The 64,202-nt window shown below is 44.1% G+C and overlaps 2 protein-coding genes across 4 annotated transcripts; both read left to right on the plus strand.

The window, feature by feature from the left end:
- Positions 1-1,828: 1,828 nt before the first annotated feature.
- KRT222 (keratin 222) lies at positions 1,829-22,127 on the plus strand. 2 transcript variants are annotated; one of them, XM_035135860.2, is made up of 6 exons: positions 1,829-1,989; positions 11,194-11,322; positions 13,968-14,188; positions 15,934-16,013; positions 17,396-17,504; positions 19,216-22,127. In XM_035135860.2, the coding sequence occupies exons 1-6, from the start codon at positions 1,894-1,896 to the stop codon at positions 19,427-19,429; spliced, it is 849 nt and encodes a 282-aa protein (XP_034991751.2). In that variant the 5' UTR covers positions 1,829-1,893; the 3' UTR covers positions 19,430-22,127. The 2 variants fall into 2 exon arrangements, with proteins under 2 accessions (XP_034991751.2, XP_060137466.1); XM_060281483.1 differs by having other exon boundaries at positions 1,900-2,072.
- A 6,819-nt stretch (positions 22,128-28,946) lies between these two features.
- Positions 28,947-59,672, plus strand: SMARCE1 (SWI/SNF related, matrix associated, actin dependent regulator of chromatin, subfamily e, member 1). 2 transcript variants are annotated; one of them, XM_035135524.2, is made up of 11 exons: positions 28,947-29,091; positions 30,406-30,448; positions 31,218-31,261; positions 37,759-37,926; positions 43,037-43,117; positions 44,117-44,248; positions 44,937-45,108; positions 48,425-48,597; positions 52,081-52,182; positions 55,346-55,556; positions 57,786-59,672. In XM_035135524.2, exons 2-11 carry the CDS (start codon positions 30,442-30,444, stop codon positions 57,995-57,997), a joined length of 1,302 nt encoding a protein of 433 aa, XP_034991415.1. In that variant the 5' UTR covers positions 28,947-29,091; positions 30,406-30,441; the 3' UTR covers positions 57,998-59,672. The 2 variants fall into 2 exon arrangements, with proteins under 2 accessions (XP_034991415.1, XP_034991416.1); XM_035135525.2 differs by having other exon boundaries at positions 37,759-37,863.
- Positions 59,673-64,202: the final 4,530 nt, after the last annotated feature.

The following is a 64,202-nucleotide window of genomic DNA, read 5'->3' on the forward strand; positions in this document are numbered from 1 at the left end:
GAGGCATGAGAAAATTTGCTGATTCAAAACAAAACAAAAAATGTTGAAAATGAACTCTAACACATTGCGTTTTTTTGCTTCCAAAGAAAAGTTTGTAGGATGTTGCATTATGTATTTAGCTTTCTTGCTTCCAAAGAAAAGTGTGTTTCCAAAGAAAAGGATGTTCGAGTTTCAACTTCCCGTATGCAACTTATTTATCATTCCTCATGAGGCCTTAAGGGCACAAAGTGTTAGATCATTTAACTGCAGGAAAGCCAAGGCAATTATAAAGCAATTCACAATATAGTGATCTGGCGTAAACAAGTACCGTATACCGTCATTTAAAATTATTAATGTAGTTTATTTATCTATCAAATTTAACTATATGCCACCCTTCCTCCCAAGCATATCTGTAATAAATATAAAATAAAAACTTGTTTAAAAGATTTTTAAAACATCAAAAAAACAATGAAACACAAAAAAACATGTAACCAATCATGTGTCTGAATAGGCCCACTGAAAAGAGAAGTTTGAAGAATTTGCTTTATACAGCTTAGAATAAAATTGATGAGATACTATTTTTCATATGTGCATTATCTCTTATCACAATGTTTCCCTCTTGCAGCTTCACTATCGCTTTCCTCTCTTTCCCCTTCTGTTGTTCTTACGCCAGCCACTTCCCTGGTTTATTGGCAAATTCTAAGTTTTTCAGTGAGCATAATTCAACTTTTCTATCTCTTGCGTTGTTAGCATAGATAACTGCCTCTGCAAGGTCTTAATTTGCCAATTAATACTAATCTTATTTGGAAATCTTTCCATCTTTTTTTCCTTTTATCTAAATTCAGTCAAGATTATTTTTCATTTTATCTTGTCTTTTTTTCCCCTAAGCAATAAAATATGTTTTATAAAATAGCCTCTGTGTTGGAGAAAAAGCAACTCTGAAGCGGCCCTCAGTTGATTCATCCACTACTAGGGATTTAAGGAGCCACTCAGTGTTCACCGCAATCAGCGACGTTTCTGTTTGGCTGCAGTTCGGCTTCCACTAAAACCTACATAATTCATTTCACTCACAAACATAATTAATTATAATTAATTCTGTAATTATTTCATTTCAAAGCACCTGTGGAATGCTCTCCCCAGGGAGGTTTGCCTGGGGCCTTCATCATGTAGCTTTAGGTGCCAGGTGAAAACATTCCTCTTCAACCAGGCCTTTGGCTGACGCTACAGGACGCTGTGGGTTAAACCACTGAGCCTAGGGCTTGCCGATCAGAAGGTCGATGGTTTGAATCCCCACGACGGGGTGAGCTCCCGTTGCTCGGTTCCAGCTCCTGCCCACGTCAAAGTGCAAACAGATAAATAGGTACTGTTCTGGCGGGAAGGTAAATGGCGTTTCTGTGTGCTGCTCTGGTTCGGCAGAAGCGGCTTTGTCATGCTGGCCACATGACCTGGAAGCTGTACGCAGGCTCCCTCGGCCAATAACACGAGATGAGCGCCGCAACCCCAGAGTCGGTCACGACTGGACCTAATGGTCAGGGGTCCCTTTACCTTTACAGCCTTTTAAATGCGTCTGTGAAAAAAGGTGTGTGTGTGTGATATTGCTTTGCTGTTTTGCTTTAGCTATTTCCTTGTTTCTATCCTGTATTTTATTTTGTGTACCACCCTGTGATCTTAGGATGAAGGGCAGTATATACTAATTTAATAAATGAAATAAATCAAAAACAAATGACCATTCTTCAATGCTGCTAAGAGAATAGAACTCTGCTGCTTTAAAAAAAAAATCAGTGTTTTCCTCCCTCCCCTCTCTCTCTCTCCCTCTGTGTTCTCACTCTTACTGCAGGCTGAGAATGCTTTGCTGCTGCTGCTTCTCCTCCTATCCATAAGGTTGAGTTAGCCAAGGTGGAGGATGGGAGCAGCATGGAACTGTCCCAGCTCCTCAATGAGATCAGGGCAAACTATGAAACGCTCATCACCAGAAGTCAGATAGAGACCATCCTCTCAGCAGGGACCCAGGTAATGATTATATACAGAAAGGCACCTACCCGAATAAGGAGGCAATCCAATGTGTACTCAGTTCCTCTCTCAGCCTCTGTGAGGTACAGTATTTTCTTTTCCAATGCAGCATTTTATTGGGGAAAGGGAATCGTGGTGGGTTTTTTTTCTCTCCGTTCTTCCTCCTCTCATACTGCAGCATATCTAGCCCGAAAAACTGCGGGGAAATACATTAAGGTATAAGAGTCGTGTCACCTTGCATCTATCCGTTTATGTAAATAGGGTGGCAAAGGTTTTTGTGATTCCCACCCCCTCCCCGCAAATGAAATAGTACTCTTGGCTCATTTTGAGATGATGCTTCTTTTTTTGCAGGGGGGAGGGAATAAAGTAGGCATCCTTTAGCAGTTGTGTATAGGAGCCATTTTAAAGTGGGTTACGATTTCTAGCCACTTTTAAGGTTGTGGGAGCCTGTGTTTTAACCCTCGAGATGATATTTACGGTGTCCCCCAGAAGACGAAAACGAGTGCCATAGTATTTTGCAATGCCTTGCCTTAGTTCCAGCTCTCGTATTTCTTAAAGGTTATCCGGTCACAATGGCACCATTAGACATCCACACAGGAATTAACATCTGTGAACCACAGCTGGCCAATTAGTCTGAGTACCGCAACACGTCATAAACCAAGATATTTAAGCTAGTTGCAGGCTGATCGTATCACCCTGCTACACTTTAGATATGGTTATTTCTGAATGTGTGGTCCTATTATTATCTCACGGCAGGCTTGCTTCTGGTGTAAGATGATGCTACAGTATTTGTATGTTCCAGCAGCTTTCAAATCCTGTCCCAAGAGGCTGGCACAGGTTACAACATTTTGTCCACACAGCAGCCTGCTAGGTTAGGCCCAGAGGCACTGACATACCTGTCCAGAGAGTTTCTCGGCAGACCAGGAACTTGGACCTGGGTTCCCCACATCCCAATGCACCCAGCTACTCTGCAACATGCATGTGAGCAACTGATAGCAACATACTTTGCTTAAAACGAGGCTTACATACCTATACAGTCATACCTCGGTTTAAGTACGCCTCGGTTTGAGTACGCTTCAGTTTAAGTACTCCGCAGACCCGTCTGGAACGGATTAATCCACTTTCCATTACTTTCAATGGGAAAGTTCGCTTCAGGTTAAGTACGCTTCAGGTTAAGTACGGACTTCCAGAACCAATTACATTACACTCATACTTCGGGTTAAGTACGCTTCAGGTTGAGTACTCCGCGGACCGTCTAGAACGGATTAATCCACTTTCCATTACTTTCAATGGGAAAGTTCGCTTCAGGTTAAGTATGCTGCAGGTTAAGTACAGACTTCTGGAACCAATTGTGTACTTAAACCGAGGTACCACTGTATACCAATGGCCCTGGGTCAATAGAAAACCTGTAGGATAGGGCAGGGGTGGGGAACTTTCCTCAGGCCGCATACCCTCCAACTGTCCTCATAAATCTGCATCACTATCACTGCTGGGGAGGGGCTCTTTCTTTGTTGGTTTTGCATGCTAAAATTTTTATTAAAGTTTTTCAGGATACAGACAACCCCTCCCCGTGCAAAGCCCAGCTAGCTCCGGTGCCCACCCTTTACCCCATGACCTCCTCCCCCCCCCTCAACTCCAGCCCCCCGCAGGCCTGTCTTCATCCTGCCAGCTACACCACTCCCAGCATGTGTTCCTGCCCAAGGTCTCTTCCAGCCACCACACTTCTCTTCAGACCTGATCTGGCTCACTTTCTCCTTCTTGTTTTTGTTTGGCATGGTCAACTGGGTGGCATACCTGCCAAGTTGCTGTCCGAGAAATAAGGGACCGGGCCGGAAGTAGCAGACCGGAAGTAGCGCTGCCGCCATTTTGAAGCTGGGCAGAGCATGCTCAGAAGTTACTTTTGATGCTGCTTTGCCCAGTTCCAAAATGGCCGCTGTGCCAGAAGTCGCACTGCAGCCATTTTGGAACTGGGCAGAGCAGCATCAAAAGTCGCTTCTGAGCATGCTCCGCCTAGTTCCAAAATGGCCATCGCGCCAGAATAAACCGTGGAAAAACAAAAAAAACCCGTTTTTTCAGCTAAGAACAGCTGGAAAAACAGGGATTTCCCGGAGAATATGGGAGACTTGGCAGCTATGCTGGGTGGGGATCCACCAGACTGGAGAGTCGCAGCCTCCCACAACGAGGACGGGGACATCAGTGTCCCCGTTGCCTTGCTCTCCTTCTCCTCCTCTACCCGCTCCTAGTGCTGCTGATACTCCGCTGGCTGGCAGGCCTAGCTCCCTCACTCGAACCCGGTGCAAGACTCTTCCTTCTCCCCCCCCCAACCCACCTTCTGCAACTCCCAGGAGCAGCAGCAAAGGAGGTGGCAGAGGAGGAGGTCTCAGTTCGGCAACTTTCTCATCCATGCTTCCCCCACTATGAAGCCATTTCTGATTAGTGTACCTCAACAAAGATGGGGATTTCGGACTCTGTGTGAGAAAGTGAGAAGCCACGATGGCTTAAGGGTTTTCATGATGGTCCTGGCATTTTCGGGGCGGTTGGGGGCTATGAGGCCGCATTTGCTCATGATCAAATGTGTTATCTCCCGCTTGGACTACTGCAATGCGCTCTATGTGGGGCTACCTTTTAAGGTGACCCGGAAACTACAAGAATGTGGCGGCTAGACTGGTGACTGGGAGCGGCCACCGAGACCACATAACACCGGTCTTGAAAGACCTACATTGGCTCCCAGTACGTTTCCGAGCACAATTCAAAGTGTTGGTGCTGACCTTTAAAGCCCTAAACGGCCTCGGTCCAGTATACCTGAAGGAGCGTCTCCACCCCATCATTCTGAGGTCCAGCTCCGAGGGCCTTCTGGTGGTTCCCTCACTGTGAGAAGCAAAGCTACAGGGAACCAAGCAGAGGGCCTTCTCGGTAGTGGCACCCGCCCTGTGGAACGCCCTCCCATCAGAGGTCAGAGAGATGAACAGCTACCTGACATTTAGAAAATACCTAAAAGCAGCCTTGTTTAGGGAAGTTTTTTATCTGTGATATTTGATGTATTTTAATATTTCTGTTGGAAGCCGCCCAGAGTGGCAGGGGAGGCCCAGCCAGATGGGCGGGGTATAAATAATATATTATTATTATTATTATTATTATTATTATTATTATTATTATTATTATTATCAACCTTAGGTGGGAGAGTGGTGGATGCCAGTGAGTCCTTTATCTCTCTCACATGAAATAGCTGAGGAAAGAAGTTTGAGTACAGTGAGAAGGGAGAGACCCTGAAAGGAGTCAAAGTGGATGTTTTAAAGCACCCCAGCTTCACTCAAACCTCTGCTGATGTTTAAAATGGCCGTTTTCCTCAGTGTTGCTTCTCTCCTGCTTTACAGGCTGCAACACAGGCTGTTGTTTAAAACAGCCACTTTTTTCTTTTTCTTACAACGCTGCCCCCTTCTCACTGTACTTAAACTTCTCCCTCTTCCATTCCTCAGCTACCTCGTGTGAAAGAGACCAAGGAAGGAGAGGCCTCAAATAGTCCATTGTAGCATCACACACTGTATTTCACTCCTGGTGTCATGTGTTGTCTTCAGCATTAAGTTCCAGATTCCTTGCAATAATTTAGAACAGATATTTTATTAACAAGCCATATAGGTACATAAGCCACCAGCTGAATTTAACCTTCCCTAATTGAACAAGCTAACTGGCAGCCTTGCTCTTAATAATCTACAGTGGAACCTCGGTTTATGAACACCTCAGTTTATGAATTTTCGGTTTATGAACGCCGCGGACCCATCTGGAATGGATTAATTCACTTTCCATTACTTTCAATGGGAATGTTCGCTTCAGTTTATGAACGCTTCAGTTTATGAACAGACTTCCGGAACCAATTGTGTTCATAAACCGAGGTACCACTGTATTTAACTTAAAAAATATATAGTACCGTGCGTTTCACAATGGCTCACATGCAAAGGGGGCTGTTATCATAGGAGAGAGGATGAGTCATGGAAAAGGGGTGGTCCATGTCCGAGGTCGAGTTGAGGAGGGAAAGGGAGTGAAGGTGAAAATGGGGGTGTAAAGGGGGCTGCAAAAAAGGAGGGAATAGGAGGCATGGGGAGGGGGTGAGCATGAAAGTTGGGGTGTGAAGGTGAAGGTGAAAAGAGGTGCAAAGCAGGGCTACAGAATAAAGGGGAGAAGTGCCTCCAGAAATGAAACTGGAAAGGTGAAAAGTGAGCTTAATAGTTGCATGAGATGGAAAGGGGATTAATGCAGGGGAGAATGGCAGGCCGGGGGGGGGGGGTGAGGTTGGCAAGTGTAGCCCCTAGTAAAGAACCATAAGAAGGGACAACAACTGGAGCCTTGAAGTTGCCCGCCAACAGCATCAAACTGAACAAACATCCAGGTCACATTCATCCTCATATCATATTTCATGTTTCTGCATGGATTGCAGTATTTTTTTGTTTTTCTAAATGTGAACCTATATGTATACATATTAATTAGCTGCATATGCAAATTTCATGCATATATTTGACCTCTTTGGGGAGGATGTTCTTCTTCTTCTTCTTCTTCTTCTTCTTCTTCTTCTTCTTCTTCTTCTTCTTCTTCTTCTCCTTCTCCTTCTCCTTCTCCTTCTCCTTCTCCTTCTCCTTCTCCTCCTGGAAATGCGTAAATAACCACCCTAAAGCATGAATTTCTTCTGCTTATACCATGGACAGCACAAACCAGGCCTCAGATGACGTCCGCCATGCCCACAGTCACTCCCCTGTTATTTGAGGATGTGTCATGCAAAGGCAATTTGTAATCTGGTAATGACAGAGTATGTGCATTTCTCCAGAAGAAACAAAGCTAGGTATTTGTAAAAATATTACCTCAGAAGTAGGTGTCAGTAGAAATCCACAACTTATGTCTGAACTAGTTGCCAACGATTATTTTCTAGCAGCCAAATGAGAAGGCAAATTCCAATATGATGCTTCAACAATGTTTATGCATTTTCAAAGAGGTATCAGATCCATCAGGCTGAATAAAATTATATATTAACAAGCCAGGCTTTATCTGGGTTAATAAATACAGTACATTAAATTATTATTAGGGTTTATTTATTTATTTATTTATTTATTAAAAAAACTTTTGATCTGTGATCCATTTTGTGGCTTTCAGACCATCATTTCCTTTCTTGTTTTTAAGGCTAACCTTTTTTGTCCTACATATATATTATGTATTCTCATTAAAAACTCAAATATTGTTCACGTGTTCTAGTACAAATGTGTGTGTGGGGGGGTGGCTTTTGGCCAGGGGGCTATTTTAATTCCCTGCCAATAAATGTAATTTTAAAAAATGAAGAGAGAACGACAAGTTTTTCAAGAAGCACCTTGAAAAAAGTAACAACATGAGCATTCTGAATGTCAGACAATGCATAGTGACTGTCAAAGTGGAGCCATCAAGCATCCTTATTTGGGGTTAATTGTGCAAACTACCTATTACCCCCCAAAGCCACTGTAGTGCTATCACATCTATGTGTGTATCTGAAGAAGCATGCATGCACACGAAAGCTCATACCAATGACAAACTTAGTTGGTCTCTAAGGTGCTGCTGGAAGGAATTTTTTTATTTTGTTTCGACTACGTCAGACCAACACAGCTACCTACTTGTAACTATACGGTATCTATGCCTATTATTGCCTCAAAATTGCTGCCTCCAGAATTGTCCCATAGTGCCCAGAGCATAGCTGCCAAGTCTCCCGTATTCCCCGGGAAACCCCTGTTTTTCCAGCTGTTTCCCGCTGGCAGCCCGGATTTAAAAAAACAACAACCGTAAATCCCCCGGATTCTTACCGGCCCGGGGAGCCTCTGGAGTCTCTGGACATGCGCAGAAGCAATTTCTGACGCCATGGCCATTTTGGAAATGGGCAGAGCATACATAGAAGCGACTTCCGGTGCTGCTCTGCCCAGTTCCAAAATGGCCGCAGCGTGACTTCCGGCGCCAATTCCGGATTTTTCAATCTGGGGGTTGGCACCTATGGTCTAGAGCGTGTCCTGTGCAGGGTGGGGCAGGAGGGTACACTTGTCCTGAGCCTCAGAGGGCTAAGTCGGGCTGGGGAGGGGTGTCCGCCAGGGGCCTGCTGAACCTACACCATCATGCCAAGAATGTCACATGCCTCCTATGTCCTCAGACAAGCTGCACATGCCTGGCCCCATATTTTGATTTCTTGACCAGTGAGCTGTATTTTGTCAGGACTGACCATCTCTGCAACAACACACCCATTCTATCACATTCCTCCTGTGGGGGTGCATGCCCACTACTAATAAGGATGGAAAGGTAGTACAGTGGTACCTCATGTTGCAAACAGGGTCCGTTCCAGCGGCCCGTTCACAACATGAAACGGCCGCAACATGAATCGGCACATCTGTGCATGCACGTGATGCAATGTGGCGCTTCTGTGCATGTGCAAAGCGCGATTTGATGCTGCGCATGCATTGGGGTTACGTACACGCCGAACCTAGAAGTAACCCGTTCTGGGACTTCTGGGTTCAGCGTGTCCGTAACCTGAAAAGATGCAACATGAAGCGGACGTATCATGAGGTATGACTGTATACAAATGATTTTTTAATTTTAAAAAAATGTAAATACTATCTGAACCGCTGTGATGTCACCAAATGTCTCACAGTTCTGTTGTTGGAACGCTTCCCCGCGCTGGTTTAACTCCAATAGGTAGATGAAGAAACGTGAGGTGTTGAAATTACCGCATTTCCTTGAATGGAATGCACACTTTCTTTGGCCAAATTCTGCCGTGAACATTAGAGTGCGCATTAGATTCGACGGTGCATTAGATTCGATTGCAAACTTGCCTAGATGGGGTAATCAAGTTCTGCTGGGTCTTTTGGGGCACCAAGAAAAAAGACGAGCTCTTGCTAACTGGGAGGCCCGGTCGCTCTGTTGCCACTCCACTGCCTCCACTGCCATCCTTGCCACAGGAGGGGGAGAGCCACGTGGGTCAGCAGAAGCTGTGGGAGCCAGGTGAAGTGAGTCGGTGTGTATCATGGGAGTTTGCTCGTACAAACACACTGCCTTTCCCCTCGCCCCGCTCTGCATGCCAGCCACTGATTCAAGATCACCCCGTCCTGCCCCCCCTCCCCCCCGAACAAGGACTTGGCCTTACCGGTGAACAAGGTGAATGTTGCAGGAACCGGCCTTGTCATGCGAAAAAGAGCCTGGCTGCAGGTGTGGGCACAGTAGCCCATTTGCGCAGGGACAGTATTTGAGACGGAAAATGGCGGCTCTCAGGAAAGAAGATTGAACAGGCCTTGGGAGCGCACTTTTTGCCAATGCGCATTACATTTGCAAGCAAATACAGTGCTGCCTTGCTAGACTAATTTAATTCGTTCCACGGGTCTTTTCTTATAACGAAAAATTCGTCTAGCAAATCCCATAGGAATGCATTGAAAAAAAATTGAAATTTTTTTGCCCATAGAAACGCATTAATTGAATTTCAATGCATTCCTATGGGAAACTGCGATTCGCTAGATGAATTTTTCATAAAACGAATTCGTCTAGCGAGGCAACCTCCGCTCGAAAAATCCTTTCGTTAAGCGGAAATTTCGTTAAGCAGGGCATTCGTTAAGCGAGGCACTACTGTACCTTTTGGGGTTTCAAGGTTTTGAAAACTAGGATGTGCATTAGAATAAATACAGAATAAATACAGTACGCAGGCTAGCAGATTCCTCATGTTGTCTGATGTAGGAACCGAGTAGTGTTTCTGAATTATGATCTTAATGAGCACTCTGGGATTCAAACCATTTGCCTCCCCCCCCCTTCAGTGATATCCAAGCAACTGACTCATAGACACCTTGACTGTATTTTGAACTTTCTTGAGAAGACTCAGTGAGTCCTTAAGTCAGTGAGTCCTTAACAGTATATTCCTGCATTCTATAATTTTCTGGGAAGCCATTGGAACTTCCCTCTAGTTCCCATTGTAACAAAGCCAAAGTATATGTGATAGTAGTTGAAGTAACTGCATATTCTTCCCCTGCCTGCCCAATGCCTCTATTCCCCCCGTCCTCTGTATCTATTTTAGACTGTAAGAGCTTTGGGGCAGGGACGAATTCTTTGGAAAGTGCCATGTATATGGATGGCATTTTATAAATAAGCAAACAATATTATGGAGTAACCTCTGGAGCTGTGCCAATGTGTCCTTTGAAACATGCCAAGTCCCTCAAGGGGAGTTGTGCAATCAGTTCTTCTTGGATCCTCTTTGTGCTTCAGTGTGTCTCTTTTGGCACATATCAGGTTGAGCTTCATGAAGGCATCTTGGTTTAAGCACTGGTACTGAAGATGCTGTGGTGAATGAAAAACTGGCCTTGTAGCAGCTGCTGAGTTCTTCAGATCCTATCCACAGGATCCACCATTAAATACAAGAGCAACATCGGCTTTTCTGGTGTGTTGGCGACCTAGTACTTGCTGCAGATTGTTTGCAGGCAGAACATTCTCTCCCACCCCAATGTTAAGCCTGACGTTAGGGGAAACACATGGAACACCATGGCCTAGAGCAATCAGCATTCTGATCACCCCGAAACCCTGGATCTCTCAAGGATGATAGCCTGACAATACCTGAAGAATCACAGGTTCCCCATCCCTGCAATAAAGAATAGAGGTGGGTGTTGCTTTGCAGTCATCCATAAATTCATCTTAACATTTTGGTAGGTAAGGTAGACGGCACACACTCACAGAGCCCTACAGCCCATCTTCCAGTGTTTCCCAAACTTGGGTCTGCAGCTGCTTTTGGACTACAGTTCCCATCATCCCTGACCACCAATCTCGCTAGTGAGGGATTATGGGAGTTGTGGTCCAAAAACAGCTGGAGACCCAAGTTTAGGAAATTCTGCTCTAGCATTTTGCTCTCAGTTTGTAGGCAGCAAACTGATACCGTGTCCTGTGCTCAAAGTGGGGTGGGGTGGGTTAGAACATATGCCATTTCTTTTCAGGCAGACCTATGACCACCCCGTCCTTTTTATTTTTATTTTTTTGCTTTTGCTCCCACTGTGAAACCAATCAGCTCCCTTCAGAACCACCTTGTTTCAATGATAGTATAATAAAACGGAAGGAGACGTGAATTGTGCACCAGGTGTGCTTTGTTTCAGGAACCTCAGATTCATTCACACAGCCAAATTTGAAGTTTTTCAGTGCGGGACATCTTGAACTGATGTGGCCAATGCTTCCTCTTTGCAGCTAGAAGAAGCCACTAGTGAAAGAATGAGCAAAGACGAGGAAGCGCTAAAAGCAGCCAGGGCAGAGCTAAATGAAGCAAGACGTCAATGGCACCATATGCAGATGGAAATTGATTCTCTCCACGCTGTGGTAAGTCTGATTGAGCAGCTGGGCTGTCTGTGTAGAGAGGAGGTGAAATTGCTTGCTGTTTCCCTTGGGCTCACAGTACCCAAGGTAACTTTACAGACCCTATCTTCCAGGGACATCCCTGATTTAGAAAAGTCATCCTGGTTTCTGATTTGATCCTGGAATGTCCCACTTTTCCTTAGTATGTCCCTATTTTCATTGGAGAAATGTTGGAGGGTATGGAGTTATCCGACCCCCTGAGCCGTCTGAAGGAAACCCTGTATAGGGAAGTAGGTTTTTTTATGTTTTATTATGTTGTTGTTTTTATATGTTGTAAGCTTCCCTGAGTGGCTGGGGCAACCCAGTAAGATGTGTGGGGTATAAATATTAATATTATCATTAGGGAGTGGGCCATCCCTATTTTCATTGGAGAAGTGTTGAAGGGTATGGCTTTATCTCCACTACGTACAGTGGTACCTCTACTTACGAATTTAATGCATTCCGAACGCACATTCGTAAGTCAAAAAAAATTGTAAGTCGAATCCCATAAGAATGCATTGGGAGAAAAAAATTGTAAGTCAAAGCAACCCTATCTAAAAATTCGTAAGTAGAAAAAAATCCTATCTAAACCACATCCAAGATGGCGGACGGAGCTCCGTTCATAAGTAGAAACATTTGTAAGTAGAGTTATTCCACTGTATTCCCAACACTGTAGGCTGGGCCTGAGATGAGCCTAGAATAAGACAGGAGTCAGGACTGAATAATAATAATAATAATAACAATGATGATGATGATAAGGGACCCCTGACCATTAGGTCCAGTCGTGACCGACTCTGGGGTTGCGCGCTCATCTCGCATTATTGGCCGAGGGAGCCGGCGTATAGCTTCCAGGTCATGTGGCCAGCATGACAAAGCCACTTCTGGCAAACCAGAGCAGCACATGGAAACGCCGTTTACCTTCCCGCTGTAGCGGTTCCTATTTATCTACTTGCATTTTGACGTGCTTTCGAACTGCTAGGTTGGCAGGAGCTGGGACCAAGCAACGGGAGCTCACCCCGTCACAGGGATTCAAACCGCCGACCTTCTGATCAGCAAGCCCTAGGCTCAGTGGTTTAACCACAGCGCCACAGCGCCACCTGGGTCCCCATTATTATCAATAATAATGATAATAATAATAATAATAATATTTATTTATACCCCGCCCATCTGGCTGGGTTTCCCCAGCCACTCTGGGCGGCGTCCAACCGAATATTAAAAACAGTACAGCATCAAACATTAAAAACTTCCCTAAACAGGGCCACTTTCATTTGTCTTCTGAAAGTAGAATAGTTACTTATTGCCTTGACATCTGCTGGGAGGGCGTTCCACAGGGCGGGTGCCACTACCGAGAAGGCCCTCTGTTTGGTTCCCTGCAACCTCACCTCTCGCAAAAGTGAGGCAGCAACAAGGGTCAAAGAATGAGCTAGAAGTCAGGACCAGTTTACTTCATGGCTAGATCATAGCTTATTGTATCAGGAACTCACATAGGGTGCTCCCACCAGGCTACTCCAATAGTTCAAACTGGTGCTGTGTCTTTCTTCCAGCTTTTATTCCTGATTTGTTGCTGTCTCCTTAGTCTAAGGTGCCTATTACCGTACTTGAGATAAGTTCTATTTTCTTGTCACCTAGATAGTGAAAAGGAGGGCCTGGGAGGAGACTGGCAAGGGAAAGGTCACATGAAGAAATGGAAAATGGAACCCATAATCCTCCATTGTTATCAGACAGCAGCAGCAGCATTGTGAGGAAGGGAAACAATATTGTAGGATCTCCACAGTCAGATCCATTAGGACATGGGTGACTTCCCCTCGCAAGCATGACCTTGTGCCATGCCCCTAGGGCAGCCATTTTGTGATTGGCGCCCACAGCACTTTCTCAAAATTCAAAATGTTTCCATTGGTCGCTGAAGGTTGGCAATTCCTGCATTAATAGATCTGATCCCTGCAGCCAAATATCTGCAATCACCCCCGATCGAATATAACTACAGTGGAGCCTCAGTTTTCGAATGTAATCCGTTCTGGAAGACCATTCGACTTCCAAAACATTCAAAAGCTGAAAACTCAATCACTGGCGGAGGAAGAGAAGTGCGAGGGGAGCACACCGCCCCTGGGAATGCGATCCCGGTGGGGTGCCATCGCGGCTCCCCCCCCCCCGCGCGCGCGCTGGGTGCCCCGCCCCCTCAGGCGGCGCGCCATGCCCCCAGGATGCGCGCCAGCCCCAGCCCCGCCTGCTCTCCACCCCACGGTGCCAGAGCATGAAGCTCCACCACTGAACTCATTACGGAAGCCTCAATGCAATAGGGAAACTCAAAACATAGCACATTCAGCTTCCAAAAATTGTTCGAAAACAGGAGCAGTTACTTCCAGGTTTTCGGTGCTCAAAACCCGAAACCTTCACCTTCACCTTCTGAGACGATTGGAAACCGAGGTTCCACTGTATGTTTTATATTGCTCAGAATATAAAGGTTTATGACAAATGCTGATTTTATTAGTGTGGGTTTAATTTAAAATGTAAAGTTGATTGTGTATGTGTGTGTTTTTTAAAGTTACTTATCCCCTTCCTTGTTTTTTTTAATGGTCTTGGGCTTTTTAGAAGTACATTCTGGAATTGAAACCAGTAATCTAATTTAACAGGAAAAGGGTCTGGAAAATTCTCTGCGCACCACAAAACAGCAGTACCAGGCACAACTGAAGCATCTGGAAGCAGAGATTGAAGGCCTGGAGAGAGAGCTACATAAAGTGCGGCAAGGGATTGAAAAGCAGCTGCAGCAACACGAACTATTACTAAACACTAAGATGAGGCTTGAGCAAGAAATAGCTACATACCGCAGTCTGCTAGAGAGGGAGGAGAAAAGGTACTCAGATACAGTCCTCAAATACCTATAGCAGGGGTCAGCAAACTTTTTCAGCAGGGGGCTGTCCCTCAGACCTTGTGGGGGGCAGTACTATATTTTGGAGGGGGGGGGGAATGATGCAAGAGCACCATGAGCCCTGGTGGCTGCTTACCTGTGTCTTGCAAGCGGCAGGGGTTGGCGGCAGCAGCAGCAGCAGGACGATGAGCGGTGTGAGAAAGGGCTCTGGAGAGGGGCTGCTTCAAATGGCAGCCGCTCAAGCACTGCTGCTGCTGGCGCCAACAAAGCCCAGCCCCCTTCCTCCTCTAGGCAGGGCGAGGAGAAGCCAGGAGGAGGGAGGGAGGAGGTGGAGGCGCCACCGTGTGAGGGAGAGGGAGGGAGATGGAAAGAACGCATGTGCTGGCGATCCACACGGCAATTTCCGGACCGTTCACGGGCTGGATGCAGAAGGCAATTGGGCCTGATCCGGCCCACAGGCCTTAGTTTGCCAACACATGACCTATAGCATAGCCAGGGTTCTATGGCTAGTAAAAGTTACCTTGTTTGTTTGTTTGTTTGTTTGTTTGCTTGCTTGCTTGCTTGCTTGCTTGCTTGCTTGCTTGCCTAGATTTATATCCCACTTCCTGCCTAAAATTCTTGGCATGGCTAGCACTGTGGCAGATCCAAGGTGATTTAGCTGGGAAGTGGACCAAACCATTTTCATTGGTTGCCTAGCCCATATATTAAAAATGTACTCAGAATATACTCACACAATACTTCATTCAAGGCAATGTGGTGGGTGAGAGAGGGAGAGTTTGAAAGCTTCTGCAATCACCTTTGTATTATAGGAAACTCTTAATTAATCTAAGAAACCTTCAATTGTGGCAGATTCTCCATTCAAGCATGTGGCACAAGTGTTTTAACCATTTCAGCTTCATAAGCCAATACTGTATATACAATATGTCACATCCAGTCCAGACCATTGTCTCCATAGAGGAAAGAAACAACATATGAAACAGCCCTGAGCTAACTCTACCCTGATAGAGATTGCCACATGCTTGTATACTGAACAGGCAGAAGGTCTAAAGCAGGCACCCCCAAACTTTGGCCCTCCAGATGTTTTGGACTACAATTCCCATCATCCCTGACCACTGGTCCTCTTAGCTAGGGATCATGGGAGTTGTAGGCCAAAACATCTGGAGGGCCGCAGTTTGGGGGTGCCTGGTCTAAAGTGTCGTGCTGCAGACCAAACAAGTTCAATAGGGACTGCTCAACCCACAGAGCTCACCTGCTGCAAATGTTCATGGTATCTGTTTCTCTAGAACAGGGATGGGCAATAGGTAGATCAAGATCTGCTGCACTTCTTTGGGCAATTCACAGTCAATCAGTAAGTGTCCCTGATTCTGAATTGTCCAAAAGCAGCAGCAGCAGCAGCCAAAAACCTAAATCAAGTTGATCCAATGTATGTTTGGGAGGGAACCAGGAAGCTCTTGTGTGAAAGGACTTCAGAACTCAGTTCTGTTACTGAAAGCAGATTCCTGGATTTAATTTGTGTTCTGTCCCTTTATTCCAAGTGTACGTCAGCACATCAACCCTCCAAGTATTATTATGCATCTGGCTCTGGTTGGTAGATATCGAAACCTGATATCCACCAACAAAACAAAAAATACCCAGCAAGCCTGAAGTCTGGCAGCCCCCGATTTAGAAGGATCTAACCATGAGCAGGCCCATTCTACATTCTTATAGTTTCTTCCTCTTTTTCTTTCAAGGTTCCATCGTTCTGCGTGCCAAGACAGAAAAGGCAACAAAAAGCGCACCACTAGCCAAATAGCGTTTATCTTACCTTCATGTAAGTTTTCTTAAGACCTGGAATTAACATAAAAAGACAGCTCACCATTTAGGCAAAGTTGGATGTGAATCAGAACTTGTAGGAGTTTAAGAAAAGAACCCACTGGGAAATAAGAGACAACTCTGTAATTCTGGAAACTTCAAATGGCACCTATTCTGAACCATTTGCTTTGGTTATCAGTGGGTTCCCGGGCTCATCTCAAAATGCTGGTGTTTACCTTTAAAGTTCTAAACCAGGCACCCCCAAACTCGGCCCTCCAGATGTTTTGGGACTACAACTCCCATCATCCCTAGCTAACAGGACCAGTGGTCAGGGATGATGGGAATTGTAGTCCCGAAACATCTGGAGGGTCAAGTTTGCCTATGCCAGTTCTAAATAGTTTGGTGCCATGTTATGTGAAGGGTATCTGTACATATATCATACAAGCTTGCCTGGGCACGATGACTGCTTCAGGGCCTTACATGTAGACCCATCTATAAAGTTGATAGGTGCATGAGACAGGGCCTTTTTTGTGATGGCCCTCTTATATTATGGACCTCTGCTGCATAGGAGTACATATATCCTAAACCTTTTAGCAGGTTTTAAAAACCTGTTTATTTCAGGCCACTCCCCAACCCCCAATTTGGGGCTCTATTTCATGGGCCATTTTAAAATATGTAGCTTTTTAAGCTGCTGAAATCTCTACTGCCATTTTTTTTATCTTTAACTGACCTCTGTTTTTAAATAGTTTTGTACTGTTATTTAGATTGCCTGGTGTTGTTTTGAACTGTGTTGCATTTTCAGGATATGTAAGCCGTCTTGTGTGAGCTGTGCAGGGCATAACTAACAAGCTATGAAGTCGTACCTTGGTTTTCGAACTGCTTAGTTCTCGAACATTTTGGCTCCTGAATGCTCCTGACTGTTCTGGTTTGCAAACTATTTTTGGAAGCAGAACCTCCGACGGGGCTTCCGGGGCTTCCGATTGGCTGCAGCTTCCTGCAGCCAATCAGAAGTCACACTTTGGTTTCCGAACGTTTTGGAAGTCGAACGGACCTCCGGAACGGATTCCATTCGATTTCCAAGGTACGACTGTATAGCAATTCACACAGTGGTTTGTTTGTTTGTTTGTTTGTTTGTTTGTTTGTTTGTTTGTTACAACCATGTTCCGGCTGTCCCATTCAATATGACTCTTCTAATCCCTCTTTTGGCTCCTTGGACTACCCAAGAAATTCCTTACAAACGCATAACCTCCTCTTCTCCGAACACCGCACATTCCCCGATGATCAACTAATTACCGTTTCTCATTTTCTAATTGGAGGGGGGGGGAGTCATATATGGTTACTGGTGCCTGTTCCTGCATAACAATGAAAATTGCATTTTCTTTTCTGTTTTAATTTATACAGCAAGTGAGCTAAAGGCTCACGAGATTGAAAAAGTGGAAATACTGACAAAGCAAGCAGTCTTAAATGGAAATGTCGCAAAGGAGAGCGCAGAGGCTTGTGGCACAATACAGTAAGTGAAACTGAACAGCGCAGAGCGCTTACAAGCAATAAGGAAATGTTCTCTGAGGCGAGTTGAGCTTAGGACTTTTTGGGCGGGGGGCAACTAATACTACCACCTCCATCAAAAAGAGACAAAATCCAGCCTAAAATTCTCCTGCAGAAGTTTATTGCAGTGAGTGGGAAATGCGCAAGAAGGCATTGGCAATGAGCAGCATTTGCCAGTTAACGTGTAGCAACATCGGCTTGCTTCATAGTAGGGATGCTTCTGATCAAACGCCCTGTATCATCTTGTTTTCAGACAACATAGGGGTACCCAGTGTGGATGGCTTAATGTCCACTGTGGGTTGTTTTGGGGTTATTGGTTGTGGTTTGTTTGAGGGAAGCAAACCACAGTACGCAGTCTGCATGACAACCAAACCCAGTTATAGTGGTTTGTTTCTCCCGTAGCTATTGGAAAGGAACAAGGCAAGTGAAAATCACAGATTCACAGTAAACCATTAACTAACCTGATGTTTACCAAATGCAAACTAGGCCAATGAGTGTTGGACTATTTATTCAGAAGTATGTCCCACTGTGTTCAATAGCGGTCTACATATCATACCATACCATACTATAAATTCAAAACACATTTAGAGCCAAAATCCTGGGAACTGTATTTTACCTCCTTACAGAGCTAAAATTCCCAGTATTCTTTGGGGGAATCCATATGTTTTAAATGTGCTTTGAATTTTTAGTGTCGATGTGTCCTGTACAGGGCCGTCTTAAGTGTACCGGGCGCTGTGGCGCGATGATCCCTCCGGCACCCCTCGCACTCTGCCGGGCAGGGCCAGGTGCAACGGGCAGCCGGAGGGCACGGCACGACAGGCAGGGACGCTGCCAGCTGTGCTCCGCCTCCACCTGCTCGGCTGAAGCAAGACAGCAGCGAAGCTGCGTCCGTTCAGGGAGACCTGGACCTGGGCTACCTTCCGCCCACACTCCTTCAAGTCACAGCGAGCACTGCACCTCATTTGAGGTGCCGCGGAGCATTGTGGGGCAGCGCTGTCTGTGCTCGCTGTGACTTGAAGGAGTGTGGGCGGAAGGTAGCCCAGGTCCAGGTCTAGGTTTCCCTCGATGGAGGCAGTTCTGCTGCCGCTGTTGCCGCCTCGTTTTAGCCACTGCTGCCGGGAAAGGAGCGGAGCGGGCAAGGCACAGGCACGGGCAGCTCCATGTGCCTCCTTGATGCGCCCCCTGCTGAGCGAGCGCCCTGGCGCACCGCGCCAGTCAGCCCAATAGAAGGACGGCCCTGGTCCTGTACATAGGACTCAGTGATAGATGAATGCAGATCCTTAAATCGGTGTTGCTTCGTTCAACAGACTTTCTCTCCGCCTTCTGTCCTGAAGAAGGTTGTGAAAGCAGATTTCCATGGGTATCTTTCTTTCCATAGTATGAAATCCTGGTTGATCATTTTTCTAGTGCAGCACTTCAGTTTGGCATAAGTTCATGTGTAGCAAATTGGGCGCCTTTTATTTTACAAGTAAAAAACTGCAGAAAGGTTGCAACTTGCCAACACGTTTCCTGAGGGGTACAGATTTTAAAACCAGCCCCCGTATTTCAGCTGACTGAACAAAAACTCTGTGTGTGGTCGGGTCATGCCATTTCCCATCACTTTGTGAAATCCTAGCTTGAAGGTCTGTTCCACACTCATTCGTGTGTACAGTATAATGTTTAATTTATTGTTTCAGGACGGAGAAAGTAGATGAAGTGATTAAAGAATGGGAAGGCTCTTTCTTTAAAGACAACCCTCGCTTAAGGAAAAAATCAGTTTCTTTGCGGTTTGATCTCCACTTGGCAGCCACAGATGAAGGTTGTATACAGACTAAACAGAAAGGCCTGCCTGATATCGAAGTGAGATTGGTTATGAGGCGGTCTTGCAGTATCCCATCCATCAAAACCTAAATCTGCATCACGTTAACCCAAAGATTATTCATGGATGGGTTTCAGAAATAAATGGCAGTATGGACCCAGGTAGACCACATGATTGTCTCCTGTCTACCAATACTAGGAGTATATTCTTTCAGCTAATATATATTCCTATAATCCTGTAGTTATTTTGAAGATGGCTCATGCGTCTATATGAGAGGCAGTTACGGGAATCCTGACGAGCAGAATTCCTGTTAGTTAAAACACCTGATGAAATAGCTCCCCCGCCTTTATTTTCCTCCAGAGAAGAATTGTTTATTTTTATAATTTTCATCAGTTCTATGTTTAATGGGTTCAAAGACTTGTCTCTGCAGAACTAAACATCTGCATTTGAAAGGACTTCCTCTGCCACAGGATTATAAGTGATTATAACTTGTCCTTAGTCATTTTTATCTCCGTCATTTTATATATTTTCACCAACACTCCTTAGTCGCCGTTACCTCCCAGGAACTGGTAATACAAAAGCTTCAAGAGGGCAAATAGGCCTCAAGCCATCTAATTCCAAAGTAGTACAATTAACACTCACTGTGAAACATACACACATTGCCCTTGTTCTGTCAGAATGGGTAGATAATTTTTCACTTACCTGAGATTCTATATTCCACCATAGCTGGATTTCTACCAACAGATAAACCATGAAAACATTTCCTGCAGTTTGTTTAAAATCTGATTTAAGCCATACCTTGCCACCGATAATAGCATTGGTACTTTTGCGAGGTTAAGCTCAGGTGAGGCTGCTACTGAGGCAAATTATTTTTGAGTACAGTACATTTCTTGTTGGCCTTTCACTGTGACTTGGAATTTTAGCAAGTGAAAGACTTCCTTGAAAGGAATGGACAGTTCCAATACTTGGTTATGGTTGTTTTTTCCAGACCAGACCATTATTTCATATATGTTTTATTACTTTTCTTCTTCGCCCCAAAAGACCCTATGTAGGTAAAATGCTTTTCGTATCGATTTTGCAAATTCCTGCCAGCTCGTGAATGTTGTATATTTTCTTGTTGTCTCTATAGCTTGAAATCATGATTTCAAGCCCCACATTGGGCAAAAGATTCCTGCATTGCAGGGGGTTGGACTAGATGACCCTCGTCTTCCTTGAACCCAGTGGCACGACTTCCTTGAACCCAGTGGCAAAACCTTTTATTTCAATACATCTAGGGCTTCAGCTGCTATGTTGTAGTTATTACAGTAGCAGGGATGAAGGTATCTTAAGTATAACAGTTACTTTATGATCTACTTGCCTATATTATTATTATTATTATTATTATTATTATTATTATTATTATTACTTGTGTTTCGTCCTAAGCTCCCAGGGAAGGTTGCAACATCACGACACAATATTAAAAACTGTTTCAAACAACTTAGCAATTGCAGAAATAAGGTGAGTCCTTAAAATATACAGTACACCTCAAAAGCCAGGGCAAAGAGGTATATCTTCAGCATTTGCTAGAAGCTGTATAAGGAAGGTGCCGGACACAAGGAGTTTCGCAATTTAGGTCACAGACACCCCAGTGCATCTGAAGGTGGAAGAAATACCAAGATGGCTGCCTCTGCCAGTCTTAGTACCCAAGAGAGACTTTAGGTATTTGGGGAAAGAGACATTTAGGGCTTTGCACATTGATATGGGCACCTTGAACTGGGCCTGGAAACCATGTGGTCTGTCGCCATCGTATTAACAACTGGAAATACCTGCTTTGCAGTCAATCAAATGATTCTAAAAAGGGCTACAAGCTTGAAGCCAACCTTGTGCTCAAATCTCGCATGTATGATGACGCTAATCCCAAAATCTGGAATCCTGGCTTGCTACTCTATCATCCCATTTCAGCTACAGAAACTCTGCACACAAGGTTATAAGCAAGAACAAAAAAGAATGATAATGGATTTTAACGGCTTTTTAAAGTCTATATGTATTGCCTGGTGAATTCGGCTCTTGGCTACAAAAGTTCACGCTACAATAAACGAGCCATTAGAGGGCCACCATGTGTCATCATCTTGCTTCAAAAGTTGCACTGACCAGAATTTTTAAAGGATATTTCAAAGTGGCTTTCTTCCACTTTTTATGCCATATTAACTTCCCAAAGCGGCATATTCCAGACTGAGGCTACAATTCCACACACATGCACATGGAGGAGCAAACCTTCATGAACTCTGTGGGGGTTACTTCTAAGTAGACATGTCTAAGGTTGCCCTGTAAATACCATTCCTGGCATCACCTCACTTGTGAAAGCATTCATTTCCATGTAAATCAGGGTGGGGAGTTAGTGTGGCGTTACCTAACAATAATTCTCAGCACCCCTTACCATTGGCCATGCTGGCTGGGAGTGATGGGAATGCCATTAGACCAATTGCTATTACACAATCTATATACATTAAGCAGAATGGCAAAATACCCGAACCTAGAGATCATGGTTATCCTTAGACCAGAATCCAAATGACAGCACAGCTAAGGAGGCTTTAGACAAGTGTTCCTTGAAGAGCTAAGTGTTCCTCAAGCTAAGTGGGAATGCCTACCTCTGTGTCCAGGGCAGCTGTTTATCAGCTCCATCTGGTACGCAGGCTGAGACCCTACCTGCCCGCGGACTGTCTCGACAGAGTGGTGCATGCTCTAGTTATCTCTCGCTTGGACTACTGCAATGCGCTCTACGTGGGGCTACCTTTGAAGGTGACTCGGAAACTACAGCTAACCCAGAATGCGGCAGCTAGACTGGTGACTGGGAGCGGCCGCCGAGACCACATAACACCGGTCCTGAAAGACCTACATTGGCTCCCAGTACGTTTCTGAGCACAATTCAAAGTGTTGGTGTTGACCTTTAAAGCCCTAAACGTCCTTGGTCCAGTATACCTAAAGGAGCGTCTCTACCCCCATCGTTCTTCCCAGACACTGAGGTCCAGCGCCAAGGGTCTTCTGGCGGTTCCCTCACTACAAGAAGCCAAGTTACAAGGAACCAGGCAGAGGGCCTTCTCGGTAGTGGCACCCGCCCTGTGGAATGCCCTCCCACCAGAGGTCAAAGAGAACAACAATTACCAGACCTTTAGAAGGCATCTCAAGGCAGCCCTGTTTAGGGAAGCTTTTAATGTTTGATTTCTGTATTTTAATGTTTTGTTGGAAGCCGCCCAGAGTGGCTGGGGGAACCCGGCCAGATGGGCGGGGTATAAATAATTTATTATTATTATTATTATTATTATTATTATTATTATTATTATTATTATTATTACTTTTGAACCTGAGTTTCAAAATCTGACATATGGGGGAGCTGCAGTTCAAAGATGGAGAACAAAAATCTTCCTGGGTGCATAGTGGCCTTTGAACATACCTAAAATACCGTAAGCATTTGGGTCCTGGCCATAGTCCTTTTATGAAATGCTTGCTTGTTTACCAGTAAAGAGCAGTATCTTTTTATTCACTTACCTAGGACAGCATAACTTTTCTTGAAAAAAGGTGAAAGAAAAGGCACTTTTAGAAGACATCTGAAGGCAGCCCTGTTTAGGGAGGCTTTTAATATTTAATAGATTACTGTATTTTATTTTTCTGTTGGAAGCCGCTGAGAGTGGCTGGGGAAACCCAGCCAGATGGGAAGGGTATAAAAAATAAATTATTATAATATTATTATGATTCAAACCCGTAACTTCCTGTATTCCTAGCAGACACCCGATTATTATTTTTTTGTTGAAGCCGATTTATGTCATGTGTATTCTTACTACTACAGAAACTCAAAACAGCATCTTAGATAAGGCTATACTTTTCTCTTTCATTACTGCAGACTTCAAACTATTTTGTCTTTAGAAAGCTAAAACAAAACTAATCCTGAAGAGGCATTTAAGTAAAACAATAACTGTGACCTTATGATGAAATTAGGTTGTGTGTGTTTTTAAGATTTCGAGGGCACTGCAGAATATCATGATATCTGAGGATCCAGTTCAGTGTCTTCTTTATGTAGGTCTTCATCTGTAGCATGTAATTTTACTGGAGTGTCAACAATTGCCTTATTACATACGGCATGCAAAGGTGCGGAAAATGACACAGCAAGTGTCAATGCTCTATTTAATTAACTTCCAACTTTTAGCAACATACAAAGCATTTCTACTGCTGGTTCTTGTGCTACATCTTAAAATAGGTATGTTAGCTGTTGATGTTTAAACTTCATGAATTCTGATCTAGAATTGTTAATATTTGATTACTTGGCATTATGAATGTAAAACTGATTTTATTAATTGCCCTGTGCGCCTTTTTCTCCTCTCTCTCTCTCTCTCTTTTGGTTGATACTTAATTTGTACTTTTTAAACTTGAATTTCAAAAAGGAGACTTAAAACTAATTTTTGAGCATTAGAAAACAATATGGGGATATGAATTTACCAAAGTAAATGATACCATGATGATTCGGATAATAAAACTGAGCCTGGCAAATATAACCTTGGTGTCATGTGGATCTCTGAACACTGCATACAGCGGTCACTACTATTCACATTCGAGGGTCAACCATTGTAGATGCTGAGTCACATTAAGTTTATTTCTGAAATAGGTCGGTTGCCCTTCCAGCAATTCAGCACATCTTGTAATAAAAAATAAAAGAACACCAAAAAAAGCAGTAAAAATAAACTTGCAGAAACAGTAGAACCCAGCCTTTCCAAATAAAAAGACTTTCTTGTGCGAGCACAAACTATGTAATGAGGGGGCAAGTCTGATCTGGGGGGGGCAGAGCTTCCCAGAGTGGGGGCCACTCAATGAAGGCTAGTCCATTATGGCAAATGGGGCATTGCCCCACCAACTTGAGTCTGCTGTCAGCCTTCTTACTTAAAACAAATCAGGAGGTGGCTGTACTACTAGTCATTGACTCCGCCACCAGTCACCATGGGCACCAGCCACCACCGGTGCCACTGCAGCAAAGGCCCTGCACTGCACCCTATCAGACAATCTGCCTATAGTAAATGGTGGAACGTGGACTCAGAAAGAAGGCTGTTTCTCGAAAAAGGCTGTTGTTCTTGTTAAAAAAACAAGGAAAGGTATATGGGAGAAGGCGCTCACAAAAGTAAGCCATTTGGGGCTTTAAATGTGAGAACCAGCTCTTTGAATTAAGCAGCCGGTATTACTGTGTCGAAACTGGAGTAATACAATCTCTCTGTCATTCCAGATATGGGTCTAGAGAAATAAGTTTCATCCTGGCCACGAAAGTTGCAAATCCATTTCCAAAGGAAGGGGGGGGCAGTCCCTCAGCAAAGAACTTTTTCAAATAACTTCGAGAAGCCGAGTTTGCCTGTATGTTAACTGGTTTCAGAATCAATATATTAATTGAAAGATTACAAAAAATAAAATAAAAATCCTGCAGGTAGCCGTTGGTCAATTGGGAGAAGGGGAATCCAAACCCCACAGTATAGCTATGGCTTTCTGATTCAAAAGTCCAGTCCAGCAAATAAGGGCAGAAGGCAGCACAGGTCAATTACTGCTTGAGGATAATATATATTGCACACAACACCAAATGTTACGCAAGCTCTGCCAAAGATACAATAAATCAGCACTACCCACAGGCCAACTGTGATTATCTTTCTTTCTATCTCATAGCATAACAATCTTGCACCTGAACTGAAAGTAGCACACATCTGCAACAAAACTACAAAAAGAACAATTAAAACAACCAGATAAAAGCAATCACACATAGCTGTTCACTGAACTGTTTACAACAGGATTAGCAAACCAAACAAAAAACTCCCATTCAGGAGGAAATACAGTCGCCCAAATCCCTTATTAAAATTAATTATTTCATTTAGCTGTACAAATCCCATGTCTCGATTTCATACCCCCCCTTTTCTCTATTCAGACATGCCAAAACACAGATGACAGATTGTTTTGATATAAATACATACAATGTCACATCTTCATCGGAATGATAGGCTTAACGTGCTAATCTGACTTCAAAGTATACAATCCAGAGTGATTATACTGGTGGTAGAGAGGAAAACACCTTTTGGGAACTACCTGTACTTGAAACATGGCTGTTTCTCCAGACAACATAAATTTATTTAAAATATATAATAGCCTAGGAAATTTCCTCTTAGCTTTGCATTTCATCTAAGCTCTTATTTATTTATTTTTAAGCTTAGCCCTTCTCATTCTATAGACTCAGGAAGAAAAAAATTAACATTTTCAAAACAAATATATTGTTGAATGCCACTCCAATCTCGGAGCGGTTCCAGGCACCCTTACCCAGGGTCCGTGTTTCCTTTTGGAAATGAGGCATAGCAGAGACTGTGGTATCTTTATAATATATGGTTTATTTACACATATATACCCTGTTTCTCATATTTTAAGACATACCCATAAAATAAGCCATAGCAGGATTTTTAAGCATTCAAGAATATAAGCCATACCCCGAAAATAAGACATAGTGATAGGCGCAGCAGCAATGCCGGCCGCGGCAGGAGGAGGAGGAAAAAAATAAGACATCCCTTGAAAATAAGCCATAGTGTGTTTTTTTGAGGAAAAAATAAATATAAGACATGTCTTATAATATGAGAAACACGGTACAACCTGAGCCCACGATGGAGGGGCTCACTACATAAACACTGCAAAAGGAACTTGTTTCCCCCATAGCTGTAGTCTTGGATCGCAGCAGAAAGCAAGCATTGTGCTCTGCCTCTGCCTTTTACAGCCTGCAACTTTTTTCCTTTTGGATCACATCACAGTCTAGTTTACACTCTGTTTCAAAACTCTGGCCTTCTAACTATCTAGAGCTGGAGGAGGGGGCCTCACCCATTTTCCATCTGGCAGAGTTCCCTCTCTTGCTATCTTAGCAGTCCATCACCTTCCCCTTTGTTTTCTCTTAATGGCTCATCGCCCAGGTGATTACCTCAAAAGAAAGCTAGTCTGGCTTATATTTTAACTCTTGATGGATCCAGGGGTTCAGGAGGCTTGATTACGGTAATTCCTAACACTTACTGGATCCAGGAATTATGGGGAGACTGGCACCCCCAAACCCATACCAATATATGCAGAACAAACAGCCATACTAGGTAATCTTGGATACTGAAAACTAGACTGTCAGGAAGAAGTTCCTCATGTGTATCTGGTCTTCTGCTAACAGGGAATTATTTGTTTACTTGCAAGAGCAATCCCACAAACAGTTGCCCACAGTTGAAAGTAGTACAACCAAGATTCACCACCTTGGTGAAAACTATGGTGTGGAAAACAAGCTATATCAAAATTGGTTATCTTAGATGGCCATTATCCTCTGGTGACTTTGGGAGATGAGTGGGGAACATGCAGGCCTCCAGATGTTGTTGGCCTGCAATTCCTATCATGCTTGATCTATAGCCAGGCTGACTGGAGCTGATGGGAGTTGGAGTCCAGCAACTAGAGTAAGGTTACCAGACGTCCCCCTTTCCCAGGGACAGTCCCCGGATTTACAAACCAGTCCCCATACAAAATCCATTGAAGTTGAAAAGTGTCCCCGGATTCATTGAAAAAAATCTGGTAACCTTAAACTAGAGGGCCACAGAGGGATGATACAGATGTGCATGAAATTCGCCTATCATGCATATTTGCATATATCATGCGTATTTTGTTGGCATCCATTGGTCTTGAGATAATGGAAGAATGCGCCCCTGGAGAGTTACAGTCCCTGCTGTTGCTGTAGAGAGCAATATGAGAGAGACAAGTTTTATGGCAGCGAGGACAGATGAAGGCATCCGGTTTCGTTGTTACAAATACACCATGGCATATAGATGCAGATTTAGAAATCATTTTAAGCCTTATAATATTTGATAAAACGATGCCATATTTCAACAAAATCGTCTACATCCTTTGTTAATTTCTCTGATGCAGCAATAGACCATCCATTCTGTTTCCAACTGGAGATAAACTGATGTTTCAATCCTTTCCAGTTCTGTGACACTAGTACTGTAGATGTGCCACTGCAAAAGAAAAATAATTAGTTCTTTATAACAAAGTCAGATTGCCCTTCTTTTAAAATGGTTAACAATCCAAAACTTGTGGTACCTTCCACATGTTGACTCGTAATATAGCTTATTTCTGTAAATACCTTCTGCCACAAAGCCTTATAGGTTCACATAGCAGTGACTCTCCTGACTAGGATACATCTGTTGGGCCAGGAATGGAAAGCCCTAGGTTTACATCCCACAAACTGATTGGGACCACAAACATTTAAGCATCAGAATCTTTTTCCTTGCTTGGGGGAGACAGGACTGCTTTGGGAAGTCCTATTAGAATACTTTTTAAAATTAGGGGGGAAATTAGCACTGTGGGAGGCACAAATACAATTAAGCCCTTGCTTTCAGACCACACCATGTGGTAACCTCTCAACATCCCCGTTTGTACGCAAAACTCTATTATATTAAAACAACGACGTCAATGACTAAGCTAGACAGCACAAAAGCAAAAATGAGAATACAACGCAAAGATGTATCCCACTTGCAGGTAGCAAACCTCTCGCCACAAATTCTTGAAATAAACTAATGTTGGAAATCTCAGCTTGCTTTGATTCCGCCCTTTTGAAACAGAACTCTAAACCATAGCTGTCAACTTTTCCCTTTTTTAAAGAGAAATTCCCTTATTCCGAATAGGATTCCTCACGAGAAAAGGGGAAAGTTGACAGCTATACTCTAAACTAGTTGCGAGAATTACGTCAACAGGTTTATTGCCACACTTTTGAGTATATAAAATTGCTGTTCCCCCAGGAGTAAATTTGTGCCAGGCCTCTTTAGGACTTAGAGCTTGTCGCCATTGGAGGTTGCAAAAATAAGTGGACCGAAGCCATATTTTCACCTTCCAATATGCGGTAATAAATAGGTATCAATTGAGATAATCAGGATTTTGCTGTGGCTGTGACTGAACAGCAATGTGTATACCCCTACAGGAGCTTAAGCTGCCTTACTCAGGTCCTACTCCTTCACGGAGAGAGGGGCTTAAACATCGAAGAGAGATTGCCAATATATTTTATTATCCCCGGGGATTGGGGGGGAGGGGTTGTGCCTGGACAAATTGCCTTGGGAAAGCTTAGCATAGGAGGCCCCTGTCCATCTTGCAGGTCAGAAGTAGCTCTGGGGGTGGTTTGGGTTAGCAGCAAAAATAGAAAAATGAGAAAGCCCCCGCTGGTCTACTCGCTTTTGTTTCTGGCTGCAGAAATCCTGACATTTCTGCTTTGACTTCTACCGACACTCTTCCACCTTCCCCGCATAAAAGAACCGGAGGACGAGCTCTGCGCACCGACCTACTTAAACTATACGCTCAATCCCTTTGCGTCACGTCGTCGCGTAACCCTTACGTCATCCGGCGCGCGACTCCTTGCCTACCAACCCCGCCGCCGCTTCAAGCCAGCAGGCAGCTTCGGGAAATGTAATTTCTAAATTGCATTCGCAGTTTCGCAACAATCCGCTGGCGGCTTCCTTTTAAGTAGAGAGGGAGATGACTAGGTGCAAATGTCTTCCCAAATTGGGAATTTTTCGTTTTTAATTCGCAAGTGGGCAACGGGATGAGTGGGTGAGAGAGCAAGGGCGAGGGGAAGGTTTGTGTGGAAAGTGCTGAAGAGGAAACGGAAGTTGCTGCTTCCCCCCTCTCCATCCCTGCTTCCGCCGCTTCCCTCTCGTTGGAGACAAAGGAGCGAGGCCCGAGGCCCGTGTTGGAGCCGGTGAGTTTGCGGGGCCCAGTCTGGGTGTGGCGTCTGAGAGGGAGGGAGGATGCGCGTCCGTTAGCTTTCCTCCCCCCCCACCCGATGCGAGGGTGGCACGCCCTCCCCACAAGCCTCACTAGGTCTACTCGGAAGTAGGTCCTGCTGAGTCCAGTGGGTCGCCGTCTTCTTGCGGAGCGGGTGGACAGGCAGAGCTGGAGTACTTCAGCTCATTCATTTATTTTATTGCGTTTATAGAACGCCCTTCGTCCGAAGATCACAGGGCGGTTCACAGCATAAAAACACAAAAGGCATAACGTAATTTCAAAAAAGAAAGTGTTTTTTATATATATGAAAGAAAGTTTGTCTATGTGTATTATATATATACACACACACAATCACTCTCCCAGAGACGTTAATGATAACAGGTTAATTTAGGAGGATCAGGTTTTTTTTGTCTATATACATACACACACACACACACACACACACACACACACACACACACATAGTGTTTTTTTTCCTGGGGGGACGCAGGGGTACTCTAAACATTTTGTGAGTCTAACTTTGGCCTCGTTGAGGAGCAGTATTTCAATATGAGTAGGAAAATGAGAGTCCCCTTAAACATTTTTAGGGGGGGGAAGCACTGTACAGTGGTACCTCCGGTTGCAGATGGGATCCATTCTCGAGGTCCGGTCGGATCCTGTGGTTTCCGCAACCTGAGAACCGCTTCTGCACATGCGCATACCGCTTCTGCACATGTGCACACAGCGAAACCTGATAAAATACTTGTGGGTTTCCCGCGCGTGCATCCCAAAGTTTACGTAACCAGGGGGTTACTTAAACAGAGGAACGACTGCATATATGTGTGTGTGTGTGTGTACATACACACACAAAAAAACACTGATCCTCCTAAATTAATCTTATCATTAATGACTCTGGGCTTTCGATCTTGTTACACAAATAAACACTTTTTGATTCAGAGCTTTTTCTTCTCTAGGGAGGAAAACCATTTGCAATATTTGGTTTCAACTTTTTCTTTCGGTACCGCATGAAAGAAGTCACTACAAGTGGGTGATGTTTAAAGGGGAGGGAAATAAACTTTCCCTGTACTGTACTGGTTCATATCTTTGCTCTGAAACAATGAGGGCATTATCTGTGTTTAAGAAGGTAGCTCAGTACTGCAAACAATGAAGTTTATAGATGGTTCTTGTTCAGTATATCAATTATGCGCTTCAGTTTTGGATGTTGGAGGACTACGTTGGTCCAACTGCTTATATGGGATGTGTCAAGACACAACATGGTTTATAGTGATGTTCTACTTTTCTTTTTCAGATCTAATGTCAGCTGGTTGAACACTTTTCTACCAAAATGTCAAGTAAGTTTAGCAGCACTCTGTGTGTGTGTTTTTTCTTATTTAATTCGTATCCACATATAGAATGGCATCAATATTTCATTCCATGGATCATTGATAATGATATCTGCACTCTCTAAACCAGCCTTTCCCAGCCTTGGGTCCCCAGATGTCGTTGGAATACTACTACTACCATAATCCCTAGCTAGCAGGACCAGTGGTCAGGAATGATGGGGGTTATAGTCCCAACAACATCTGGGGAACCAAGGTTGAGAAAGTCTGCTCTAAACCTTCCCGATTTTGAGCTACATACTTAGTGTGTTACTGTCACTGTCCTTGTGGCAAAAAGTTCATTTGCACAAGACCTCCAAATCAACTATAATTGTGCACCCTGAATTTTTCAAAATGTGATTTTATCACACCTGAAAATCGTGACATTCTGGATGTGCAGTCACATGAAAAGTCTCTAATTGCTTCAGCAACTGAATCAGCCACCCTTTTGTTGTTCGGTTAGAATAGGAGAAGGGAAGAATATAGAGAAATTCTGTTGTACTTTTAATTTACTTGGGCTTGTTCATTCTACTCACTTCTTTGAGTTCTTGGGAACCGAACACAAGCCTACAAACCACGGCTTGGACGCTCCTATATGAAGTATTTTCTTAAACGACAGACTTTCCTCCCCCGCCCTCATCTATTCACCTTTTGATTTGAAATTTTTCCTGGCAGTCTCTAGGTTTCCAGCATGTCTGCATAGTCATCCTCTACCCCCCCCCCCTCTTCTTTTTTAAAACAGAAAGGCCATCCTATGCCCCACCACCCGCCCCAGCCCCCACAACCGTAAGTATGAAAGTATTCTTCTTATTTTGCAAACTAAAGCCTGGTTTCATTTTAGTTCAGCAGAGAAGATACTGCAGAGCTCTGTAAATCAAATCAGACAAATGGTTCCTCTCAAACAGCGTGATTAAATTCTGACTCCAGTCCTTTGCCAGCCCTGGCTGTGGAGTGCTCTTAACTGGCATTTTCAAGAAATGGAACTTGGGGTCTCATGCCTACTGCATGCTATGTCTCCAGACTATAACACAAACTTACTTAGTGTAACATTTGGCATTCATTTTTTTAAAAGTACACATTTTAATCTCGTGTTGCATCTTTAATCCAAGTAATACCTCACATAGCTTCTCTCCAAAGCACCTAGTAAAAGCTGTCACCATACATTTTTGGAAACCTGGATAAATGCAAGCTCTGTTTTTTAAGTCTGCTAAGATATGAGCATCTGTGTGGTGATAACAGGCATTTGTGAATCTCCCTAACTGTATATTGTAGTTATTCCCATAGAATGAGGTATAAACACCTTGGCAGGGAATGGGGAGGGGGATGTGTTGTTACAGCTATTAGATACAGTGGCAGAAGGTGGAAGTGAGGTGTACAAACAACAGCAAGGTTTTCACTTCTAGGGACAGAGAGTAGATTAACCTTTTGAGTAAACATGTTCAGAACATCTGTGGTGTGTACTATGAACAGGAAAGCACGCTATAAGCAACATACTTTAGAGAGCAGAAGGTAAGAATTAAATGCAGGCCTCAAATTTCCACTCTGTGGAAATGTTTAGCTGGCATGTCATGCTAAACCATTGTTTAGTGCAGGTGAGAAGAAGCTTTTGCTTTACTGCAGTTGTCATGTTGTCTATGATTTTTAACTATAGTTAGCTTAAAACATGCCAACTTCAAATTGTGTTTTCTGAAACGGACTTCTTTAACCATATTTAGTATAGACCACAGGTTTGGTTAAGTAGAAGTGAAGGCCCTCAACCTCCTCCTTAGCTATGTGGAGTGGGTGTGCAAACTCAAGGCTTGGTGCAGCTACTTGTGCATGGGTAGGCAAACTAAGGCCCAGGGGCTGAATCCGGCTCAATCGCCTTCTAAATCCGGCCCACGGACAGTCCAGGAATCAGCGTGTTTTTACATGAGTAGAATGTGTGCTTTTATTTAAAATGCATCTCTGGGTTATTTGTGGGGCATGGGAATTCCCCCCCCCCCAAAAAAATATAGTCTGGCCCCCCACAAGGTCTGAGGGACAGTAGACTGGCCCCCTGCTGAAAAAGTTTGCTGACCCCTGTATCTTGTGTATAGCACCAAACCAAAGTTCAAGTGATGTGTGAACTCAGCCTTCTTGCTTCAGGTGCTGTCTGCAGAGCCAGAGGGCTTCATGATGGGAATTTATTGTAGAACTCACACCATGTTATTGCTGTCAAAATGCCATCCCACAGCTCTTACCATTTAATCTGGATTTTGTGTGGTAACAGAAAATAATGAAAAATAAACAATTCTACATCGGCAGACACTACTCATGCAAAAGCTCACTGGTTCCATTTTTTTTTTGTGGGCCGTTTGACACAGTGACATTTTTGGTAGGTGTTCTCCCTCTTCTCCTTGCTCCTCACCTGAACACAGCCTACTCATTTTGTTTCTGGTGGCCCAAACAATGTGAACATGCCTGTTTCCACAAATTGCTGCATACTGATGGTCCGACTGAAAGGTATCTGGAGAGTCTGTAATTGGTGCAGATCCCTTTTAAAAAACATACTAAGGCCGTGTGCAAAACTGCTTTTGCAAAAAAAAAAAAACCCCAACCCTTATTATTAAGGGTGGTATCTCGTGTTACGTACTTAATCCGTTCCGGAGGTCCCTTTGTAACCCGAAACCGCTTGTAACACGAGGTGCGCTTTCTCCAATGGTGCCTCCTGCTGCTGCTGTGCCACCGGAGTGTGACTTGCACTCACATCCCGGGGCAAAGTTCATCTACTTCCAGGTTAGCAGAGTGCAAGGGGGACGGTACATAACACGAGGTACCACTGTATTAAAAATATTTATTGCCCACCTTTTGGGAGTGCATTCAAGCGGCAAACTCTGCACCTAGTGTACTGTCTCAAAGTAATGATTTAGGTATTAGTTGCATTTATGGTTCACCTTCTCCAGAACAGAATAAAACAGAATCTCAGGATGGTTCAAGAGCTGAGAATTGCCCAGGTTTGGGTATACTGGACAGAACTGCTGGTTGAATCCTATTTCCCTCTTTTTCTGTGGCACTGCTAAACATTTTATTTCTATTTGGTCATTAGTTACTGCAGTGGCCTGCTTTTCACATAACATTAAACCATGGTTCATTAAGCTGTAGATCATTAATCCGTGGCTTAGTGATATATGTGAACCCTCCCCAGCATCTCAACTATGATTTGTTTGCTCCAAAACAAACCATAATCTGAAGCCACAGCTTGTTGTTGGCTTTTGGACTATAGATTGGTCCTGTGTGAGAACCTGGTACACTTTAACCATGATTTAAACATTGTTTGTCCACCCCACCTATTCACCGGGCTACAGAGTAGAACCCCCATTATTAAAAGTTGTATTATCTAGCCATCTCAACAGCTTCTGTATATTCCTGCGTATAAAACTACTTTTTAACCCGGGAAAATCTTCTCAAAAGTCGGGGGTCGTCTTATACGCTGGGTTGTATTTCTTATACGGCGAGTATATCCCAAACTCTATATTTTAACTGGGAAAGTTGGGGGTCGTGTTATATGCCGGAATATACGGGTACCAGTATATCATTTACGTGGAAAGGAGCCTCACTGATTTCTGCAGGACTTACTTCTGTGGAATGAGTTTAGCACTGGGGTGCCAATCGTAATTCCTTAGAATCACAAATGTGTAGAGTTAGAAGGGTCCCCAAGGGTCATCTAGTCCAACCTCCAGCAGTGCAGGAATCTCAGCTGAGACATCCATGACGGATGGTCAGCCAATCTATGCTTAAAAACCTCCAAGGAAGGAGGGTCCACACCCTCCCAAGGGAATCCATTCCATTGTCAAACAGCACTTACAACCAGGAAGTTTTTCCTGATGTTTAGTCGGAATCTCCTTTCTGGTAACTTGAATCCATTGGATCGATAGCTACCGATACCCTCCTGAGCAGGAGAAAACAAGCTTGCTCCATCTTCAATGTGACAGCCCCTAAGATAACTTGGAGATGTCTATCATATCTTCTCTAAGTTTTCTCTTTACCAGGCTAAATGTACCAAACTTCCTCAACCATTCCTTATAAGGCTTGGTTTCCAGACCCTTGATCATCTTGGTCGCCCTCCTCTGAACACATTGCAGTTTGTCAATTTTGGTGCCCAGAACTGGACACAGTACTCCAGGTGTATTTTGACCAAGGCAGAATAGAGTGGTACAGTGGTACCTCGGTTTATGAACACAATTGGTTCCGGAAGTCTGTTCATAAACTGAAGCGTTCATAAACTGAAGCGAACTTTCCCATTGAAAGTAATGGAAAATGAATTAATCCGTTCCAGATGGGTCCGCGGCGTTCATAAACCGAAAATTCATAAACCGAGGTGTTCATAAACCGAGGTTCCACTGTACTGTTACTTCCCTTGATCTAGACTCTATACTTCTGTAGATGTAGCCTAGAAGAGCATAAGCATTTTTTGCTGCTGCTGCATCTAGACCCCTAGATCCTTTTAACATGTACAACCTGCAAGCCAGTTGTCCGTCCCCCATCTTCTGTTTGTTCAGCTGGTTCTTCCTGCCTAGGTATACAATCTCATAGTCGTCCCTATTGAAATTAATTGCATTAGTTTTGGCCCAGTTCTCCAATCTGCTTAAGTCATCTTGAATTCTGATTCTGTCTTCCATGGCATTGGCTTCTCCTCCCAGTTTGGTGTCTTCTGCTAATATGATGAGCGTCCCCTCATACACCATGTCCACAACATTCCCCTGATCCATGCAAGGAACCTACTACTTGCTTGAACTTCCTCTTGCTTTGAATGTAGCTGAATAAATCTTCATTACTATTTTTAATTTCTCTTGCAAGCTCGGGTTTATTCTGAGTTTTGGCCCACCTGACCTTTTCAATGCGACTGTTGGCTACTCATGTACACTTGAATATAAAGTCCCGTGCCCTCTGAGATCTTTTGACGCACTGAATTCTGATTACATTGGTTAAATATTGTGGCTGTGCAGTTTCTCTTCAGAGCTGCAGTAATTTAAAATAATTTTGTGTCACTCGCTCCATACCAGGGTAACTATGTAAGCTTTCCCCCACTGTGTTTTAGGAATATCTGGCTGGAGTCCCCTTTGCATTTATTTAATTAAAGTGTTTGATATATCGCCTGCCAGTTTCACAACCTCCAGGGTGGCTTATAGGGATATTTTGAAATGGTGATAATAGAACTATAAAGAACCAGGAAAAGCACATCGGCAGCCTTAAAGCAAATCTATTTTGAAAGACCTGGGCAAATAAAAATAAAAAAAGTCTCCTGGCGCCAGGAGGATGTGAAATTTTGTGCCAGTCTCCCTAGGGAGGGCCTTTCTTTTGTTGCTACTTACTTAAACTGCAGGAGAGGCACCCAGAAAAGGGCCTCAACAGAGTATCTAACCATGGAGACAGGTTTGTGTGAGAGTAAGCAGCCCTCCTTATACTTGACAGCTTCCAGGCTGTATTGGACTTTAAAGGTGAACAGAAACACTTTGAATTGTGCTCAGAAATGAGCCAGCAATGAAGACATTTAAGTACTGATGAGTTCCTAGTCAAACATCTAGCAACATAACTGGGCAGCCTATTATGGGATGTTTCTGTGTACTTGCACCATGTCAGTTTCTCTATCCTGTACAGCTCCTAGCACCTTGCTAGAGCTAGGTAAACATTGAAAAGTGAAGTGTGGCAGGTGAATACGAGGGCGAGTGCTTTTTTGGTGGCAGTGCTCTGACTTTGGGGTGCCTTCCTAGATGTGATGTTTTTGACACCATGGAAACACCTCCCCCCCCAAAAAAGAATTCATTTTAATTTATTTTGTTGCACAGCTTCAACGATTTCTATCTCAGCTATGGGATTTTTAGCCACCATTAAATATACATTTGTGCGGGGGGGGGGGGGGAGTTAACTGTTAACACGCAAGCTATAGTCTTATTTGGTTGAATATAAAGATCCAAAATAAATACCGAAGTTTGAACCATGAACTAATTTTGAAAATACAAATGGCTTAAGAAATTATTGGTGCACTGAGCACCCATATAAAGGACTGGTTCTACTTGGCTAAACATACTTAGATGCTTTCCTATGATGCTTCATGTCCTTTCAGTATTCCAGTTTTGTGTGGGTCTTTTTGTACCCCATGAGCACCTGGATAAGCAATGAATCAGAGTTGTGAATCTCCATTTTTCTTGGGAGTTTTCCGTCAGCATCCTTCAGAAGCACCTGAAGGGTAGTTGATTTTTTAAAATTCGGTTGGCTGGAGCCCAGCCCAGCAGGTTGGGTGGTAATAGTTATAAGGTTATATTGATTTTTTTAGAATGTATATTTAAATCAAGCATGCAATTTGCCATTCACCTACAGAGCATAGCAATTAGCCCCTAGGCGGGCAGATGACTGGCAAACTGGGTGGTTCAGACGCAATGCCAAATCATGATTTGACATTATCTCAGCAAGGAACTTTGGGATTGTATTCTTCCTCCTTTCATTGCATGATGCAGTTCTCATCTTCTGACCCAGCTATGAAGCAAGCCATGGCCTGCTGTTTTCAGTGCTGGAAATTAGCCAGGCGCCAGGTGCATTTTGCACCTGGCTATCAACCACTTGCGACCAGGTAAAGATGTCAGGGTGCCAGGGTACCACGATCTGGAGGTACATGCCTGGGGATCCTTGGATCTGGATTGTTTTCACACACCAATAACCCATCCTGTCGAATTCTATCAGTTATATTTTATCTGCACAATCAGAATGAGTGTCAGGAACCAAAATGCTTTTTCTGTGCAGCCTGAGCAGGAGCAGTGAACAACGTTATAGTTTATTGTTGTATCTTCCCTTCACTTACCCCACCGCACTGCCCTGATCACAGTTGTGATCCATACATTATGAATGATCAGTGTCACCTGTAAGAAAAAGAGGTTGGAATAGGCCAATATCTATGTGGGCCATCTCTGGATAAAGTGACTTTTCTTCTTTTAAGTTCTCAGTGTTCTTAACCTAGCTCAGGGTTGTCGTCTGAACTAGGCAGTTGTTTTAACTTTGAGGTTACACCCATCCAGAATCTGCAGTGGCAAGGTTTTTTTGGTTTTTCTAAAAGAGAGAAACCCCTCTTTCCTCAACAGGTTTCATTCAGGCTTACTGTCCTTCTTGAGAGCGGGAGAGAGAGAGCCAGCTGCTGTAACACCTCATTATGCTTGTTTAAATTTCCGGTTGCTTTTGCATGCTGTACTGCAAACCATTTTCATTTCTCTGTGTTCTCCTCGTTGGGGTTCATTTCTCATTCGTGTTTTTGTCTCATTTGTTTCCATCAGCAAATGCCCAGCACACCGGGGTTTGTGGGATACAATCCATACAGCCATCTGGCCTACAACAACTACAGGCTGGGAGGGAACCCGGGCACCAACAGCCGGGCCACGGTAGGAGAATCAACTATTACGTCATCCGGCAAACAACAGGAAGTGACCAGAAATGGCTTTAGAGTTAGGTTCTTCTGAATCTTAGCTGATACCACTTTTTTATTTTCATTTTTCAAATATGAAACATGAACAACAATAACTTGTGGTTTCTTTCCCTTTCTCCCTAGTCTTCCTCTATTTTTCTTTCTTTTTTTCACTGTGCATGTTTTACATAATGGCCTTCTATTTGTAAAGCATACAAAAAAAATTGGGTGAGTTCACGAATATGCCCACCGATAACTGGAGCATCACATATGGGTGAAACTGTTATCGCAGATCAGGCACCACTCCCAGCGCCTCTTGACTGTGGTTTCCATGGAGGCAGCTCACACATTGCCTTGCCAGGCCACCAAGGGAGAAGGAAGCAAGTGATAGACATGCACAAGGGAATCAGCCTTTTGAGGTCCAGAATTGCAGTTCATTTAAAAGGTGGGCGTGCTTCAGCATCTTCAAGATTTAACTTAGCAGGAATGTTTCTGAAGCTACAGCCTACTTCATCAGGTGGGTGGGCATTTCCCAAATTTGCAGGAAATTGTTTTAGAGCTACAGTCGTACCTTGGATCCTGAACACCTTGCGAGTCTTAACGTTTTGGCTCCCGAACGCCGCAAACCCAGAAGTGATTGTTCCAGTTTGCAAACATTCTTTGGAACCCAAACATCCCTCGCAGCTTACACGGCTTCTGATTGGCTGCAGGAGCTTCCTGCACTCAATTGGAAGTCGTGTCGGACGCTCGGCTTCCAAAAAACATTCGAAAACCCGAACACTTACTTCCAGGTTTTCGGCGTTCGGAAGCCGATTTGTTTGTCAACTAAGCCATTCAAGAATATCCAAAATCTTATTAGGCTCATTTAAGTTGGCATCTTCTGCCTCCCTGTGTAAAATAAGCTGTGTTCTGGAATTGGGGGTGGGGTGGGGGAGCACCTGCTCACCTTCAGTTTTAAACATCATTTTGGATTTTCCCATTACTACTTTTAGACTAATTATGTGAAGTTTTGATGTCCTCCTAAAAGATGCTTAAAATTGGGGAAAGAATCAGTAAGAACTACCATCTTGACCTTCCTACTTGCTTCCTATCTGCTGCCAAAGGACATTCATTTATTTTTACTATTGTTATCAATATATTTTACTTGCCCTTCAGCCTAAGGTCATAGGGCAGGTTACCAAAATGAAAAACAATGTTTAGAAACAACAGAGACATATACTGGCCCTAAAAATACACAGCTTTGGTGTCAAAAGCCAGTGTAAAGAGGCGCATCTTCATTCAACAACAGCTGTACTGTATAATGAAGATGCCAGATGCACTTTTTAGCGGCTGCCATAGAAAATGCCCCCTCCCAGGCTGCCAACCCCTGAGCTTCGGGGAGGGGGGAGAACCAATAGGGCCCCCCAGCCAATCTTAACACCCAAGAAAGTCTGTAGAGAAGGAGGCAGTTTCAGGTATTTGAGGCCTGAGTCATTTAGGGCTTTAAACAACACCATGAGCACCTTGAATTGGGCTCGGAAAGAAACAACCTGTAAGCATTGCTGGTGGAGAATGCTCCATAATAACCTATTAGCACCTAGGCTGTCTTAACTCGTGTCATCTGGCTGCTGTAGACAACATCACAGTGACCTGCCAGTGGTGACCGCATCGTTGAGAAATCTTTCCCATGCTTTTCCCCCTGGTGATGTGGCAATAACGGGGCAATACAGTCCAGACTTAATTACATGCTTCCTTTTCCCTTGATTATTATACTCCCAGTTGAGCAACGTAGCTCTGGGACAGAATCCCACTCCTGGCCCATTTCATGCATTCCCTGCCTGCTTCTACACAGGAATGGGGGTGGGCGGGAATAACGCTATAAGGAAGTAGCGCTCATGCGCTCCAGGAGCATGTGTAATATACCTTGAAAATGCATATTTTAAATTAGCTAACAAATTAATAAAATGCAGTTGCAAGTAACATAACTGTAGTAAGTGTTAGAACAATGTTCACCCACGCTGGACAGTCAAACAAGGAAGCACATCAGCTCTCCCCAGTGTGGTTCTCCCCAGATGTTTTGGACTGCAACTCCCATCGGCCGTGGACAGCATGGCCAGGGGTGGTTAATCCAAAGAATCTGGATGATACTGAGCTGGGCAAGGCTGGATTGCATAGTAGCTGCTGTCATGGCCAGCCCCAAAACCGAAGTGTGCAACTGTCAAGGGACTCTCATGTCCCTTGTGGAACCTTTGTCCGCAGCTCAACACAACACTCATTTGATAAGTTGAAGAGAGCCCTCTTTTGGCCCTCGGTGCTCAGATCAGAAGTAGATTAATGTGGCCAAGCGATACAGAAGGCACACAATATGATGGCGGGGAATTGATGGCCCTTCATGTTTTTTTTATAATATATTTTTATTAATTTTCCAATTAAAAACAATTATATCACATCCATTATTTCAAATTATACAAATACATATCAATCAAACCAAATATTATGCCAAATCATCTAAAATTTTCGGGGTTCCCATGCTTCAAGAAATTGGGGATTCCTTGCAACTGCCCACTGCCGTCTTTTTTCTAAAGTCCAAATCATCACTCAAAGTCTATAATAATCCCGATCTTTCCCTTACAGTCACATAGATGTTTTCCTCTTTCACTGATTTTTTCCCAGCTGCTGAGATAAATATCAAACAAGGTTTTACATATGTTCTTTCTCCTGTGTGAGTTAATCAGTCCAGCCTCCCCATAAGATGGCCCTTCATGTTTTTAAGTCACATTTCATAGGAAGGATTTCTTCTGTAACTAAGATCATCATAAGGTGTCTGTGTGTGTTTTCCCCAAATACAGTCTTTGTCCATTCATCATTTAAAAATCTTATCCCCAAAGACTTTTAAAATCTGAATTTAAGTTCAGATTAAAACAGGTTTTTATGTTTCACAGATTTCCATTGTATATATGTCATGAGCATTTACACCTTTCTCTGCCGTGTATATTTCAATATAGGTGGTCTTTAAAAAAACACCTATTGATTTATAAGCATTTAATTAATTCACTGAATGTTTTCAGACCCATTGTTATGTGTGTGCATGTATCTCTATACAGTTGCTAATGCATACACCTCAAAATCTTTATATATACCATATATATATTTCAATGGAAGCGATGTATGAATTGATTGGTTCAAAGCATTTCATAAATATGAGCAGGAGCAAAGCCTGGGTTTTTTTCCTCCATCAAAACAAAACAAAACATTGAAGTGCTTCTGGAATGCTAGAGATCTGCTCTTGTAAGCTTGCCACACATGCTTTACCTCAGACTTAGACAGCTGTCCTGATACATTCTGCGAGAATGTGTTCTAAAATTCTGTTCTAAAACTGAAATCCATGCAGAGACTTGCCGGTATGTTTATGCCTTCATCTTAAACACTGCAGTCCCTTTCCAGGACAGCTGTATGTGCTGCAAGGTGCAGGTGGAATCTTGTTCATGCAGGCTGCCCCATTAATTGCTATGGAAAGAGATCCACGTGAGCTGAGAAATGGCATGTGCTGATCTGTTTCTTCCATTGAAATGAACAAGAAGCCCATGGAGCTGGTGGCACAAAGTCAGAGCTTCTGGCGCAGTAAGCAGTTGCCAGATGCAGGAACCGTAGTTTATTATGGCAGAATTCCATTGCCCAGAGTTATCACACTATCAGAAATAGTTTGGGGAAGTTGACTTTTGCAACTTCCCTTGGGGTCCATTTAATATAGTTCGCACTCAGCCCCTACATGAACACAGAACACTGGAGCATAACCATGGTTTGTAAACCACTTAGAGATTTTGCTACAAACAAGCAGTATAGAAGTTTTGTTTTGTTATTAAAAATAACAAACATACTGCACTCATTTCAGCAAAAGTATGGAAGCCAAGGTTGTGCTTTTAATGGAAAACGTGTTAAGACTGAGGAGTTGGATCCTTCTGGCAAACTATAGATAACGCAAACGAAGTGTCAGCTTGTCTTGGATGGATGAGAGGTTGTATTTGTACAAATAATGTATTTCAGAAACGAGAAAATAAATCATAGAAAGGAAGGCACTGTGTAGCTGCCAGCCAATAACACCTGTTTGTTTTAGTGTCTTTCTTTTTCTTTCTTATTGAGTGCAGGCAAGGTGCTTGGCGGTTTGTACCTTTAAGGAAGACAAAGGTCCCTCCGGGAACTCACAGTCTAATTTGGACTCCGACAGTGAAATTCGGATTCATGTGGTGTACAGGTTGAGGGAGCCAACCTTGCAGAGTTCTTGTTGCGATACGTTTTCTGGGTTCTCCCCGCCCTTAGCCTGCCTTAATGGAATAAGTATAACCTGAGAAGGCCTTGCGTGAAAGAATATCCATACTACTTCAGTTCTGTTCTCTCGCCTCTTCCTAAAGTTACCTGTCTCTTTTCTTTAGCATTGAGGTTGCATTCACCCCTGAACTTGACCACTGGTTTGCCACTGTGCCTATGGCAGCAAGTGCCCCTAATGCTCTCCTGGGCTGTGGTTCTGTGGGGGGGGGGGATCTAAGCAAGCTACCACTGTAAAATCCAACTATCCCCAAGACGCCAGCCTAAAAGAAGTCAAAATTGGGTATGCCCAGGATTCGGAGCAGTGACTACCATTCCCCATAGCTGTCTAGAAAGGCCCTGTCAAGCCCATACTCTGCTATGCGTTGCAGGCGGATTATGGGAGAGCCGCAGATTTCACAACATGAAACGATCCCAGCAAACTGTTGGAAGTTAGCAGTAGTCCAGTCCCCATAGAACTGTGGGTGTGGAGGTGCTTAGCTCCAGTGCTGGGTGGGGTGAGGCAGGTGTGGATGCAGCCTCAGGTATTTAGTGCTGGTAGAGTTAACAGCTGCTCTCATTAGAAAGTGAAAAACGAACTTTTGAAGCCACTGTTGCAAGTCGAGAAAATTTGCTTCTCTTTTTCATTTAGAAATCTCTGTACTGACAAATTCATCAGAGGTGCTGTTGGAAAAAGTACTCCCAATCCAGGGTGCTGGAGAATATATAACTCTTCTGATGAGAGCTAATCATGTTACCTGCACCTGTGTCTCACTTACCTGTGTACGTCTCTTGGCAAATGCCTGTCTTGGTGGTTCGCAAATGTTTGAGATAAGATAACCAGTGGATTTTATTTGGTTCTTCTCCAGGCATCATCGGGTATCACAATCCCCAAACCCCCTAAGCCTCCAGATAAGCCCCTCATGCCCTACATGAGGTACAGCAGGAAGGTGGGTACAGAACACTTGCTCTTAATTTCAGTAAGCAGTCCTCAAAACCACGTTAACCTCGTGCTTCATCTATTTTGTGGTGGTTCTTAAAAGTGTGCTTGGATGTGTTGTGTTTTTTTTTCTTTCCTTAAGGGAAAACTTAAAGAGTGCAGTTTGTCTTCTCTTTTCACAGTGAAGGCAATAGCGAGCCATGCAAATGGAGCGGGTGGGGAGTTAGTTCCGCTACAGGATGAAACTTGGCCACCGTACTTTCGGGGGACAAATGAAGACCTTCCTTTAATTGAATATTTAGACAATGCTTAAAACTGCTACCAAGGACGCATCTGGTGACTTGTTGACATGCTTTTCTGTTTTAAAAGTACCCAGGATTGGTGCAGCTCGATAGCTGGATTTTGCAGGAGTTGACAATAGGACCTACTTTGCTTTTTTGAAAAGTTGTGTGTGGTTTTTTTCTTTTTTTAAAAAAAAACCACTTTCTTTTTTTTTAAAAAAAAGGGTGCAGCGCCATTCCTCTCTTTCCCCTTTTAAAAAATGTGAGCTTTTTCCTGATTAAAATGAGTACCTAGGACAGCGCCTGATCCAATCCATTGTTGAGGAGTCACTGAGCCAGGAGGACGACTGTGTTACCTGCCTTCCCATCTCTGCTTTTTAAAAAAAACAGCAACACTCGTTTCATCCAGCGGCCTCTCTTAAGACAAAAAGAGAAGAAACATGATGCAGGATTTAAGGGCAAGACTGGCGGAAAAGATGCTGTGCGGCTGAGAATTAAACCAGGCAGTGGATAAACATCGTAACTCTTGACTTCCTGCCCCAAAGAAATAATCAAACAGTGGACATAGCATAGCAAAAAAAACCTGTCTTAATGTAGCCTTGCATTGTGATGATAGTTCTCAGAAAAGACACTAGTCATGGTAGTGATATTAACAACAAAAAAATAGATGTGTTTAATTTTATAAGTATTCAGTTAGCTGGAGCTTTACTACAGATGTTTTTATTAAGGTCTGGGACCAAGTGAAGGCGTCCAATCCTGACTTGAAGTTATGGGAAATTGGGAAGATCATTGGAGGGATGTGGCGAGACCTCACTGATGAAGAGAAGCAAGAGTACTTAAATGAATATGAAGCAGAAAAGGTACACTGAAGAAATCCCTCTCTCTCTCCCCCAAATGACACTGGACGTCTCTCTCTCTCACACGTGCACACACGAGGCTAAAATCTTTTTTAAGAAAGAAAGAGAGACTAGCTCTGGAGGAGGAGGTGATAAAGCAGACTCACATACGAGAGAGTTATTGAGGAAGGAAACTGAATCAACTCTTTGCTGTGCGAGCCCAGCTCTCCTGGGAGTTTTAAGGAAACTATGGTAGAAACACGATACTTGGATTGCTTGAAAAGAGCCCACCCAGGGGGAAAACATAACACCAAATCCTTCAATTAAACCTGAGTCAAGGTTGTGTGCCGTCCCTCTCTGCCCCCCCCCCCAACTCTAAAGGCACCTGGAAATAAAACACAGTTTAATGAGATTTCCCTCTTCCAGTTCCTCCCAGCATCACACTCCTCCTGTATTCCCTTTGCTGTTCATTATATATGGACGCGCACCGAAATGTTTAGATGACACCCTGCCCTGCCTCTGGCTGTGAGACCTTTGCAGAGGAGAGCAGTTGAACCTCAGTAAAGCTGCCCTGAGATGTTGTCCACCCCTTGATTCGCGTGAAATTGGTCCTTGTTTTCCTGCAAGGAGCCTTTAGTCAGAAGGATTCCCCCCAAGGGCAAGGGAGACTGTTTTGGTTGCGATTTTTAAAATGTATCTGTCACAACTCTAGATAGAGTACAACGAGTCAATGAAGGCCTACCATAACTCACCCGCTTACCTTGCCTACATCAATGCGAAAAGCCGTGCCGAAGCCGCCCTGGAGGAGGAAAGCCGGCAAAGGCAGTCCCGGATGGAGAAGGGCGAACCTTACATGAGCATCCAGCCCGCCGAAGACCCGGACGGTAAGCAGGAGTAGCAGGTGTGGTGCTTTCTGCCCATAAGGAATGGCAAGGGGGTTGGTGGGGAAGCTGAAACTTCTCACTCAAAAAGGCTACTTAGCAATGGAATTGTTTAGCAGGAACCCTTGGGCCAGTTACTTGTCCCAAATCAGTCTCTTGTCACTCACCCCCAGCAGCTTGGTGGTGGATGATCCATACTACTACTAATAATAATAATTTATTATTTATACCTCGCCCATCTGGCTGGGTTTCCCCAGCCACTCTGGGCAGCTCCCAACAGAATACAGTATTAAAAACACAATGAAACATCAAACATTAAAAACTTCCCTAAACAGGGCTGCCTTCAGATGTCTTGTAAAAGTCAGATAGTTGTTTATCTCCTTGAGGGCATTGGAGGGCATTCCACAGGGAGGGCACCACTACCGAGAAGGCCCTCTGCCTGGTTCCCTGTAACCTCAATTCTCGCAGTGAGAGAACCAGCAGAAGACCCTCAGAGGAGGACCTCATTGTCCAGGCTGAACATTTAAGCTACCTGCATTGAGTGATACTGAATATATGCTCTTTAATCTTGGCAGAATCAAAACGCATTCTTTTGCGGGGATGCTGAGCAAAGAGCCTAGATCAGGGTATCAGAGGGAGCATCCCTCTCTGCCCGCGGGAACAGTCTCCAGCACAATCTCGTGCGTGTCTGGTCTTTTAACTTCAGAAGGCTTGAAAAGGACCAGATCCGCATTTCTTGATGCCTTTTCCAAATCATGAGCTTTCCTGCAGCAAGTCTTCTTATGCCTCCCTGCAAATCCTAAGTGTATGAGGGCTTATTGTGGTCTCATGAAAGGCATTCTGCACAGGTTTGCATGTTCTCTGTTACCCTCACCCCAAGTTGGAAGGCTGAATCCTGGCAAACACAGGTTCCGGGGATAGGATAACAGTGAGACTTTTCTCTCTCTCTCTCTCTCTCTCTCTCTCTCTCACACACACACACACACAGAGAGAGAGGGAGAGAGAGACAAGGTGTTGCAATGTGGGAGCTGGAAAACTCCATGTTTCCCTGCAACTAAAGAGTTAATTAAGAGAGTTAGGATGACTCGATCCTATTCAGCCACTTCAACAGAGCTGGGTAATTACAAATAAGCTTCTTTCTCCTACTCATGGCAGAAATTAAGCATGGGGTGAAGCATCATATTGAGCATGCAATCATTTTATTTCTCGGCCAGACTAAGTGCTAGCCTTGCTGCTGTCAGACGTCCAATGTTTTTATCAGTCTGAACTCATTGGCTGGAAGGGATGGGCTAGAAATTCAGGGTGGCTCCTCAGTGAAACCTATCCAAAAATAAAGTTTTGTTTAGATACGAGGCCAAACCCATAGCCGGTATTTATCCTCCCGCTCCTCAAAGCAAAAATTAAAAAAGCCCTTTGGTGCTTGACTGTCTCTGGCATCCTTTTGTTTCTCTGTAGGCGGTTCTGGCTAGGGGAGGATGGGTGGGTGGCGGCAAGTTTGCCATTCAGTTTAAGTACTGACTTGTGCTGGGAAAGGGGACAGGGCGGGGGCTTGCTGTGCTTCTGTAGAAAAGCAAACAAACAAAAAGCCACCTTCCTGTTTCCTTCACTGATGGCGCATATGCATTCCTCTACAAAAAGAGGCCAGGGCTCCACCTGTCTGTGAAGTGCAGCTTGGTTCCTTTCTCACTCTGTAGCAACCAACGATGATGATGATCTCTTTTTTTTAATTAAAAATATCTTTATTTAATAGCATACATAAAATACAAATCAACATAAATCAACAAAATCAACACAACACAACGCAAATATAAAATTATAGAAAATTATACAAAATTAAACAAACTTGTGAAGAAAAAAGAAGAAAGAAAGAAATCACAAACAAACATAAAACAAAGTAAACTTCCCAGCTTTCCATATCAGTTCCCCACATACAAATAAATTTAACTATGCTTTCCTCTTATGAAACTAATTCCTTATTTCATGTCTCAATTTCTTCCTATATACATAATAAAGCCAATAAACTTGTGCGAACTTAATCGAAGCAGATCACCCATCTGGAATTTATACCTTCATTACAAAAATAATCTTTTACGTATTTCCATTCCTTTTCCCATTTTTGCTTAGGGACTTTTCTAACTATTGCTGTTAATCTTGCTCATGATTGCTGGGTATGTTTAGCCTGGAGAAGAGAAGGTTAAGGGGTGATATGATAGCCATGTTCAAATATATAAAAGGATGTCATATAAAGGAGGGTGAAAGGTTGTTTTCTGCTGCTCCAGAGAAGCGGACACGGAGCAATGGATTCAAACTACAAGAAAGAAGATTCCACCTAAACATTAGGAAGAACTTCCTGACAGTAAGAGCTGTTCGGCAGTGGAATTTGCTACCAAGGAGTGTGGTGGAGTCTCCTTCTTTGGAGGTCTTTAAGCAGAGGCTTCACAGCCATCTGTCAGGAATGCTTTGATGGTGTTTCCTGCTTGGCAGGGGGTTGGACTGGATGGCCCTTGTGGTCTCTTCCAACTCTATGATTCTATGATTGCATGCATAAACAGCATGCTAATGAAGAGACTCTTTAATGTAGAGGTAGAATAGGGTCCTCTTCTCATCCTGACCATTGGCCATGCTGGCTAGAGGGCCACAGGCTGTCCGACCCTAGGCTAGATCTTCCTACAGGTTGCCCTCTTCGCTCTTCCAATGTTGCAGTACTTTGCATACTAACATGGCAGAAAGCCTTGCGGAGCGGAGCGAGGTAAGAACCTGCATCTAGTGACACTTAGAACAGGGAACATTGAGTTTGAGAGCTTGTAGGTCGTGGTGGCTAAAGGCACGAGCTGGGTTGTCTACTCTTCAAATATCAGTTCAGTCCTGAACTCGTTGGACAGCATAAGAGTCACACACAGTTTAAAAGGCCATGGATTGTTGAATTAGCCAAAGGCCTGGGAGAAGAGGAATGTTCTTGCCTGGTGCCTAAAGATATGTTAACAAAGGCAGAGCATTCCACAAAGCCAAGCTTCAGGATTTCTGGAAACTTGGAAGATTCTTTGGAGGAATAGCGAAGTGACAGAAAGGAATAGAGAGAACAGAAAGCTGTACACTTCAAGAGGTTGTATCCAATCTTAGTCCTACTCTGGATACAGCCATTGAAATAAGCAACCTAAGTTAGTCATGCCCATTAATATAGTGAGTCTCCTTGTGAGTAGGACTTGACATTAGATGCAACCCAAAGTTACTTAGCCAGTGTTACCTGTGAAGCTAAGCAGTGGTGAAACTGCAAACTGCACTCTGGTATCTTCTACTACTGCATACATTTTTGTTTCAGATTATGACGATGGGTTTTCTATGAAGCACACTGCTACAGCCCGTTTCCAGAGAAATCACCGCTTAATTAGCGAGATCCTGAGTGAAAGTGTCGTCCCCGATGTCAGATCCGTGGTCACCACGGCAAGGATGCAGGTTCTCAAACGCCAAGTCCAGTCCTTAATGGTTCACCAGGTAAAGTTTGGATATATGAGAATGCTTAATAAACATAATAGCTTTTCATGTGAAGTGTGCTCGGGTGATACCTGTGCCTATAACAGCAGCTGTTCCCCACGCACCACCCCCGTGTTTTGAAATCTACCTGTTATTCCAATAAAATCTCCCCATTGTTGAGACCTGTCACTAGCACTGCTACTGCCTTTTCTCTGCTGGTGGGGAAGAAAAATCTGAAACACCTTCAATATTTTCTTCCATTTTAAATACTGAACTATGTTTTGTCCTTGGGCTCTGAAATCATCCATAATATTGAACCTCCTGTGGCCTGAAATTGTTTGAGTACAGCAACAGTGCCTGTTTAAAGACACGTTTGGCCATGGGTAGGCAAACTAAGGCCCAGGGACCGGATCCAGTCCAATCGCCTTCTAAATCCAGCCCGCGGACAGTCTGGGAATCAGCATGTTTTTACAGGAATAGAATGTGTCCTTTTGTTTAAAATGCATCTCTGAGTTATTTGTGGGGCATAGGAATTCGTTCATTTCCCCCCCTCAAAAGAGTCTGGGCCTGCGTTTGGCAAACCTGTTGCAGCTCTAGTCCTCCCTCCAATCCACAACTCATAGGCCTTTCTTTCAACCCTTTCTTTCAAGATGGTGCAAAAATATAAGATGTTGCTTTTCTTGAATTATTTGTTTATCTTTTATTTTCTTCTACCTCATCCCAAACAACTCGTGTATCATTATTTGTATCTTGCCACTTCTTCTTGCAAGTGTGTCTTTGAGGGCGGGTGGATCTTGCTATAAACATGCATGTGTTTCAAAAAGCAGCTTGTGGAGAACCTACAAGTCTCTTGATGTAGCTGAAAACATATCCTGGGCATATGATTCCCCCCCCCCCACACACAAAACTTACCTCTTTCTCACTTTTGGAGAGGGGGGAGACCCAACATTCAGTGCTTTAGACAATTTCTGTAGAGAGATCAAATGTAACAAAAGGTCCGGACTACCTCTTTAAATATCCCCGTACATGCTGTACTTTGTCACAGAGATGCAACGGTTGAACCAGGTGAAACTAGGAGCCGCTCTTTCTAAAGACTCTGTTGCAACTTTTCATTAGCATGCAAACCGCCAGAGGCTATTTCTCTGCATGCTAGGGTTTGTTTCCCTAGTTGCTAAATATGTGAACTAAATGTTCTTTCTCCAAGATTTAGGATAGAAAAACAATGGTATGTACAGGGCAGGGGGGAACCTAAACTGAAATCAATGGAAAATGTAAGGAGCCAAGTTATGGATTGGTTACAATACCATCAGTTACATGAAATGTTTAAATTAGATAGGGGGGAAAAGGGTTTTTCAGACCAAAGCTCACAAATCGAAAAAGAACTACAAAACAAAGAGAAACTTTTGTCTGAAATGTATAATCTGTTACTAGACTGGGAAACAAAAGACGAGCTTGATAAAGCCTCAATGACACACTGGGCAATAGATATAGGACACAAAATAGATTTTAACCACTGGGAAAAACTCTAGGAAAGTGACTTGCAGTTTACAGCATGTTATTATTTGAAGGAGAACTACCTGAAAATGATTCACAGATGGTATTTAAGTAGGCTTGCTAAGGGACGCAGGTGGCGCTGTGGGTTAAACCACTGAGCCTAGGGCTTGCTGATCAGAAGGTCAGCGGTTCAAATCCCCGCAATGGGGTGAGCGCCCGTTGCTCGGTCCCAGCTCCTGCCAACCTAGCAGTTCGAAAGCATGTCAAAGTTCAAGTAGATAAATAGGTACCGCTACAGTGGGAAGGTAAATGGCATTTCCGTGTGCTGCTCTGGTTCACCAGAAGCGGCTTTGTCATGCTGGCCACATGACCTGGAAGCTGTACGCCAGCTCCCTCGGCCAATAACGCGAGATGAGTGCCGCAACCCCAGAGTCGGTCACAACTGGACCTAATGGTCAGGGGTCCCTTTGACTTTGCCTAGACTTGCTAAGATGTATAAGACTGAATCAGATAAGTGCGAAGAGGTGGTCAGAACGTTCTTTCACATGTGGTGGACTTGTAAAAGAGTATTGGGAACTGATCCATAATGAATTGGAAAAAATGTTTAAAATTACTTCCCCCTCCCCCCCCAAAAAAACAGAGTCCTTTCTGTTGGGGGTAATTCAGACTGAAATTCCCAGGTGTCAAAAAATGTTATTTATGTATGCTACTACTGTGGCCTGTGTTTTATTAGCCCCAAAATGGAAAACAAGTGAGGTCCCTACCAAAGAAGAATGGCAACTTTAGTTGACAGAATATGTACAACTTGCAGACTTAACATAAAGAATAAGAGAACAAGAAGAACATACCTTTAGAGAAGATTGGAAAACGTTTATTGAATAGATGGGAAATTATTGTGTACAGCTGAAAAAGTTGGCAGCATTAAGATAAATTCAACAGTGTAAATAAGTTTTGATGGATGCAATAATGGAATACTGAAAGTTATAGTTTTTGTATAATATGCAGGGATGTATGATATGTAAAATGAACTATGGAAAGAGAAGAAGGGAAGTCATTGATGTTTTAAGAATGTAAAATGGACCACCTCTTTTTAGCGCAACTGTATAATACCTGATCCTGAACTGTTGGTTCCACAGTGTTGGACCCACCACCAATAAGTCCATGGGTAGCTATGAGGACACCTTGAGAATTCCTTTGTATACTTCAAGAGGCAGCATATGTGCATATTAAAACTAAATTCAAAATAGCATTTCACCTTCTGAACTGTGTGGCTAAAACTAACACCTTCCAAATGTATTCAGGCTGACAAATCTATTGGGAAAGAGTTCACAGGTGTGTGGACCATCTCTGCACACAAATGGAAATGTCACCAGGACACACTCGATTGATATTAGAAGGTCTTGTAAAATATGGATCTTAGCGTTCAAGCAGTCAGGCATGTGTGCATGTATATGGAGAGGTATGGAGAGATTTTAAAGCACAGATAAATTAGCATTTTTACAGCCATTTGCAATGTCTTTAAGCTTGGGGCTGGAGCGTAATAACCTGTTCGTTAAGCGTTTGAGGCATGCTGGTGTGCTGCCAAAAATAAACTTCACCTCCTGGTTAGCAGAAATTAAGGACGTGATTATACTACAGTCTTAAACCTTCCCACATACACACATCTCCAAATATGGTTCTTTGGAATTATGATCCCATGAAGAGGCCTCGTCTCTAACCATTCTTACAAGTCTCAGGCAGAGGGATGTTTGAAATGGTCCACAGGCGAAAGAGTGGCAAGGATTTCTTGGGAGGTGTTTGCCAATGGAATAAAATCGTTCACATTACTTGGCCTCATTTTGTTTCTGAAATCATCTGCTTTTATTTCAAAGTAGAGGATCTGCATATTTTTCTTCAAATTCCCCGCTCTCAAATATAGCAGTATTTTGCATGAACATTTGAATTAACGTGTGTTGTGTGTGTCGTGTTACATCTATGTGCTCACTTTGTAATCTGATTTTCCACTCACAGCGGAAACTAGAAGCTGAGCTCCTGCAGATAGAAGAACGCCACCAGGACAAGAAAAGGAAGTTCCTGGAGAGTACAGAATCCTTTAACAATGAACTAAAGAGGGTAGGGTTCTGCAGAGCTTTTCTGTTTGTTCCATGTGAAATAAGCAAAAATCTGCCCTTATGGGGTTCTCCATCGGTCGGAGAATATAACAGAGGCCAACCAGAGAATTTTGAGAAGCAAAGCCTTTTATTTTTGCTGTTGCAACAGGGTCCTTCCCCTCACGCAGGAGAACAAGGAATGAACCCAGAACAAAAGAGAACCTCCACTTTTATCAGTTTTCCCATCACCCAGAAACACCCCCAATACATCATTCCTACATCACAGCTACGTAATCAATACCTCACAAAAAGGGAGGGTTCAAGGTAGAAATCTGAGCACCTTTTACACCTCTCCCAGTCCTCCTCTCACCCCTCCCAGGTGTGAATTCCTAAACACAAAGAGAAATTAACAGTTTCCTAAAAGTTGATCACTATCTTTTTTTCGGAGGAGTCTTCCATTGTGAATGAGATGGCTAGTAGTCTGGCACCATTTATGGGGAAATGTCCAGTTGGCAGAGCCTCCGGCTTACAGGATTATGGCTCCCATGTTGATAAGTCATGTGGAAATGTGTGTGTGATTCTGGTCAGAGAGAGTCAAAATGGTGTCAGTCAGGCCTGTCTTCCTGTGCTGCTTCAGACATGTGCCTGTACATTCATGTGCATCTTTATGAACAATTATTATTTTATATATATATATATATATATATATATATATATATATATATATATATAGCCTTAAAATTTACAACACATGGACTAGTCGGCTTTCTCAGTCAAGGGCTGATGTATGACTCCCCAAAACAAAGAGGAGGGAGAGCTGAAATCCTCTGCCATTGCCGTTTTATAACACTTTGTACTACTAAGTCCATCCGGTCCCATGAGCTCTTTTGTCTGGAAAGCCTAGGGAATGAGCTTCTGCTGCATATCAGCCCTAGGGTAGGTTTAGTTTCCTTCGAAGCAAGGCTTCACCTTTTCTAAATATTGTGCCTCCCAGTACAGTGGTACCTCTGGTTACGAACTTAATTCATTCCAGAGGTCCGTTCTAAACTTGAAACCGTTTTTATCCTGAGGCGCGCTTTCACCAGTGGGGCCTCCAAAGGTCGCAACCAGGAGCATCTACTTCCGGGTTAGTGGAGCTCATAACCCGAAGCGTGTGTAAGGAGGATGGTTCGTAACCAGATGTATTACTGTACACAGGTTGGGAAGGAGCAAAGGGGAAATGGCATCTTGCACCGGTAGTCTAGTTCCAAGGCAAAATAAATACAGGCCAAAGAGTCCACAGACTTTCCTCATGAGAGCTAGCTAAGGCAGTTTGCGGAGAAGAAGACTCAGATTGCTGGATATACCTTCAAATAGAAGATCTTCTCACTAACATGCTGGGTGTCTCACTAACCTCCTAGCTTACTATGTGTAGGAATATTGTCAGTGGGAGAGCATTCTCTCGTGAGCCCAACGCACCTTAGTCTGAGGCCCAGGCATATTAATCACCTCTCTGAAAACAAGTCCCATCTCAGCTTTTAAGATTCAATGTGGCTCACAATATTCAACGTGGAATGGACATGATGGCTCACCTCCAACATACCCAGTCCCTGGAGCTCACCCCATCGCGGGGATTCGAACCGCCGACCTTCTGATCGGCTAACTATTTACTTTTGTTCCAGCCCAACATAACATCCCAAACTAGACTGCACACTCATTGTTGCTGGCCAGGTTCCTTTTATTAATGAAATGGTTGCTTGACAAGGGGAAGTGATTCCGTTTTGGTACTACGACCCGTCCTGACTAGCTGAAACTATACAGGGAAGGGTTAGGGAGTTGGAGTCTGGCTGTTGGAGCATGCTGTTGAAAACTGAAGGTGTGAAATTCAGATTCTCATTGGAATGACGACATCCAAAAAAACAATGCATGTCACTTTTCCACACAAAGCGGTTCACCACATAACTACAGCAGTGACGGAAATATAAAAACTCCCATCGTAATCCCAGCTTAATGTGTCAGAGGGGCGTGTGTAAAATCTGTTCCACAAACAGAACCATTTATGGGTAAGAGAATCTTCAAAACCTGACGCAGTAGGTCTTTTTATAGTAAACCGTGGCTGGAAACAGTGCTTTTTTTCCTAAAATAATGTTTAGGGGTACTCTCATTTTCCAACTCATCTTGAAATACTGCCCCTCAATGAGGCCAAACTCAGATTCACAAAATGTTTAGGGGTATGCGTACCCCTGCGTACCCCAGAAAAAAACAGCCAGCTTTTTGTCTCTGGTATGTGAGCGAAGCAATCCACACACACAGTTTTCTGTACCAGAGGGTCTTTGAATGGAGCGGAGGTATCCCTCTGCCCTGCGTGGCTCTGCTGGAGCTCCACCATAGGTGGGGAAGCCCTGCTGGTCAGGAGTGTCCTAGTGCTCATGCCCAAACACCAGGCAAGCAGAAACTGCTAGCGGTGGCTCCTGTGTAGACCCATCACATGGCAGTCACAGGGCCAGCCTGGGGTGCTTTGCTGTTCCAGCCTGGGAGCTGACTCAGTGAAGGGGAATGTTTCCCCTGCCTCTCTCCCCATAACTTCTTCCCTGGCTGCCACGAATGCTATGGCTGTGAATGCAGCGCTGGCTGTGCTACCCTACCAAGCCCCACAGGATTTCCCCCCGATAAATTAATCTATAATGTGGTCCCAGCACTTCCCAACAGGAATCTTACCAATCCTGTTTAAATAAAGATGCGAACCTGGACTATTCCCACTACCGGAACCAAGCAGTGATAGATCGGACTAGTTCAAATTAATTTTAAAGGTTTTTTTGTAAGCTACAACTGAAACACACAAAGCTGGTTGGTTCTTAGGAATAATAGTTTCTGAGTTTTGCAAGCACAGATGGCTTGTCGTTGCCTCAAATGTTGGGTTTTGGCTTTGATTCTGTGCTAAGATATTTATCTAAGATAGTGTAAATGAATCACACCTACAGTGTGATTTATTCATACATATTGTGCACCTTATTTCTGCTGTATGTATGATTCCCTTATTGCATATTGGAGGGAGGGGAGACTGAAGTTGGGAGAAAATGCCGTGCCTAAGGCTGCCTAGTGACTCCATGGAGGGGAGACAGGACTTGAGCCTGCAGCCCCAAGATGATGAGAGGACCTGGATTTTAAAAGTGGCGTGTGATTTTTTTCCTCTTCCCCACATCCAGCTGTGCAGCCTGAAGGTGGAGGTGGACATGGAGAAGATAGCGGCCGAAATCGCTCAGGCCGAGGAGCAGGCCCGCAAGCGGCAGGAGGAGAGGGAGAAGGAGGCCGCGGAGCAAGCCGAGCGCAATCAGAACAGCACAAGCGCCGAGGAGGAGCAAGCTGCCAGCAAGGCAGAGGAGAAGAAAGAAGAGGGGAGCACTCCGATGGAAGCAGGTAATTGTGTGGAAAGCCCAGGTGTTGGGGAGCTTCCCTTGAAGCAGCAGTGGTGGATGAGGGGGGCATGTAGCCGCGGTCGGGAGAAGTTCTGCTGTTTTAAGCTTTTCTTAAAGGATCTGAAGTCTGTATCAAGTAGCACAGTTGAGTTTTAATAGGCTCCCCCATCAACCAGTGGCTTCCCTTTTTCCGTGTCTTGCGCATCACTGAGGGACCAGGTTACAGCCACGTCTGGTGACACAGGTGCGAGGAAGACTGAACTTAATAACCAGGGCTTGTCTTTAATTGCCATTTACGATACAGCCAGACTTTCATTCAGAACAAGGTTTCCTCTTCTATTAGGAAAAAAGAGGAATAACTTTTCCGAACTATGTGTAGTTAGGCTGGGTAAGAGCCTTGAAGTGGAGGTGCCCAGAGCAGGGCTTCTTCCTCAATTTATGCCTCTGGGTCTGTGGAGCTGCTCCAAAGCAATATTCAGCAGCTGATAGTTCAATGGAAAACAAGTCTACCTATGAGGGGCCCCTTAGGGTTGAGGCTTTGTAACAACTAGTTCCCACTCCAGCCCACAGCCAGGGGGAAACAAAGCTCTCAGTGAGAAACCACGTTTCCTTACATGCTTTCCTTGTTGGGAGAGAGTGCAGAGCCCCCCCCCCCAAAAAAATCCTAGCATCATAGAATTGTAGAGTTGGAAGGGGCCACAAGAGTCCTCTTGTCCAACCCCCTGTAATGCAGGAATATTTTGCCCAACATGGGGCTTGAACCCACGGCCCTGAGATTAAGAGTCTCATGCTCTACCAACTGTGCTACGAGGACTGAAAGAATGAGCTCCAGGGAAATCTATGGGGAAATAGTAGGCCTGCTCCTTTCGTCCTTGCTCATAACTCAGATAGAGTTATATTGTTTCATTGGTAACATAAGAGGAAAAATGACTATTGCTCATTCTTAATCTAAGCACAACCACCAGGACTCCTGATTAGGTATTTGGGTATGCGATGTTGAATGTTAATTCTGTTCTGTCCTGTTTCCCCTTTTTATTGTTTTTGCTTAAACCACTTCACAAACCAGGAACTTGCACATTGACCACTAATAATGAACCATATGCTGTAGATATCACTGCAGATTTATTATGCTCCTTTTGTGATACACAAATGACATGAGACTTGGTCTATTTATTTGTATCATTTATTATTCCTCTGATCCTTATTTATAAAGCTCAATTAAAAAAAAGTTATTAAAATAAGAATACGACTAATAAAGCTCTGATACAGTTGGAAGGGTTATGCAGCCAGGCAGCAGGGGCTGCAGCCAGAATGGTTGAGGAAACCCAGCCAGATGGGCGGGGTATTATTATTATTATTGTTATTGTTGTTGTTATTTTATTTTGCACTCCTTGGAGCTAGGAGGGGTGGAGTTGGTAGGGATTGCCCCTTTTTGTGCAAACCACGAAAGCACTTCTGCCTCTCTGCCATCCTGATTGAGCTCACAGCTTACCGTAATTTGGGGCAGAAGGAAGGCAAGAACTAGGCTGTGCCAACACCCTGCAAAGAAATATGTCAGTAAGGGAAAGATTTTGTGTAGAATTGGACTTCCTTGAATCGGTTCCCCGTTGTACTGCACACTCCCCCTTCATTCATTCACTCAGCCCAGCAGTTGATTGCCATGGCTATAGTGATGCCTCCTCACCTTTCCCCACATCTTCCCAACAACAATTCACAGCCCTTTCTGCCCCTAAGCCCTTGTACTGGCAGATCAACTCCTTCGCCGTCAGAATGCTCATTCCATGACATCATAGCAGTCCGGCCAATGGTTGGAGAGGTGGCTGCACATTTTCAGTAAAGGGAAGCAGCAGGCCAGTTAGAGAGGTGGAATTGAAGGTGGGGGATTTGGGGAAACTGTGATTAAAACAGTTTCTGAATTTCCATATCTTGTTTAATATGATTACTAAGCCATATCCCTGTGATAAGTAACCAGTCTGCCAAATTACCAAATATTAATTCCCCTTTGTATATACTTGGTTGTTACACAACCTAGGCTCTACAAGCCAATGATTGCCCCAAGAATCTACAAACAATACCCATCTTACGCATAGCAACTCTTAAGACAGGATTGCTTTGTTTTGTTTTCTTTCTGGGCATGCCATGCATTGTTTAGACGCCTATTGTTGTGCTTGAAAAGCTTTCTAAATTCAAAGGAGGGGAAATCTCACTGGCAAACTTGTTTCTATGGCAGAGGAGCCTCCTGCGGAAGAAACCATCGAGAGCCAGCAAAACGGTGAAGGGACATCCACTCCAGAAGACAAGGAGAGCGGCCAGGAAGGAGTCGAAAGCATGGCAGAGGAAGGAACGAGCGACAGCAACACCGGCTCCGAAAGCAACAGCGCCATGGTCGAAGAACCCCCAGCTGACCCGGTGGTTCCGGAAGAGAGTGAAAAGAAAGAATAAATATATAGCTACTTTTCATGCATCTCCCTTTTTTAAAACAAAAACAAAAGATTAACAGCATGGGAAAGAAAAGAGGTGGTATGTAGGTTCTTCTTGGTATCATTTCATGTTTTGTATATTGGTCACCACCAAATGGTTACTGGGCATTTTAACTTTTTGTAACATCAGATATCCAGGGGTCATGAATGGATTTAGAGCGATCAGTTGGCACAGAAGCAGATCACAGTTCGCACACAGCTGCATCATAATCCACAACACCTTTGTCACTCTTCTCTCTCAAGGAAGCAATTTTGCTCTATGATTTGCTTTTTTAAAATTTTCCTTATGCCCTCTTTCCGGGGAAATGTTATAGAATGTTTTAGAGAAGCAGCCACATATTCGAATAATCCCTTTGTTCTCAGTCGGAGACTTGGCAACTTCGAATCAGATTGTTAAGTTATAAGTTCTGCCAAATTCACTCTCCCTCTTTCACATTATTTAAAATTGTGTGTGGAACTGATACTCCAGACTTCCATTTCTTTCAGATATAATTGAAAATTGGTTATCAGTGAATAGCACAAACTTCCTTCCTGCAAAATTACATTGCCATTCGTTTTTGTGAAGAAAGGAAGTTTCCTGTTCCACAAAACTGCATTTCTGAGCTTGTTTTTAAACACCCTTCTTGTTTTATTTCCTCTCTATCCAAACACTTAAAAAAAAAACACACACACACACACCTCATAGTTTTAAACTAGTTTTGTTTTTTTTAAATAACCTGTTAGGGAAATCCTTATACAACTTTGCATGAAAATAGCATGGAAAGATCTGGATAAGAGCTACATTTGCAGGACACTTTCTTTGCTCTTAACGTCCCCCTTTTTCATTGTCTGTAAAAGAAAAGCTGACTTTCCAACACTGAAAAGAGACGGGGATGAAATGTAATATTTCAGAAGTCTGAAATGTGAGAAAGGCCTTAAACCAGAATGCAGTTTCTCCCCAGGCACATGGTGATTAAGGCCCTTCCCACTGAAAATGCAACTGCATTATACAGCTTCGTTAAGCCTTGGGGCTCTATCCAGCGATGTGGGATCCGTGAGGGATTCCCCCAGCACCGCCATTTTGATGTTCCTTGATCCCTTTCCTGAGAACGATTTGATGCAAAGGCGGTGGTGGAACACAAATCCAAGGCAGTTGTTTGAAGCTTGTCAGAGCGTTTCCCCTCCCACGCTGCGCTGTGCTACCACGGCACCATGCAAGCAATTCATGTCAGACAGCCCTTTGGGAGTTGCAGCGAGCTCTTTGGATCCTTTACAGCACCACCAAGTTATTTGTTTTCCTTGTTAAACGCAGGCTGTCTGAGAATTCTGCTTCAGGGTTGCCCTCCACAGACGTCTTCTCAGAGGATTAAAAAATAAATTAGTAACTTTAAGGGAAGGCAACGCCAGTCTTTTTGTGAGTGTCTCCTAATCCGTTGTTGGTTTAAGGATTTATGGTGGGTTTTGTTTTGTTTTGTTTTTTTAAAAACTCTTTGTTCTGTTTTAAATGGTTTTTCATGTAATAAACTAAAACATGTTTTAAGAAAATGGGAAGGTGGTAGCGGTCTGTACTTGTCTCAGATTTGTTATAAAGCACTGGTTCCATTCCGTCCGTCCCCCAAAGGAGGGGGAATAAAACTCTGAAGAGAACCATCTTTTTTTTTTAAAAAAAAAAAAAAGCTTGAACTCCTTCCAGCATGCCTGTACAGTCGTACCTTGGTTCTCGAATGGAATCCGTTCCGGAAGTCTGTTTGACTTCTGAAAACATTCAAAAACCAAGATGCGGCTTCTGATTGGCTGCAGGAGCTTCCTGCCCCAATACAAAGCAACGTTGGACGTTCGGCTTCCAAAAAAAACGTTCGCAAACCGGAACACTTACTCCTGGGTTTGTGGTGTTTGGAAGCCAAAACGTTCGAGTCACAAGGTGTTCGAGAACCAAGGTACGACTACAACACATTGAAAGCACATCCTCTCCAAAGAAGCATGGGAATTATAGTTTACCCCTTCACAGAGCTATAGTTCCCAGGGGTCTTTGTGGGGAGGGGTGCTTTAAAGATATGATATGTAAGCAGCTTGGGAGACCTGGCTTCAGATCCCCATTGGCCAGTCATCTCAACCTACATCACAAGGGGGTTATGAAGATACAATAGGGAGAGGAGAAAACATATTTGCCACCTTGAAAGAGAAGATAGGAATGTAAAAATAAGTAAGAAAGCTAGCTAGCTAGTGCAGCAGGAAGCTGGCTGAGCCAAAGCTACTTTGGGGATTTGGAAAGGGCAGTGTCTTCCTCCTTTTTGGCAAATGCTTGACTGTACATTTACCTGCACGGATTATATGTATCCCACCTTTTTTATTTGCTGCCTTCCTCCTTAGTTTGCCTTCACTGATCTCACCAGTTAACCAAATCTGCAATGCGCTCACCTCTCCCTCTTACAACCAAGTCATCCTACACAGGAATAATCCAAGAAGCAGTAACTTTGAAGGGAAATGGTCCCAAACCAACAACAGATCGGGAAAACCGTGGCAGCGAGCAAGATCAAAAAAATCAAATTTAATCTCAATTGAAGGGATTTCTGAGGAATATTTCAATTCCCATATTTTCACACACACACCCCAAAAAAATTCTAAATGAAATAATATTCAGGACTGCCCTAATGATGTACCCCTGCACCTGTAGAGACGGCGGGGACAATTTAGTTCTTTCTTAGTTGGTTACAAATACATCAGAACTTTGGCAGGGAATCTTGGGAATGAGAGATGTGGGTCAGCAACTGTCAGGTGGGGGGGGGGCATGGAGCATGAGCCCCAGGGGACCAGCAAGTTTGTGGCCTCTGTGCCAACATGGACAACCATCTAGAGCAGGCATGTCCAACAGGTAGATCGTGATCTACCTGTAGATCACTGGACATCTGTGGTAGATCACTGGTAGATCATTGGCTCCCCACAAAGAAGCTGAACAACTGTGGCTCCCCTAAAAAACCCTCAACATTTTACCACCTCCCTGAAAAAACTCAACAACTTGGACCCGAACCCTCCAAAAATGGGCCTTCCTCCCTCCTAAAATAATCTCAACTTTGACCTGAACTCCCAAAAATGGGGTAGATCACTGCCAGTTTTTAACTCTGTGAATAGATCGCAGTCTCGGGAGTTGGCTGCCCCTGATCTAGAGAACCTGCAAAACTAGTTAAGGACACTTCTCCCCCTGAGAGATGAGCATATTGAACACTTATTTTATGCCCTGCTTTTCCTTGCAAAGAGCTCAAGGCAACAAACCTGGTCCCCCTCACTTAATCCTCACAACCACCCTGTGAGGTAGGTCAGGCAGAGAAAAAGGAGAACTGGACTAAGATCACCCTGTAAGCTTCATGGCTAAGCAAGGATTTGAAGCTGGCCCTCCAGTCGTTGCCTGGTGAGCTCTAACCCAGCCTTTGCCAATCTGGTGTCCTTGACACTTTTTGCTCTACAACTCATACCAGCACATGCTAGCAGCTAGCCAGAGCCGATGAGAGTTGTAGCCCAAGACATCTGGAGGCACCGGGCTGGTGAAGCCTGCTCTAACCATTGGACCACACTGCCTCTCTGTTGCTGCTGCTCTTGGCAGCTGGCCCTGGTGTGTCTCGAGTCGCTTCTGATGCTTTAAAATGCTTTCGTTTGTGTTTTTTTTCTTGTAAGAGCCTCTAAGCCCAAGCTCCACCGTTTTGCACACCTGCTCGCTTAGCGGTTGGGTGGGGAGCAAATGATTTTCCGTAACATTGCCCACGGTAACTTTCGGAGCTTGTGTGTTCCGATGTGAAATCCCCAGGAGGACTTGGCTCCCGGAGACGGTTAAAATCCACACCATCAAAGTCCCGTGAGCATGCTCTCCACCCAATGCACAGGTTGCCCTGTTGCAACATGCTTTCGTCGTTATCTTGTGTCTTCGGTGCATAAGTCGGAACATCATTTGCCATGCATATACTGAACTCCGTTTAGGACCTTCCTTCATTCGGATGAATCTGGTGGAACCGCAAAGCGTCCACTCGGATTAAGAACAAAAGATAAAATTACAAAGAACCCAAGGCCTCTTACGGCGATTGCAATGTGCATCTCTCTCTCTGTTGGCATTCAGTTAGCTTTGCCATTGGGGCTGAAACCAGTTATGTGAAATTGGCCGAGATCAAAGTGCAGATTCACATGGGAAACGCTCTGCAGAGGATTGTGTGGCTTAATTTGAGGGAAGGTTTGTAGCTCAGCACTACTTCATTTTTGTTTTGCATGCAGAAGGTTCCTGGTTCAGTCCCTGGCATCTCCAGGTGGGGCTGGGAAAATCCCTTGCCTGAAACTCAGGAAAGCTGCTGCCAGTCAGTGTAGACAATATTAAGCTGGGTGGACTGCTGGTCTCTGTATAAGGCAGTTTCCTGTGTTCCTATATTGTGATATATACAGAGGGTGGAGAAGCAGTTGTTTCCTCCGCTAGATCTTTGCCTATGTGTTCCTCTCAAACAAGAAGCTGCCAACATTCTCCCTCTCCTCCAATGTCAGGCGTGTCAGAAGAGGAGTGGTGGGAGCCACCAGCCTGGGAAACCCCCAGGGGTGGAGACGGCCAGCTGCCTCAGTGCCCACAGCAGAAAAGCCTGTGGCACTCCGACAGGCTCTGCTGTGCTCGACAGGGGCTGTCGGCTGGCCTGGCTCTTGAATCCCCGGACTCTCAGCCTGGAGCCCCTAAGAGCCTGGCACTCGGGTGCCCCGCACCGCTAGCGCCTATGGGTAAGCCGGCCCTGATCCCAATACATAAGTCAGTGCCTGGATGGCTCTGAGTCTCCAAGGGGGGAAACAGCTTAATTTCTAAACTGAGTATTGCAGATTCCTAAACCTGCCTGGAGGTTATATTGTGTGGGGTAGTTGCCCTTTCAATGCAAGGCATTTTGCACATGCTCATATAAACTTTAAGGGAGGGGGAAGCAACCGTCAGCTATTCACGAGCCAAGCCACGGTCTCAGTCTCAGTCCCACCTTTGCCTTAAATTCAGCCTGCCGGAAGCAAACGATTCTCTCGCAAAGGTATTTTTGTGCTTTGTTTCTCTGGCCAGAGAAATCTATTTTCGAAGCCTCCGACGAGCAAGACTCACACTTCCAGAAAAAGACAGCCAAACTTTATTGTACAGAGACAGATTATTAGGGGAAAGGGTGCGATTTGATTGGTGATCTTATTACCAAAAAAATGTAACATGCTTCTCTCCCACCCCACCTCACCCGCCTTGCTGCCCAATTTTCTCCTGTGCTTTCATTGTGACGCTTTTCTACTGAAATGGATAACTTGTGTGCATGTTACAATCCTAGACTGAAAACAACAGCTTGTCTTCTACAAAGACAGGACGCTGCTTTGTACTGAGCCAGGCCATTGGTCCATCAAGCTCAATATTGTCTGCACCGATTGGCAGAAGCTCTCCAGGAGGTCCCAGGCCTACCTGGAGATTCTGGGGATTGAACTGGCAACACTAGGTCAGTGCATCTGGCCGTTAACCAGAAGGTTGGTAGTTCGAGCCCCCTGCCCCACCGGGATGGCTGTGGGCAGGATGCAGGGGTTGGACTAGATGGCCCCGGGGACCCCATCAAACTCTACAATTCTATGGTTCTATGATTCTGATTCTAATTGCAAAGCGGATGCTCTGCCACAGAGCTGAAATCAAGGATTTGCATGCCTCTGCAGTGTAACCACCTTGATTGTGCAAAGGTTTTAATTCCCACTCACCTCCCATTCAAAGCCATTTTGGGTTTTCAACAGGTGCCCAAATTCTCATGGCAGGTTTTAATTAACAGTAATTAGCGGCAAAGACAGAATGTCTTGCTGCAAAAGGGCGTGTTGTGTGAAAGGGGAGAAGTAACACGTCTTGTTAATTTGCCCCCACAATAGAAGTGGTGAAACGGAGTAGCCTGAATCTTGGAGAATCTGCTTGGATGAAACCAACCAAGTGAACAGCTAAGCCGCTAAGTCGCCACGCTCAGTAACACGAGATCAACTTGTCAGATGAGTCATGGATGTGTTCGTGCCGGTGATGGGCTGGCGCTGTTGTAACGGTGGTTAAAGATCATTGTACGCAGACGCAAGCTGGCTCTCCGAGGCTGGCCTGCCACTTAAGTGCCTGTCCCACATAAGTAGCCTGGTATTTTGCAGGGCACGCCTTAGATCAGGTAGGCTTAAAGGCGTGTGGG

Source organism: Zootoca vivipara, chromosome 13 (genome assembly GCF_963506605.1).
Source record: "Zootoca vivipara chromosome 13, rZooViv1.1, whole genome shotgun sequence".
NCBI classification, from domain to species: Eukaryota; Metazoa; Chordata; class Lepidosauria; order Squamata; family Lacertidae; genus Zootoca; species Zootoca vivipara.

Coding starts and splice junctions, on each gene's coding strand:
- KRT222 (XM_035135860.2), top strand. CDS start 1,894: ATGGAACTGTCCCAGCTCCTCAATGAGATCAGGGCAAACTATGAAACG. Junction 1,990..11,193: donor TCCTCTCAGCAGGGACCCAG/GTAATGATTATA, acceptor TCCTCTTTGCAG/CTAGAAGAAGCCACTAGTGA. Junction 14,189..15,933: donor CTAGAGAGGGAGGAGAAAAG/GTACTCAGATAC, acceptor TTTTCTTTCAAG/GTTCCATCGTTCTGCGTGCC.
- SMARCE1 (XM_035135524.2), top strand. Junction 43,118..44,116: donor ACATGAGGTACAGCAGGAAG/GTGGGTACAGAA, acceptor GTTTTTATTAAG/GTCTGGGACCAAGTGAAGGC. Junction 48,598..52,080: donor AGTCCTTAATGGTTCACCAG/GTAAAGTTTGGA, acceptor TTCCACTCACAG/CGGAAACTAGAAGCTGAGCT.